The following is a 72,089-nucleotide window of genomic DNA, read 5'->3' as shown; positions in this document are numbered from 1 at the left end:
TTTGATTGTTTTGATTTTATCTTTGGTGACATGTCTTTTAGCTTTTCCAGGATGTCTCTTACTAGAGATTTTATCTCTAGGATGTCTTTGACTAGAAAGGCGAGGATGGGCATCTTCACATGTTTGTTGCTTGTGGATTGTTCCTTAGTAATATGATGACTCATCTTAGGACACGATCATCTAAGATTATCGAGGACATAATGGTTTGATGAACACTGAGGCAATCATTTCTTGTCTCATGTGTTTTTTTTCATGCAATTGGTACGACGATTCATTTGGGTCTTATTCATATCTAGATGTATTTATCCTTTTTCCATAATAAGCTCGATGATTATATAAGCACTTAAAAAGCACAAGAATTCTCATCACCTTCGTATCATCTTTCTCATCATTCTGCTTCTCATCACTTTTCTCTTTCTGTCATCCCTTTCATCTCTCTCTTTCATCATTTCTTTCATCATCTTTTTCATTCTTCTCATATCCGCGTGATCAATTAAATGCTTTATCCAACTGATGCATGTCTCTGAATCTTTAATTGCTTTATCAAATCAATCAACCTGCTTCTTGCAATCTCAATGGCCCTGGATCAATCAATCAATAAATCTTTGGATCACCTTATCTTGCTTTAGCATCAATCCCTATCAACTTAATCAGCTCAACCAACTTAATTAGCTTATCGACCTGGCTATACCGATCATTTCCATCAATTGTTTAGTTACGCCTCATCAACTGTGCATTTCCATCAAATGTGCATCTCAACTTAATAACTTGCACAATATCAACTATCCAATCTTCTCTCCCGTAATCTATTTAGAGACCAATCTTCATCAATCTATTCGATCAATCTCTCAACGGGACATATCATTCTAGTCTTGGGGAAACTTTGTATCAGTTTGTCTTATCTTCTTTGAGCCAACGCAACAAGCTGCATTGTCTCAAAGAGTGGCAAAATGTAGACACCTAAATTTATCTTGCATAATTAAATAAATATTTTTATTTATTTAATTATTTTATCCCAAGTCTTCTATTAATTAAATAAATTTTTATTTATTTAATTAATTCACTTATCATTTTCTAGCTATTCCCTATTTAAATAAACATTTTTATTTATTTAAATTTTTCCTTAGATTAAATAAATATTTTATTTATTTAATTGGTCTCACTTCCTCTATTATTAAAATAAACCTTTATTTATTTAATTAATTCATTAGCTTTTTCACTCTATGACGCATGTCATTTATCTCTTAATTTTCCTCTACCTGCCCCCTTCATTATTTTATTATTTTTCCTACCTATCCTTTAATCCTAACCGACCATTAATCTTTTCACCTCTTAATCCTATCCCTACATTTTTTAATATGTTCTATATATAAGAGGATTCCCTCATTCTTATCAATCTCAATAAGAAATCTAGCAATCTAACAATTTAGCAATCTAGTATTGGAGCTCATTTTTTGCATTCTAGCATTCTTATCTTGCATCCATCATATTTCAAATCTATGTTTCCTCATAGCCTTTGTGCATGCTTCTGAGAGCAATATTATCACAAAACACAAATCTTGAGGAATAAGAGTGCAATGGAGTAGTTTTAAAGCATGCATGTGTGTTTCTGGTCTAGATTTTGGTTTGCATTGTGTGTGTTTTGCATTGTGGATTGAGGATTTTGAAATAAATCTGGATTTTGCTCCATAAGATTTCAAATATATCATTTTTCTCTATCCACAACTAATAAACTTGAACTAAACTAACAAACTATAAATTAAAATCTACATGATTTTATCTATCAAAGAGCTACTGCATATGGATAAATAGACTACAAATTGCAATTGATTTTCAACTTCTTAAGATTACCACAAATTTGCTAAAAGAAATGTAACAAAATCAACATACAAAACTGAAATGAAAACGAAATCAAACAAGGATCACCTCTCTTCGGTTGAGCAGGCCTTGCTCTTCCTTTAGTGGGATCTGTGAACACGGATATTTTAGATCAACTTCAAATTTTCATTGCAATTGGCTTCCAAAAGGAAGTGAAACAAGTTCAAACTACAACAATGAGACTCTAAACTATTGGCTAACTTACTGACTATCTAACAAGTTTTTTGTTGAAAGTGATGGGATATAAATACATATCCTTATTTGAATTTAAATACAAAGTAAGCCGCCTAACTGAGTAATGAACATTAAATTAACTACAAAATATTTGACAATGCACTTTATTACTTTAAAAGAAAGTTGAAGTTCCACATAACAATCGATGAAACAGACTTGGAGAAAAATAAAGGTATCCTTCCAACTGGAGTGATCAATGGTGGCCAAGCATTCCTACGCTAGTTGAACATGAAGTTCGTAACTCCTTGTCTGGCAATAACTTTTAAACACATCTAAAAGTATATCCAGAAAAATAGAACAAGATATAACGACAACAATCTTGAATATTCAACTATTCATCATTGATAATCACCAAAAGTAACACATTTAATCACAATATATTATTTCTAATATATATTCTAATTAGCAGAGTATAACAGTAAAAGGAATAAACATGCATGCATAACGTCCATTGCCAAGCACATTAGTTCACAAAATATTAAAAGTTTTTAAGCATAAATTATAATTAAAAGTATCATACTCTGAGCTCATCATGCACCACTACTAGGTAGAGAAAGTTCTCACATTGTGTCTCCATGTAATGAGGTTTTACTTTAGGGAAGACTATTCCTCAAAGATTAGGGGTGTAATATGGTACATGATCTTACATTCCTTAGTTATCCCTTACATATGATATATGGCACTAAGGGGAGGAATATTGTCATTCTGCTAGAGTTGGGATGAATGTCAAACTTATGAGTCCATAAGGATTAACAAGCTAATTGACTAATTTTAGGAATATGCTCATGCATTTGGTGTGTCTTTATTGTGTAAAACAAGTATAATACATTCAATCACAATTCCCTAAAAAATCATATTCAACCATTTTTTTTTGTGTTTGAAAAAAATTATGTTGTCAAAATTCCAAAAAACACAAAAACAAGGATTCTCAATTTAGTGCTTTAGCTAGTAGGTTCAACACCTGTGTTGTTTTAGCATTTTTTCTCATTGTCTCATCACCTATATAGGCTATTTCAATACTTGTACTCATTATCCTTGCACTTGCACTATTTCACTACATACACTCACCATCTCAACACATGTGTTGTTCCAACAACTCTAACCTATGTATCAGTGTTTACATTATTTTATTTAAAATTTGTAAAAACATATTCTATAATTTGACCTCCTCTATAGAAATAGATCAAGAGGAACATCAAGAAAAATATAGTGAGACCATGAACCCGTTCTACTCACCCCAAAGAACATTAAGCCAATTTTCCATCAACCATATTCATAACTCCACACACTAGAACCAAACCCCATAAAATTTTGTTAAACTCAACCATCAAAAAAATCATCCAAATCCACATCATGCAAACCAAAACCTTCACTTTGGACCTAGGGAAATCAAGACCCTATAAACTATCATCCTTCATCAAAAATGAAATCTCAAAACCAACCCAACAAGGCCAAAATTAGTGACAAATTTATCTAGATATATGAATCTTTACATCTCTAGCTTATATAACACCTAATAAATTTCTTATCTTGAGGACTATATTTCGCTATCCCTCGTCGAATTTGGAGAAGTTAGCTTAGGAATTCAATAAATCCTAAGTTAGTGACATCCAAAATCCCCATCCAATTTTTCTTGGTAACTTGCCTATCCCAATTAAGAAAAGATATATCCAAAAAAATTTAAAAAGCATCCCTAATCATCAAGGATATATATTTAATTAAGCATTTTTTTACCATCCTCATTCTCAAACTTCCATATCACTAACAAAAATCTAAAAACAAAAAATCAAATCCATCCTCTAGAAATCATTTCTAAAAGCTTTCCTAAGTCTAAATATTTATGTTAACCACATCAACCATCCAAATTCTCCAACATCAAAACATTAACCCTCAACTAAAACACACTAGGTCCACCTTTATATAGTATACATAAGAGCTCAATCCAATAGGATAATAAAGTATAACCCAAGTGATCTCCCTTGGTAAAATTCCATCATAAAAATGACAAACCAACACAAATCACCATATGAAGAACAACCTCTTATAGATCAACACAAACATTCACCAAGACTACATAGATTCATGCAAGACCCTACAGCCAAGGGATGGTAGAAAAAATCTTGAAGGGTTAACCAAGATATCCTCTTGTTACAACTAATTCAAAATTGGGTAAAATTTCTAGATCTTGATGTGTCACAACTCCAAAGATAAAACATTGCACTCACAAACTCATCCAACATTGGAGGACCATTTAATAATCTCAAACCATCATTCAAACCCTCATAAAACTTATTCCAACATATCCTTAGACCTCACATATCTATAAAAAATACCATACCTTCAAACACAAGACACATAAGTACTCATCCAACTAAACCATCCACACCCTCAAATCATAAAACCAACTTCATCCAACCAAGTGCAATTGCAAACATAGGACAACTACCTCTCCCACCCATAAATTCCATATATTTCAAACCCACCCAACACAACTACATCCCAAACCACCCTCACAAATACATCCTACCAATACATTAACCCGTCGTCTTCACAACAAAACATCCAACACTCCGCTTACATACCAACTTCATCACATCAAAATATTCAGCATTCAACTTTTATCCCCATCAACAATCAACAATACCAACAAATCCACCTTCACAATCGACCACCACACAATAAAAAATACAGCCTAAGTACAACCCCCCAACTACAAACCTTGCCTAGGAACTCCAATAGATGAGGAATATACTTCAAGACTTACAAACATGAAATCAAAAGAACAAATATTTCTTTGAGAATGCATGTCCTTACCCTTTTGACAAATCAATCACAATGATAACTTTTCTTCAAAACTATGAAAACCCCAAATTTGATAAATACAAAGGAAAATTATATCCCAAGGAGTATGGCAAGAAATTTTACATTGCATATGAATAAGTCTCCTACAATGATGTCTACTTGAAGAGACTATTTCCTAGAAGCTTAGGAGGCCAAGCATAGGAATGGTTTATCCATCTTCCATAGGTTTATATTCCCACTTTCAAAGACTTTAGTCAAAAATTAATTTGCACACTTATCATACAATATTGAACTTGATATGTCTATGGTAGACTTATGCAACACAAAGCAAAGAAATGGGTATACATTTGCTAACCTCTTATAAAGATGGACGCACCTTACTAGTTGATTCCCTTGGGAAATCTATGAAAAATAATTGATTGTATTTGTCCTAAATTTGAACCTCTAAATGGCCTTTCATTTACAAATACAATGTGCTAATCTTTTGAGGAAATCATAGACAAGGGTGTAACCGTAGAAAAAACACTTATTGCTAAAGGCATACTCAAAATCTACAAAGACAACAAAGATAATAATGGCACCTAATCCAAGGACAAGCCACACTTTTAGGCCAAAAACAAAAATGTTGTAAATGATATTGTAATTGATGCTAAACATGTGCAAAACATTCAAGCATTGTTATTGTGTGTGTGAAAAAGTGGTCTGTAGCTGAAAGCACAACACTTCAATTAAGTCATTATATGCATGGTTAATAATCAATAATCAATAAGTAAAAAACCATAACAAAGCGACTAATTGCCTTCTAAAAGATGTGAGTATAAGATTGCTCTCAGATTGTTATAAGCAATACCAGTGACTAGACTACACCAAGATGAAGGATTTAATCTATATGATATTTAACTATATGGATGCAAGATGGATGAATAATTCAAGCAAATAATCAATTCAAGCAATAATGGATTCAAGCAATCATGGATGCAAATAATCTAAAAAGCACAATAATCTTGAATGACTCCAGAGCGAAATTAGCGTGATAATAATTTCCAAGCGTGTTCTCAAAAAATCTCTGGGGTCAATCGGAATGAGAGGTGAAGACTGGATTTATAGAGAATTGCAAGAGAAAAGCTCAATTTAGGATTAATTGAAAATAATTGAGAAATCATGTTTAGTTAACCTTGAGATAGATTCCAATTATAGTTTAATTGAAATGCATTTAAATTAGAAGTCCAAGTTGCATTGGAAATAATAATAAATTAATTCCATGCATTTGTGATAAAAATAGATAATTCCATGCATATATTTGATTTATTCAAGAAAAAGGTATTTTCAATGCAACTGGACTTCTTTTTCTGAAAAGCTTTGAATTCCAATTTTAGAGAATAATTCAATTAATTGCTTTTATGATTTCAAGTTCTAAATTTAGAAAAAGAAATAATATCTCAAGTTTGATTTCTCTCTCAATTCAATTCTTTTTGTTTAATTTTCAATTCAACTTTTGTTTTGTGATAAATTCCTATTTTGTAATAAATTAATTCCTTTTGCATGATTAAATGGCAATTTATTAATTAATTAAATATGCAAGGATATTTAATAAATTAAAATAGGATAATTGATCAAAATGATATTCTTGGAAATGATTCAATTAATTAAATAAATATTTAATTAATATTGGGTAATTGATTTGTCATGTGATATTTGATGATTAAAGAATTAATAATGTGCTCAAGGTTGATTTAATTGTCTTTGGTTAGGACCTTGGTGATGTTGTCAAGATTAGGGGGCCATGGTTTAGAAGACCATTTTTAGGGTATTACAGTTATTATCAAAAAGCAATCCAAACAAACAAACTACCAAAAACAACATCATAGTCCCACAAGGATAATCTTGAAAAAAAATATAAAAAAATGCACCCCATTAGAGGAGCTAGTCAAGGTAGTTTTTCAAAAAAAATATTCAAGAAAACATGGTTTAATTTCCTATAACAAGAGAATTCAATGAAAATCAACCAAAACCTTCATGGTATAAAGACAAATATTGTGAATATCATCACATCAAAGAACATCACACAACCAAATGTATGAAACTCAATAATTATATTAAAGGCCTCATCAATTAAGGAGACATTGAAATAGGACACACATACAGTACTTCTAATGTCCAATTTAAGATATATAGATAACTTTTTCCTAGGAATAGTATTGGAAAACCCTCTACATCTCATAAGATCGTAGCATATGATTACACCAATAACATTAATGCTTCATCATCATTTGACTCAAATGTAGGAAGATTAAAATATCCTCCAATCAAGTAACCACCATTACCATAAAAAAATATAATTGCGGTGTTACACACGAGGGAGAAATAATTGTTCAAGGAGCATAAACCTTACCCACTAAGACATCCACCCAATATAACCTCTTAGATTACCTTGGTAATAATATTGTAAAAATTGCCATCCTCGAACTATTAAGAAATTCACTAATCCATAAATAAATATTGCATAAAGCTTTACAATAGTCTTGTATTCCTAACAATATTAATGTTGCATAATTCTAAGTCATGATAAGAAACTTATTTGCATAGTATCACCTAGTCTCTACCAATAAAGACCTTCCATCTATAGACATGTACCATAATAAACCACTCCATATTGAAGATTTCATCCATAAACATAAAATTTAATGAGTCGTTATAGATGGTAGATCCAACTTAAATTTGTGCACATTGAAGTTAATAAAACAATCGGGATATTTCAATAGAACCATAGACCCGAAAAATAAAATTACTATCAAGGCATATGATGTCATTGAAAGAGAATCAAAAGGAATAATAAAGTTACCAATCCAAGTAGATCATGTTGTCATGGAAACTACTTTTCAAGTATTATACCTTGATCTTCCCTTCAACATTCTTCTTGGTAGGCCATGGATCTATTCCATGCGAGCCATTCCCTCCACTTACCACCAATGTATAAAAAAATAATACAATTTTAGAGAAATCACTATATATGTCGATCCTCGACCATTCCAATATTGAAAAATCTTCGAAGTTGCATACAACCATCATTTCCTAGCTAAAAATATTGCATCATCCCCTTCATCCTACATTGATCTCGTGCCCTCCAACACCCATTAAACTCATCTTAAGATCAATGCTAAGATTGTAGACAAAATATGTGGAGAATACAAACTACATGATGCACTCTATGTAGGACAACTCCCACCACCAAAATTGTATGGACAACTTCAACCCTTGAAAACAAAGAAACAATCATCATACAGTGTAAGGACGCAATATTTTAAAATTAGGTACTTCTATACAAAGAAAACATTGAAGAAGATGTTACATCTTTGCATTCTAAAGATGAAGACGAAGACCAAATTCTAAACATACCAATAGAAAAATATTCTAAAGGATTGCATAGCTATGAAAGCATGGGTTACAAAGGAAAAGGTCTTGGAGTCAAAAAATAAGGAATCGGGGAACCAACATCTCCTCAAGAAAATCATGGTTATTAAGGGCTTGGGTATGTTTTGATTAAGAGTCCAACCCCAAAAATCAAGTTTATCCTTAATGAAAATTCTAAAGCTTTTCCTATCATTAATAGGACCAATAGGGGCACCCACAAAGATTCCTTCACATATATCGATGAACTTTTCCATTCCACAAACATTTGTACAATCACACCATACAATCCTATCAAATTATCTCTCATTTGTCTACAATTAATCGATGGGCACCAAAAAGGTTCTCTAGCACTAGACCCTCGTGAAAATGATGAAGCAAACTTGAAATTTTGGAAATTTGATAACATATACCATTAAGATATCATAAATAAGGATTTGACATGTAATTGAACGATGCAACATACTTTGGAGAGAAATTCAATTCCCTTGTCAAAATAAAAAAAATAGATAAAATTGAAATTTCCCTAGTGAAAACCTCAATGAGATATTGTTAGATAAAGAAAAAGTATAAAAAAAAGATGTCTTCTAGTTGAAACCTTAGGAAGGTACTAGAAGATGAGTAAATTGACTTGCATCTAATACTACCACACCATCACGAAAGGACTACAATCCTAGTGGAAGAAAATTAGGAATTTAATTTGGGCACCAAAGAGTATCCTACGATAACATTCATTGTAGCATCATTCATTGATCAAGAAAAGCAATATATTACCACTTTCTTGCAAAAGGTACAAAAGAAATTTGCATGGTCATATATATATATATGCAAGGACTGGATCTAGAACTAGTGGTTTAGCATCTTGTGATACATCATAATGTAAAATCGGTCAAGAACAACCTAAGAAAAATGCAATATCCACAAATAGCTCTACTAGTCAAGGCAAAACTATAAAAAAAACTAGATGTAGGATTTATATACCCTATTGATTATCCATAATAGGCTTCCAAAATAGTTCTTGTCGCGAATTTAACAAGGGGCATCAAGATTTACATATATTTTAGACATTTTGAAAAAGAATGTCTAAAATATGATTGTCCATTATGTAGCATTGATATGATAGTCTATCACACCATAGGACATTATATGCTTTCATTAATGGATGGTTTTTCCAATTATAATTAGATAAAAAAATGCAACTAAAGACCAACATAAAACTACTTTTATTACACCATGGGCTACTTTCTGCTATCAAGTAATGTCTTTTATACTTAAGAATATTTGAGGAACATACCAAAGAGAAATGACTATAATATCCATGACCTTCTTCATGATATAATGGAAGATTATGTAGATAACCTCTTGGTAAGTAAAAAATAAGAACAAGACACATTCGAGTACTTGAGAAATATTTGATAGGTTAGCACATTATCAAGTATGGCATAATCTAAATAAATGTGTCTTTGGGGTTACTTCAAGAAAACTCTTGGGTTTCATTGTGTCAAAAGAGGTATAGATTTGGATCTTGCAAAAGTGAAAATTATACTTGAAATGTCACCTCTAAAAATACTCTAACAATCACACATTCTACATGCCAAGCTCCAGGCTATCTATCACTTCATTGCACAATTAGCAGATAAATGACAACCATTCTCACATCTTCTGCGAAAGAATACAATATTTCAATGGAATTATCAATGTAAGAAATATTTTGATCAACTTGAAGAATACCTTGCATCGCCACCAATGCTCATGCCACCTATTGCAATACAACCACTCATTTTGTATGATTTTTTAACATTAGTCACCTTGGGGGCACTCTTGCCACAATGTGATGAACATGGAAAAGAAAGAGCTATATATTACATCAGTCGCACTATTGTGGGCCATGTGATAAACTATAAACTTATAGAACAAATATATCTTGTAGTTTGTTTTAGTGCTCAAAAACTTAGACACTACATTCTCATTCATAAAAGAAAACTCATGTTCAAAATAGGTCCACTCAAATATATTCTCTCAAAGGTAGATCTTTTACAAGAAGAAGAACAAAATGGTTGATATTCTTGAGCACATTTTACATTAGGTACATAGACATCGAAGCAATTATAGGAAAAATTATAGTAGTTCAGTTGGCTAATGCACCTTTGTAAGAAGATCACCAACTAATTGCAAAAAAATTAGATGATGCAATATTATCCATCACACAAACAAATCAATGGAATTTATACTTTTATGGGTCTCATAAACAACATTCATCAAGGTTTGATATTCTATTTATAACACCACAAGGTGATTATATTCCTGAATCATACAAGCTTGCATTCCAATGCACAAACAACATAGAAAAATATGAAGCCCTTATTTTAGGACCTTGCATAGTTTTCCAAAGGAATTCTTTGTCTACAAGTCTATGGATATTCCTAGTTAGTCATCAAGTAGGTGAATAATGAATATTTGAATAAGGATGACAAACTCCTTCCACACAAAAGAATGACTGACATCCTAATGTAGTACTTCACCATAATGCAATTCGAGCGAGTACCCTACATAAAAAATAAAGTAATAGATGGCATGGAAATAATTGGATCATTATTAGATATGCCACAAAATAGTCACAAATGTGAATTCTTGGTAGAACATCTCTCGATCCCAGTATATGATGTTCCAAAAATATAAACAATATGTGAAATCATTGGTTCTGATTCACCATGGTATCATGACATCTTTGCCTATCTCCACCATAACACACTTCCACCTAACATATCCAATAACCAATTAAAAACATTCATTCCTTTGTCATCCCACTTCACCATCCTATGCAATATACTTATTAAAAGAACTTTTATAGAACTCTCTTAAGGTGCCTAGACATGTAACAACTAAAGTGACTTTATGTGAGGTGCATGAAGGTATCTATGGTTTGCACTCTACTGGCCTTACACTCGCTAAAAATATTCTCATAATGGGTCATTATTAGTTGATCATGGAGCAAGATGCATATCAGTTTGTCAAGAAATATTTACCATCTTAGCAACATGGCAATATGATACATGCATCATCTTAAGATTTGCAACCCATTACTACTACTTGGAACTTTTAACAATGGGGGTTCGACCTTATTGGAAAATTTCACCCATAATCCTTAATGGCCTCAAATTCATATTTACCACTACTAGATACTTCACAAAATGGGTTGAATCCATTACCCTCGTGTATATCTCTAGCAAACAAATAGAAAAATTCATCCTCCACTAAATCATATGTCACTATGGGATCCTATCTTCCACTATTATAGATAATGGAAAACCTTTAAAAGATTAGGATTCTCATACACTTTGCTAGCAATTCCATATCCAACAACTCTTCTCCACATCATATTACCCCCAAAGTAACAGTCAAGCAGAAGGCTTCAATTAAAAATATCCTAAAAATACTCAAAACAATAGTCAATAAAGTTGGTCATGATTGGAACTTACAACTTAACCCCATCATATGGCCCCACCTCACTAGTACCGAAACACCCATTGGTGCTACACCTTACTCACTAGTCTTTGGCTCTAAGCTCATTTTTCTAATCAGGGTCGAGCTCCCATCACTTGGAATATATTTTATTGATTCCTCCTCATAAAATAATATTATCAAGGAACATGTACAAGAATTAGAATTATTAGATGAAAGGTGACTTAACCCTTTGAATCATCTATGTGCATATCAGAATCACCATTGCCACAGTTAGAACAAAATAATCAAAACTTGTCAATTTTAGGTTGGAAATTCGATACAAAGAAAAGAAAGGAAAATTTGAGCCTAATTGGTTAGGACCTTTCACTATCATAGCCACATATGGATCAAAATTCTATTAGTGAGTCACACCATAAGGTAAATTGCTAGAAGAACCTATGAATATCATACATCTCAAAAGCTTCTATGCCTAAATCAAAAAAATCAAAAAATAGTAAAGATACATAATTTGTCCAATGGTGAAAACTAATTCGATAGCTCCTGGGGAAAGTACCTTGGTGAAAACATGTTTATAAGTGTCATGCATGTATAAAGGCCACATCCACCATCTACTAGGAATCATTATATTATCATGCATTATTATGGCCAAGCATTCACATTCTACTTTCATCATCACCCATAATCCCTGACACCTAGTCTCCTTCACTCCATCCATACTCATGGCATCTTGAATACTACATATTTTTTAGGGAGATTTTATAACTTGCAGGTCCTACGGCCCAATAATAAACCCACTTCAACTCCATCACCCACAAAAAATATTATGGCTTGGTTTTGGACACGTAAAACGATATCCTCACCAACCATAATCTTCTTTATCCCATACACTCTTTTCTTTCATCCTACTCAACCATACATGCAACCATCCTTGAATTTTTCTCATCCCAATCATATTCTCACATCACTGTCACTTTGTTTCCTTTGTGAGATGTTGGGGGAAATTCCCAAACCATTCTAATTATAATGTACTCATCTAAACACATGAGATTCACATATCCTAGGGCATTGAGCTTTCCCCATTGTACTTACACTATCCACACACTCATCTATCGCTAGGTCTTTCTCTGTCTAAAACTTATCTACTATGGCTCACAACTGATCTTTCTCTCCCCAAACATCATCCCTCTCTTGAAAATAGGCATCTTCATATGCCAGAACCATTTATAGTTAGTCATCCTTATCCTCCTCCTCATCTCCCTCTATATCATCCTTACTAGCTATCTTGATCTCCTCTCCTCTTGTCATTTATATCACCACCATTCCCACAATATCCTCCATCTCATCCATCCCCTCTACCACCTACCTCTGCTCCACTTGGATTAATTATTCTTATTAGCCTCCTCATTTGCCACTCAACTACATAATCTATTGTCACTTCTTCAACCTTAATTTATTGTTGTTGTGTCCATAGAATAGGTTGCATCCAAATCCAAATGAGTGGTCCCACATCAAATTCATAACCACTCCCTAAAGACAAATTTCTTGTGTAACACGTGAAAAATAATGTTCCCACCTATCATATCATGGTGCTACCAAAACTATCATAATACATGATGGAGCAAATAATTCTTAATAATATGTGCAGTGTAGCCAATCAAAAAATATGAACTCCATACATGTGGTAGATAAGAATCATTGTCCTCCCATGTCTCACAAAGTTCCCAAGGCCTCCATGACACCACCACTATCTCATTCATCACTTGACACCAATGGACTAACCTTCATATCATCATCTGATGGATGACACATGTATATAGGAACACAAAATGTTATCCAAATGCTTGTTTCCTTAGAGAGATAGACATCAACACCACTATTTGCTCCTATGCTTAGATATGTAGTAGAATAAAACCACAACCTAATATTCACCAGCCTCAATACATGATCATATGTATATCCTGGTACAAGTGTGCAAGAGCACAGTATGGTCATCCAAAAACTAATCCCTCCTCGATCATCTAGAGGAGAATCTGAGACCATCTAATAGGGAACCCATATAACCATTGATCTAGTACGTGTAATTCATTAGTCAAGCCAGCTAATTATAAAGGCAATGATGGTAAACGCCTCCACATTACCTACCTCAAGTTCATCTCAATCCTCATTACAAGTAGATCATCTTTCATAAAAACCTAATGTAGATAGTAGTCACCTATCTCCAGGTCATGCTATATGAGGGAAGCACGAATAGGGATATTTAAAATCCTCCATACATCCTCCAATGTAATTGTCATCTTCATAGTCAGGAGATAAAAGTTGTTGGTCTCATCGTGCTAATGCTCCACTAGGAAAGTCAACATAGCATGATGGGCTCAAATATCAGGCCAACATCCAACCCACTCCAAACCCTTCAAACCCACAACCACTAAAAACTCCTACTCCATACCAATCAAGTGGAGCCATAATCTCATTGTCCCCAACCTATTCTCATGAGATTGCAATAGCAATAGTATCTCCTACATTCCAAAACAAAGTCAATCCTAAAAAATACACTAATAAACCTTAAAACAATGCAAGTGTTATTTCTTTCCTCGCATGCATTGAAATAGCATGTGTGCTAATTTCACCCATGCAACCGCTATTATAACTAGTACAAATTCTATCTCACTTGTGCAAGCACCAATCAACACAAGCACTACTTTGACCAAGTCATGTGTTATTTTAACTAGCACAAGCACTAACCTAGCCTACACATGTGTCACTTTGACCCATGAAAGCATGAAACTAAGCACATGCACTACGACCTTTCTAAACAACCTACATTGGCATTATTTTGATTTGCACATGAACCATTTAGGTAGAAGTGCTACCATGACCCTTGCATGAGCTAAACCATGTTGTAGGGAATTAGTCCCAACAAATTTATAATAGAATTTATGCTGCGTAAACCTACCCCAAAGACCCAAGAAAGGAGTACCTAGTAGTGGTCTAACATCCTCTCTAGCCTCTCGTGTACTCAAACCTAATCCACATGATGTGTATGATGCAAAATGTTTACCATCATTCATGTTACTACTACACTAGAGAACTCTAAATTTTCCAAATATGAGAATGGTAAAGATCCTTATAGACCCCCTATAGCGTATTTATAGTCTAATTAACTCCACTAGATTCCCCTTTTATGTTGGAGGCACTGTCATTTTCTTTCTTTTGTCATTATTTTATTTATTCACCTTTTTTTCTATGTTCCTTTGCCAATCAACCTTATTTCTTCCCTTCTTCATCCCCTGATTTTCTTCTTTTTTCAAGAGTTCACCTCAAAAACTCATTTTTTTGGGTAGCCTCTTGAGGGGGCGCCACCTAACCCCTTCTACCTATCATTGGTGCATAATATTTTTTTTTCTGACACAATGTTATCTTTTCCATCAAAACACCATGTCAAAGATAGGCAAAATGTAGACACCCCAAATTATATTCCTCTATATAATTAATTAAATAAAAAAGTTTGATTAATTATTACCATACATCAAGCCTCACAATTAATTAAATTAATAAATTATTCTATCCCCATAATTAATCAGATTTTATTTAATTTATTACATAATCTTCTAAAGGTTAAATTTATATATTTAATCTAACCTTAGCCCCCATCTTCAAATCCTTATAAATCTAATTAATTAATTAATTAATGATTAACTAATTAATAACACCAAGCCTAATCACTTTTCAACATTTCTTCCAATTTTAAATTCCTCAAATCCCCAAGCTTGCAGTCATTTCATATGTGTCCTCCAAGCCCTCATAAATGCTTTCATGTACATGTCACTCTCACCCTTCTACTTTATCCTTTGACCAAATATTTTTTTATTTTCTTACACATATGAGATCATATTCCTAATAGAGACACCCTACACTTTAATTTTTTTTATCCATGTGTCATCTCTCCAAGCCTACCTCTCTTACATTATGTCATCTCCTTGTTCTTTCTAATATGTGCTCACACGTGGGTGACTACACCTTGCCCTCCTCCCCATGAAAAATGTCATTCTCTAACACTTCCACCTTCTGACACTTGTCACAAGGCTAAGTCTTCAATCCATGTCACCTTCTCTCATTCAATTTCAGCCTTACATGCCACTTTGCATCTTGGCCCTCCATTCTTCCATTTAAAAATCTATAAATTGGAGCCTTCTCCCTTCATTTGATTCATCCAAAATTGTTAAATTCATGTTGTTACAATCATTTATCTGTCATCAATAGTAAGGTTATTTTGTTGTATTGAAAGCAATCAACATAGTAGAAGAATCAAAGAGCAAACTATGTAGACATAGGTGCATCTATTTCAGCAATATCATGAGGTGAAGAAGGTAAAAGAGATAAGGTAATTAGTGTTTAAGTTGTTTCCTTTATTTACATCTCTTTTGTATTTTATTACTTTTAATATGTCATTATTCATGAGGTCATGTATGCATTGTGAAGACACATTAAAACACCTACAAGAATGAAAATACAAATAAAATGGGTTATGAAGGCATGAAATGACGATTTCTACAATTTGAAGTCCTAGACCTAGTCCAAACTCTTCCTTCCATGCCTCTCAAAAAAAATTATCTCAATTCAAACTCATTGAAACACATGTCCTATATATGAAAATGGTAGTTTCAAAGCATTAAAGGGAAATTAAGAAGAATGAGGAAGTTATCAATCAAAGACACCTGCAACAACAATATCAATAATTGACAAGCATCTAAGAGTCACATTAGCAACATGTAAAGGATAAAAAGGAAATTGGTTTTCCAAGGAGATCATTCCTTAATGCCTTGTTGGAGCTTTTCAAGGAGGAGAACAAGAAAATTAGTTTTCCAACACCCAAGTTTGAGGTTTGACAAAGCAACTTAAGGAAAACATATTCATTCAATCCAATAATAGGTGCCCTATATTTGTTAATTCTTGTTGGATATACAAATTGGATTCCTAGTAAAGGCGGAATAAAATTGTACTTTGATGGTATTCTATTGTAACACATTATGATCTATTATAAAGCATTGTGAACTTAGTTATTCTAAGAGAAAAATACGAAAAATAGACTTGTATTTTACTGTAATGTACCTTTTTATCAACAAAGAACCATTTTACCTTCTCAAAGTTGCATTTCTATGCATTATTATGGGAATGATTGATTGTAACTTGTGATGAAAAATTTTGTCCTTGATTTACTATCTCAATATTTTTGCCTTTGTACAATAGCACACATGTTTTGTAGGTCATAGCTTGTGTTCATCAAAAGTGTGCAAGTTTCAACAATGAAAAACCTTCCTCTTGAATGTTGTCATGAATGTTAAATCATTCTATGGAGCAATTATGTAGAAATGTGTCAAATTGGAGTTGTGTATGATGTGTTGGTTCTTTAGTCATATTTTGTATGCTCAAGTAAGTGCAAGCCATCAAACAATCTGGTGTATCAGTCCATTTTAAAGCTTCAATTTAGTTTTATGCTTAATTTACCTCTTTTCCTTGCAATCAATAGTAGAATAGGCAACTTTATGCAATACAATAAGGGAACTAGCCTTCTTTGGAGATTCACTCCCACTATTAGTTCACACATAGCCTAGGAGTATTTTTGTTATTGTAGTTGGAAGAAGAATTGTCATGCGAATCCTCTAAAGGGTGCATTTCAATGTAACAACAATAACCAGCGTGAGATTAAAGTACAAATGTCCCTAAATAAACTTACCAAGATATGAATAGGAACTAAATGGAAAATTGATTAGGTAATATACCTTGTTCGCACCAACATCATCTTAAGTGCAACTTACGATGGAAAAAAAAAAGAGAATTTTTTTTTTTTTTTTAAAGGTATCAACATAAAATCTTGATGAAATACCCATGTATAAAATAATCCCCTCTAGGACATACAGAAGGAGAAAAAGACTATAGGAAAAAACACACCCCAAAGAGGGAAGCCCTCTCACAACCCAACCTGAAATTTAAAGAAGAAAGAGATGAGAGGATTAATAATCTCCCCTAAAAGAAGTAAGAAGGATAAAATATCTCAAGGAAAAACTCCTCTGAATACATAGGCTCATGTGTCAATGGTGGATGCTTGACATTGAAGGTTGTTCATGTATTCTAAGAAACAGTACTCCCCTCGGGAAGAAATAGATCCAAAAGTGAAAGCAAAATATCTTCCTCCTCCAAAAAAGAATATGATGGAAGAAAGTACAAGACATAAATCTCTAGAAGCTACTCAAATGGCACAATGTTAGGAGCCTCAATCTTATCTAGAGAGACAATCAACAAAAATGTCACAATTGATGTAGAGGAAATGCCAAAGATATGGATGAAGTTTAAAATAAAAATTGTTCAATTTGATCCAAGGCAATGCTAAGTTGTGACAAATATTGATACAAGGAGTCCAATACCATGCATGATTCAACTATAGTAACCATGGATACGTGGTGTTCACCATAGGTAAGCCAAAGAACCAAGTACTCCTACTAAAGGTGAAAAGATGAATAGAAACTAACTAAAACTCTCAACTCATTAGTATATATAGAATTTGTCACTATGGAATCATAAATTTATTGAGAAAGAATAAGAGGGTATGAATGTGCCCTTGTGACATTTGATGAAGGTGATGCAACTTCCTATAAGTTATCATCAAAGAGGAGATGAATGTGTCATCAACATCTTGTTTGTGGATTTGACAAAAAAATAATGTATGTCAGATAAGAAATCATCCCAATCATGAAGAAGGGATGAAGAATCCCATGATGTATTGTCCACACAAGAACCCTAAGCATGAACAATTGTAGAATCTACAAGTGTTGGAAGTGAGAGTCATCAACCTCTAGTTGCTAACTTAGTGATGTAGGAACCCTAGAAGCTAAAAAGACAACTAGAGCCTCTGGAGGAGAAGCGTGGTAAGCCTACATCTTCACGATATTTCATACTTTTTGATTGATCTATCACCATAGCTATATCACTATCATAGGGACTATTATCATAATCACCTAGGATGAAAAGGCAATCTAAAACACGATCATTTGGAATTGGAAGATCATATAGTTCTCCATACATCTCCCAAATTTTATTCCAGTGAGCACAAGGGGTCTCAATGCTTGATATAGAAAAAATTATATTGATTTCAATATTGAGATGAATAAATCTGACATATGACAAGTATTGAATTGTTATACACAGTTCCACCAATATGTATTTGGTTTGGGAACAAGTTCATGGAGATAGGGCAAGAGGTTAAGCCATCTAAATTGCTTTGAAATAACTATCTCACCAAGACTTATAGTTCTCTCTTTTCAATTCAATAACTAAAAGATGAGTAGCGATGATATTCTCCTCAACCAATTAAGCATTAAACTAATCTAGCAAGAGAAAGTGTAGAATTACAAAACACCTGCCACCTCCAAAATTACTCAACCAAATACCCACCCACCCCCCCCCCCCCACCAACCACTCCACAAGAAAAGATTGTTTTGCATTTTATACTTCATGTGATTACAATTGTCACTTGTAGAAAATGAATAAAAAATTAATGCTCGACAATTTTCAAATTAAGTCTAGAATGTCGAAAGTGCATTTTCTATACAATGAGTACAAATCGATAACACCACTATGAAATATACAAAAAATAAGCACTTATAAAAAATTACACATGAGAAGTTTCCAAAATGAGAACTACTCAACAACAATGACAAATTACAAATTCTACAAAATTTGTGCATCAAAGTTTAAAAGCATTTGCACCACCATAAAGAATGTAGAAAATGGCCCACTAAAAAAGTACTTGAAAAGAGAGAAGTTGATATGAGCAAGAATGGAGCCTCCACATTTAAATTGTAGATTAAAAAACTCCAATGGTAAAGGGAGTCAAGTTGGGAAGAGAATTGTTGATGTCAATTACTGACAAAGTCAAAGGGGTAGAATATTTCAGGATGCTATAGTAAATTCCAAAACCAGTCTCAAGATTCTAGAAAATTGCCTCTATGAGAAACCACCTATCAAAAGTTTGTAAACTCTTATTGCTAGCAAGAAATTGATTTCCAAGCATTGAAGGGTGTGGTTTTGGTTTATAAAGTATACAAGAGGTGGTGTCTCCTACATAAGTGGTGACCAAGTCACAAATCAACAAGCAAATGGGCCATTACTAGGAATAAAATGTTAGCAAATCATGTGTAGCACGAATATATTGGATCAACATATACAATACTATAGGTACGATCATGTGCAATGTACCTTACAATCATAGAGAAACTTGTAGACAACCAAAAATACCCAATGGGCAAAGTAGTGTGCCCTAAAGATCCTATTAACACCTAACCTATGGAAAATATTCTATGCTACTCTATAGTAGGGTACAATATGATACTATCATATGATCTATAAGACATGAAGGCAAAAAAATCCTTTGAGCCCTTGGAGCAAAATGCTCTTATTTTGACAATTTTATAGTTCAAATATGAGTTTTGAGCCTTTTGGACACAATGGCAATGGCAATTTTAACCTAACATGCTGCAAAATTATAACTAACCTCCAAATCTTGCAACCACTTCCAATATGGAAACCCCCATAGACTTGGCCTCCAATGTCCACTTAAGATGCAATAGTGAGCTCAAATTCCCTTCGCCAACCTCTAGAAATAAATTTGCAATACAAAGCCACAAAGGGAAACCCCCCTAGAATTTGATATTTCTATCACACTTTTAATTCTTCGAATCATAAAAAATACAAGAGAAGAGTATGCTTATTGTTTCTAAAAAATAAAAGATATGTAATCCTCAATCTTCCAAGAAACTAACTAAAGGCTCTCAATTACTCTAATACCATAAGATTTGGTTATGAAAATAGCAACCCAAGACCAAGAAATCCTAATAGAAAGAACAAAGAAAAGCAATGTGATAAAATAAAATGTATTCTATCAAAGAATACAAATACATGGGAATAGATTGGAATGCTCTTATGAAGACGAGGTTCATATATAAGATACATCGTGAAGAGAAACAAATGTACAACCATGTGAGATAAAGTACAAATGTCCTTAAGTGAACTTAACAAGATGTGAATAGAACCTAAATGGCAAGCAAGCTAAATAATATACCCTATTCATGCAAACAGAAGTAGTTGTTTTCCAATCTTAAGATTTTGTTTTGTATAATAAGAGATCGATGTATAGACTTACAGGGAGCATAAAAAGTACATCTAGTCATTTCATGAAGATCAACAACAATTGTTTGTGGACATGTTCCTCTAGCCTCAAGATAAACAATCTCTAAATAGTTAGCAGGCCAATCACCCCTCAAAATGTGAACTTGACGATCTATCAAAACCCCTTTCTCAATTCCTTGATCATCAACAAGGATACCAAAACCCTTGATATAATTAGTCTAACTCTTCGTCTCCCAATTTAAACATTGTTTTAGGGATGAATGATATTAGCATGAGATATTTTCTTGAGAAAAATAGAGAAACTAAGATGTTAGGTCTAGTAAAGTGAGATATTAATAAGAGATTAACCCTAATATAAGACTCGAAGCTAAAGTGCATGTAGTTTCCTCTAGCCAAATGTTTTCTTGACCAAGAATGTAAATAGAAAACAAATATGCTTAGCTCAATAACTAATGAATGTACAAAGACTAAGAAGAATCGAAATCTAATCAGCTTCAAAATTAAGAACAAGGAAAGAAAGATTGGCAATTGCCTTGGGATCAAATAAAATTGTTAAGACTATGCAAGAATGAATCCAACATTTTAAGACTAATCTCCAAGAGTGAATTTTTCATACATGCACTCATCTTATTTATTTTGCTAGTCTCTATTCAAGTTGCATGATTAAATTTAACTTCTTTATGTTCCTTAAATATCCACAAATTTGGCAATATTTAGAAATACCTTAAGGGTTGTCGATTAGTCACATAGAATCAAATTCTCCCAAATCAAACTCAAAAACTAAACAATGATAAATACCAACACTCTTTAGTTACATAAATGCTTTTGAAATTGTTATAACGAGCTAGAATCCGTTTAGAGCACCAATTGAATTGTAAATGTGAATTGATTTCTTACTTCATCAATGATTAAACTAAACATATTGAATGTCTTTAAATACAAGGACATTGCAACACATCACACAAACTTGTATTTAGTCAACCTAGACAAGAAGGCTAAAGGCAAGAATTCAATCAATCAATTAATTTTTAATTTGGACAAGATGAATCTACGACCTAGAGGACAACCTTGCAACCAAGAACTAGTCTCAAGAAGACACATTAAGTTAGCTTACTCGATCTCAACTACCGCTTTAGCCAGCCCAAGGCATGGGTTCAACTCTTGATTTGCCTGTGGTGTGGAGGAGGGTCCATTGCGCACCACTCAAGAGGTTATGGGGGGGCTTGCCCTATAAAGAGCTAATCTCTAGATCATTGGGCTAAACTCTCAATTTCTCTTGATAAAATATTTATAAATAAAGAACTAGTATCAAGAAATTAAAGGAGCTAGATCTCAATGGATCATGTGTGGAAATAAGTGCAAGTAGAGATGTGCTAAACAAATCAATATGGTAAAATTTAAGAATGAAGGAACATGTGAAAGGGTTTAAATGGTAGATGCATAGAAAGGTGTGTAACAAAGTATAGATAACATGACATTAGGGTGAAATTTAAGGATGAGCAAACATGTGAAAAGGTTTAAATGGTAGACTCATAGAAAGGTGTGTAACAAAGTATAGATAACATGAGGCAAGGGACCCAGTTTTAAACAAAATCACACCATTTGCCAATATGTCTATTTCAAAGTAATCCCTTCAAAAATAGTGGTAAGATATTTTAAATCACTAATTGATATGATTGAAAATTTAAAAATAAATATGATATTTAAATTTTAATCTTTATTTTTCTTATTTTTGCTAGAGAGAATTCCCCATCCAAGTTCCATGAAACTTTCGAGATGCTGAAGAACAGCATGCAACGCAGTTTTTCCAATATTGTTCTTACGTGAATGATCTAGCAAAAAATTTATATTTTCTACCTCCATAAACACTTACCCATTTTCAAATTGAAACTTAGGAAAGATAAAGATATTTATAGAGGTCATAATGGACAAAACAAGATGGGCTCTCAATGTTTTAGAAAAAGACACTCAGAAAATAAGACCTGGGTATCATTTGCATTACCTCGCATTGTTGATATTCTAGATTTTAATCATTGTTGAAATATTTAGCAACAATGTCCTATTTCCAAAGAATAAAGGAACAATACGTTTATAGTTTTGAAGTTCCTTACTATCTATACAACCGACAAAAATAGCCTCATGCCAACTAGCTTCGAGGATTAAGACAGACCATGATATAACCACATACTTTCCCTGTTATCTTCTAAGTAATCTCACATATTGAGAACCTGGCCTATTTCAAGATTATGACAATGAGAACAAGTTAGGTTTCATTGATGCCTGTTTTATAAATCAGAAATAAGTCGGTTTTGCAGTAATTGGCTGCAAAAGCTTTTCCATCAAATGTCGGTTGAGAGAAAGCACATTTGCAAGGCTCCAAGACATATCCCAGAGAGAATGTTCTCCTGCACAAACATGTAAATTAGTACAATATCCAATAATCTTAGTTTACAAACAAAGAACTCAAATCTCATTTAAAGAATATCAAGTAATCGAGCATGTCTTATACCGCATGGTATCCAGAAGCTTTGTAGCAATTCCCTTCCTCCTTTCTGACCGTGAAACCCATATTCCTCTCACTCCACAAACTGCCGGTTCTGGAACCTCACTACAAACAATTGCTCCTCTTTGATCTTTCTCACTGATACTGCTATCTCTAGTTGCCCGTGTATTCTTAAAGGTTTTTCTTTCAAACTTAATATTTCCAAACTGCATCACCGTACAAGTGTGCTTTCTTCTCTTGGCATCATTCTCATTGTCTATTATTTTCTGATTTTCATTTTTTGTATATGAAACATTAGGACTTGCAGAAGTGGTTGTCAAGGTGCTTTCATCCTTAAAATCATCAGAGATTTCTTTGGGAGTGCCATCAACTATATTACAATGTTTTTCTTTGGAATTTGTGAGAGATTTTTCTGGAACAGTTCTATATCCATAATTGATAGGTTCGGATACAAGACAACCAATGATTTTCTTAGAGGATATAAACAGATAAACCTGCAGCATTAAAGATTATAATAAATTAAAAAAGCATATTTGAACAGATCTCTCTAATTAACAGAGAAAGAGAAATTAACAATAACATACTAATGTGAGTACAAAGACGTGTTTACCATTTCACGATCTCAGTTAAGAACAAATTTTTCCCTTTTCAAGATTATTCAATTGACTTCAAGAGTATCATTAAATTTTTCAGTTATGTCCTATACCAGTAATAATAAAATGGTTAGATGGTAATCCATTACCTTACAAAATCTGTGAAGAAGCCATTCCTTAGTGAGGCCCATTTCTTTTTCCATTATTGCTACAACTTCCTGCACCTGCCATAAGAAACTGTAAGACAATCCTGCACTGGACTTTGCTAACAAGAATCTTATGCTGATAGCTTTAACTCTGAAACAAAGCAGAATCAAAAATTCTTATCTAGGAATAAAAAATATATAAATATTTTCCTTTACATTCCAAATAAGTTTTTCAATCCATATGCCTCAAACTTCAATCAGATATTTGAAAGAATGACATGCACAATCTCAATAGCTCAGTAGTGTTAGACGAAAGGGAAAAAAAAATGGCTACTCAACTTTGTGCTGATGATGAGAAGGATCACTGTTCAAGACCAAAATGATACGATCATCGCCATCAAACAGGTTGACAATTCGTTCATTATGCCAACCCTGTAAGACACAACAATAATTAGTCAGTGCTAACCAAAAGAACCTTCTGCTTATATAAAAAGCCTTGTAATCTCACAAGACAAAATCTAATGCAATCTAATATCCTAATTCTGGCTCACAAGGAAACATGGTGGAAAAGGATGAATTATATATGCAATAAATTATTAAGGTGATGCATGGAAAGAAATTTTGATATTCAACAATAAAGGGCATAAAATGCTTCAACAACGTCGAAGTATTATAAAGTGGAAGTCGACAGGACACGCGTAAGTTTTTAAGATTAACACAGGAAGGTTGGTTGTTGATTTCTTTCCTTGAATAGCCCATCCTAACCTTAAATTAACACCATCAATCAGTACTTCATAGTTTATTATTGAGCCCGATAAAATCTTACTGGTACATATATCTGTAATGTCCCCTTCTGGACTTATCCTAGAACAAGCCCTAAAATCACAAATGCAATAAAGCAAGAGATGAAATACGGTTAGGGTTATATCTTACCCAGCAATATATATATATATACACACACACACACTTTTATATACTTTTCAAATCATTAGGGTTAGATGATATCATGCAATAATCTTAAATCAATAAATAGACAAATTCTATTTTACTCCCTACTATTCAAACAAGTTAGGGTTTGGGGGAAGAAGTATGATAGGTCTGCTTGAAGCCATCCCCGCACTAAGCCCAAGAGCAGACATTCACCCTCTTGGCCCCAGTGGCAAGCAACATGGACAATGCCTTAAAAGACGTGTGGATAAAGTTCCTCAACAAACAAATCAGCCATTCTACAATTTTGAGTTGTCTATAATGACTTCTACAAGGCTATGAGGCCCCACTTCATAAAAGGCCCCTAAGAGGATGGCAGCAACAAATTGGCCATTCTTCACCTTTTGCTCACAATCCACAACTCTCAAAAACATTGCATCTTTAGGGGTCACTACAATCACATTGTTCAAGGGTCAATTTTTGGCATCCTTCCATCTATTAGAGAAAATGGACACCCCTACCTTGACCCATGAATCCCTTAATAGTCTTCAACACATCTACAAATTTCACCTCTTTTTCCAATAAAGTGTTATACACCTTCGCATATTCAAGCCCTTGTACCCTTTTGGAGCCTCATTAATTTTCCTCACAATTCCCTGCCAATATGGTGAACAAACATCATTGAAAGACAATACATTTGTATAGATGCATTTTGCAATATGTTGATTGGCAATCTTTCAAGACTCTATGTGAAATGCTATTTCGAACGGTCCCTTTAGTCTCTTACTTAAAAACGACTCAACTTGAGGTGTGGCAAAAAATGGGTGACTCTACCACAACTTCAAGATTTGATGGGGGAAAGGGGGCTTCATTCCTCAAGATCATTTCTTTGCCAAGGAATGATATGTTTTACGTCTTTTTATTTCATATGCTTGCTCATGTTCTCTAATGTAATTTATTACTTGAGTTTATGGCACAGGTACACAAGTTTTTCCTAGGCAAACTTTGATGCTTTGTCCAAGAATGCCATATAATGAGCCATCACCCACCTCTATGAGCTTGTATACTTTGCATCACACCCATTGCAAACCCAAACATATCCCCACCACATGGAACCTACTATAGCATTTTTACATACTTCCAAAGCAAAGAATTTGGATCTATTTCGAAGCGGGGTTGGCCCATGGAGCTAGATTTGGTTGTCGTTGTAATCCCTGGGGCAACAACTTTATGGGAGGCATGAACTTCTATAGAAAACTCATACATAACTATTCACATGTTGTCCTTCTTGTTAATTAGTTCACTAATCTAACAAATCTTAACCAATTTCTTTTAATCAAATAAGGAAAGATCCCTCTTTATATAAGGATTTCATAAAGTGAAGATTCAAAGTAACTAACTAATCTCAACACTTATCATGGTCAATTAGAAATTGGTTTTGAGAATGAAAATAAAAAGAACTTAATTTCATAAAATTTGGTATTCTTTAGTTGCCAAGTACAACATATTCACACCCATAGCACTTCAATTAGATCAAGAAGGAAAGGTATTCCACACTTGTATCTCGCAAGTGAATTGCCACATTTGCCATTGAACCTTTGTAGCATGCAACTAATTGTAATACCAATGTCACTCTCCTAGATTGCAATAGTTTGATACTTGGAGCACCTTATCAATATGACCACAAGGCCATCTTTGATGAATTTTGCAAGAATTGTCAATTGAACAGGGATGGTAAAGTGCATAAACTCACTCCTTCCTCTACTAGTCTCTTCTCTCTAGTAGGCCAGCAATTATGCAAGTCACTAAGTTTCTCACACTTATTACCATTCGTAAAGCCATGGTAAATAACGCTGACAAGCTTCCCTCTAAAGCAATCAAATCTCATAAGCATATTTAATGTTTATGCTAAGCCTAAAGGACTTCCTCTTTTGAAGCCTATTCAGGTTCTCAATTGCCCAATCAACTGCCTTACTGCACTACACCCATTAAGAGTGCTGAGATAGAGCAAGCAAGGTCCAACCAACACATCTCCTTGTGGATCTCCTACTCTTGTTGTGCCAAAGAAGGAACAATATGAGTTGCAATAAGCCACAAATTATGGTCTATCAACAAAATCATTATATCCACTTCCCAAGGTTGATGATCTTTTGGGCCAGCTTGAAGGTACCAAATACTTCACTAAGCTTTATTTGATTATTACATATCATGTCCACATGCAGTCTTGTGATGTTTGGAAGACAGTTTACGCCTTTTTGCCTTCCAAATGAATCTATCACACTCATACAAGTCATCAATGGATTGTTCCAACCCAACCTTGGCAAATTTGTTGCCACATTCCTTGATGACATTATGGTCTACAACATGTAATGGGATGACCACTTCATCAATTTGCACATAGTTCCAAATATTCTTGATCAACATCAATTTCCAAACAAAGTGGAATCCTTTGTCAAACCTCAATTAAATACTTGAGGTTCCTCATCAACAAGCATTGAATGCATGCAGATCAAAATAAAGGTCCTTCAAGAGTCACCTACTCCATCCAAAAATTTAGATCTAAAAACCTTTATGGGAGGCATGAACTTCTATAGAAAATTCATTCATTACTATTCACATGTTGTCCATCCTCTTAATTAGTTCACTGATTTAACTGATCTTAATAGGATACCACAAATGACTCTAGCATTTCACCATTTGAAAGAGTTTCTTTACTCTACTCCGAAGTGTAGAGCCCCGCTAGGCAGCACTTTTTTTTGCATACCTATGTCAAGAATCCTTTGACAATGTCATCATTTTGACCCTTTGTTGGGATTGTGAAAATGCAGGTGATTTGGGTGATATAATTTTGCTTTTACAACTCGGCCACATTAGCAACACATTGTCAATGAATTAAACATATTTATAAGACCTCATAACTCTCAAGTATTGTGAATATCATGATGTTGCAGTTTTAGACTTAACATGACTTAATCATGTCTTAGAAATTCTCTGTGATTGAAAAAGAATGATCTTCTTGCCCTTGTGCTCTAAAAGGCATATTTTTATTTTTTTTGAAATTTGAGTCTTAAAATTTGAAGAAAAATGAATATCATCAATGGTGAATTGGAAAGTTTGTATGGTTCTTGAAATTTCTTGAAAATGTAATTTTGAAGATTAGACCAGATTTGTTCATTGTATTTTGTGAAAATCCTTCTCCCATTGAAATTAACTTGCCCATGATGTGGTAACATGTGTCATCATTTATCTGTCGTTTTCCCCAACAAGGCCATTTTGTGTGTGTTGATCTTTTTGGCTTTTAGGAATGAGATCTAGAGTAGGAGTCAAGTGTAATGTCCCCTAATTGGGTATGCCCTAAGTTTGCCCTAATTCTTGATTTCCAAATGATTAAATGGACTGCAAGCAGATTAGAAAACCTCTTACAACAATAATCCCAGTAAACAGATTAGTGAGTTCATATCAGAACGGGAAATCAGATTAGAACAGTAAATCAAGTTAGTGAATTCATATGAGAACAGTAAATCAGATTATCATAATCAGTAGCAGAATTATTGAAACAATCATTAACATTCTAAATGTCATGGAGGGCTCAACCATAGGAGAGCATGGGAGAATGTGACTTTGATGAGGTGTCTCAGACCCTCTACCCTAGGCCCAAGAGTGGATATACCATCCCTCTTGGCCTCATGTGGCCCATGCCAACCAGATGAGGTGGTCTACCCAGTGAGGTGTCCCCTTTCCGTTATCCCCTCATCTTGTCAACCTTCTCCTTCTCTCTATGATTGATCTCCTTATATTTATGCACCATGATGGGAGAAAGAGGTTGCAACAGGGTGCCCTGGAAACCATCTCCTCTAGGCCCAAAGGCAGTACCCTCCGTACCCCCCTGGCCTCATGGAACCATTTAGTCCCCTCAAAGAGGTGGCATACCTAGAGGAATGCCCCTTCACCATACCCCTTGCAGACTCATTTCCCTCATGGCTGGAAACAGTCAGAAAATCAAAATATAAAGGAAACACAGTAACACCAGATTAACTGCAGAATGTTATTAAATCAAACTGATATCTATTAGGGTATGTATAATAAATCAAGACAGCAATATATTAATAATAAATATGCAGAATTATAAATATACAGTCACAGTGTTTATTATGTACACATAGAGAACTCATACCAACTGTCTCGGATAATACGACTGCTGTATATTGAATGCCTTCTCCAATATGTTTCCCCTTTGTTCGATCCGCTGGGTACAGTCTTCTTATATCTCCCTATCGGGCTGGAGGGATGTGTCTTTCCCCTAAGTTTATGACCCGTTAGAAAGGTGAGTGCCTCTTCATGAATCGGGTCTCTCTTAGTGATTCATTCTTAACTGTTCTTTATTAACTAACCAATGATTAATCTCCAGTGATAATCCTATCTCAACCACTCCTTATCAGACTTTATTAACTGCCAATAATGATGTCATTGCTGGTCGCACCATGGGGAAGGAAATCAATCCCTTAGACTAAGTCTGACTCCAGGGATAGGCGATTAAAGCATATGATTCGATTATGAAATTGTGGAGTCTCCGTAAGACAATTTCACATTGTCTTGTCTATGAGACAATTTGCATGACATGAAGTGCAAATTCACTTCCCACCAAGTCGAAATGAATACCTGGGATGAGGCACACAAGAGGATAAAACTTAAATGTAACATTGAATGGGATTCAAACATGAAATAATTAAGGTTTAAACCACATCTAGTACCAAACATCCTATTAAGGGTCCATAGACCAATTGTGCACGGCATTATCACAATCCTATTGTAATTGTTGAGTGTCATTGAGAATCTTCTATTGTAGATGGGAGCACACTCCTCGACTTCAAACAGTCATAGTACTATTGTGGTGACAATTCACCATCCTAGGTCTAGTAGCCCCTTCATTCTTGTTTCATCAAATCATTGTGTTTGGTTGGTGTTGGTGAATTCCATGCATGTGCATTGGTTGGTGTTTGTAGAACCTTCATGTAAAATTCGCTTGGTGTCCTATGTACAAGATGTAACTGACATGTGTGATTGTTCAGCCGCCTTGTTTTGCATGCATGTTGTTGGACTAATCAGTCAATTACCTAATCGTTTAGAGGGTGCACCTCAAGAGTCTACATGGTTGGGTGGTGCTAACCACCAAAGCATAGAACCCTAACTTATTAAATGTATTGGATATGTGATAACCAGCTATGGCTCACTTAATACTTATTTTAGCTATTTACTAGTCCATATATATATTTATTTATTTTAAGCTAGGTTTCACAAGGATTAGGGAAATATATTACCTGATGATGCCCATAGATGGGAGGTAGTGAGAAGTTTTTAATCATGGTATTGCAAGTTTTGTTATCATTGTAAGACATTTGGAAGTTCACCCTCAAATTGGCTCATTCTAATAAAAGTATTGTAAGAATTTTGGAAGTTTACCGTCAAATTGGTTCATTCTACTTAAGTATTTGTATACCTTTTCTTTTATATTCTTCTCTTGTATTAAGTAATTTTGTCACATGTATGAACCTGAAGATATGCAACTTTTATTTAAAGGGAGTTGTCATGCTTGGATTTTGTGATATCTCGAGACGAGGTGAGGATGGACCTTGATAAAGTGTGAGTAATAGTGTAGTGAGCAATATTGTTAGGTGTCATTAAAGTCAAAAATTTACATGGGTTAGCAAGCTTCAACAAAAATTTCATAAGGAACTTCAGCGATAGTTGTGCACAACTAACTTATTGTATGCAAAAAGGTGGTTTAACTACACTGTTGCCATAGCCAAGAGTTTTGACCTCTTGAAGGAGGAGGTAATTAAGGAGCCAATGTTGGCACTCCCAAAGTTTAGCAGGGTATTTCGAGTTAACTGTGATGCCAAAGGAACCATAATAGGTCTAGCTTCGAGTCAAGAAGGCTAGGTGCATTCATCAGCTAGAAATTGAAAAATGCCAAGAGGAAGCGCTTAGTGTATGACCAAGAGTTTTATGCCATCATTCAAGCTTTTCATCAGTGAAGGCACTATCTATTGCCAAGGAGTTTGTTCTTTAAACAAACCATTAGAGCTTGAGATTCAACAACAACCAAGTGAAGCTAAACCTAAAACATATTAGGTAGACATATTACAAGGTTATTCCTTTGTTTTAAAACATAGAATTGGCAAGTCAAATCAAGACACATATCTCCATAGATGGAAGACTTGCATAATACTCGTCGGGTCATGAAAAACTCAGGAGTTTTTCTGCTTGGCAAGTATTTAAACCATAAACTCGCACAAAAAGTCGCCGAGTTTTTGGCGAGTTTTTCACAAAAACTCAGCAAGTCTGTGGCAAAAACTCGGCTGCATACAAAAAAAAAAGCCCAAACATGTCAAAAAATTATGTAAATTTATTCTTTTCAAGTCGGTCACATTCTCTTCATCAAAATATATACATGAAATATAACATTTAAGCTTATACTTTAAGCTATATTTCATGTATATATTGGCAGGATGTTTGAGAGTGGTTTCAAATCTCTAGGAGTTATAATGCGAATTCTAGATTTTAGAAAATCTTTTAAATTTTCAAACTTAGTCAAATTTCAATAATCAATAGGCTCCTATCAGCATTCTCTCGCTCTCTCTATCTCACTCACTTCATCTACACCGAATTCTAGACCTATCTATCTCCCTATGACTCTTCCTCTATCCCTCTTTCTACCACTCTCTATCTCACTCTCTCCTCTCTCCCCCAAGATCTAGACCTATCTCTCTAGCTCTCTCTCTCTCTCTCACCCTCAGACCCCCACAATGGGTACTACCCTCAACCTCGTTCTAGCGAGGTGGAGGAGCCACATTGGACTCCTAGAACTAGACCCTCTAGTTCTAGCTCTCCCTTAGTTTTCACTAGAGCTATGAAGAGACATGTAAAATATTTTGATGTAGTATTTTCTTTTAGTTTTGCAAAAACAATTTGCTATTTCATTCTGTTTCAGACTATCAGCCATTAGCATTCCACATGAAATCAATCAAATATATCTATACCAAGCTTGTTTCTTTTATGTACTCATTTATTGACTCATTGGATGCATCTCCTCATTGAATTTTGCAAAAAAAATGTATATCTAACTAAATTTAAGCAAATTTTTAAGTTGCCAAGTTTTCGCTTTTTTTCGAGTTTTTGCTTTTGGCAAGTAGTTCAACTATGCAAATCTCTTAAGTACAAAGCAAGTGATTTTGTCATAGGTGATAGTTACAATAGTGGCCATGGAATGGATAAAGGTTTTGTGTGCAGATAATCCAAATTTCACAAATGCATAGAAAGCATGTACGGAGCCATGGACTAGAGAAAGAAGTCCATTTGCAGGCTACTCCACACAAGCAAGCTACTTGTTCTAAAGACAACAATCATGTATCTTACAAAGTTCAATGGGGGAGAACCTCATTAGAGAGTTGCATAGTGACGGATTGGGAAGGCACTAAAAAGTTGATAAGACAAGCCATGTTGGAGAGATACCACAAACCTCATTGGTGCAAAGATGTTCATAAGTTTGTTGTGAAATGTCGAACATGCCAAGTTTCTAAGAGAATTGTGCAAAACACAAGGTTGTACAAACCATTTGCTACACCAGTTAGACCATGTGAAGACTTGTACATGGACTTTGTCCTCGGATTACTATGAATGCAAAGCAGTAACAACTCAGTTTTGTGTTTATCATCAAGTTTTCAAAGATGGTGCATTTCATTCCATGCAAGTAACCAAGCGATGTGTCAAAGGTGACAAATTTGTTCTTCAATGAGATGGTGTAGCTGCATTGATTGCCATAGAGTATTACCTTAGATAGAGAACTAAAGTTTTGTTGGAATCGTTTGCCGTTGAGCTAAAAGCTCAAACTATCAACGCCCGATACAAATGCCAAATTTAACCCAACCCACAGTTGGTGGTTAAGTCATGTCATGAGTCCCCAAGGAGGTGCTGACCACCAAGTCAACAATCTCCCCCTCAACACCGACTGAGCCTTCAACACCCACCAAAGGGAGACTCAAACTTGCGACCCAAGGCTTTGATACCAATTGTTGGAATCATTTGTCGTTGCGCCAAAAGCTCGAACTATCAACGCCCGATACAAATGCCAGATTTAACCCGACCCACGGGAGGCGGTTAAGCCATGTCACAAGCCCCCAAGGAGCTGTTGACCACCAAGTCAACAAGTTCTTCAGCATTTTCAATAAATGATATAGAAAAAGATAAGCACACCATTGAACTATAATTCAACACATTGTCTACTGAAATATGGGCAAATAGGGCTGTCAATCAAAGCCTTGTCAACTTACTAAGATGTTTGGCATCAAATAAGCCCATACAATGAGACTCAATGTTGGCAGAGGAAGAATTTCTATACAACAACTAAGTGAATAGATCATCTAGCAAGACACTATTTCAGTTTCAGTATGGGACATCATTGATGGGTGCTACAAACTTATTAAATAGGGAAGGTGGAAGGTGCCAAAGCGCAGATGCGAAAGACTTTGCATAACATATGTAGAAGGTGCATGCAAAGTCAAGAAGCCATTGGAAGTGAGCAATGCCAAATACAAGGCAAAGAGTGGTTCCTTAAGGTAATGTATTCTAATCTGAAACCCAAGAAGAATGGCTTATACAAAATTTTGTGCGAATTTTTTGAGAATGCATATGAAACTGGTTTGCCAGAAGAATTGGGTATATCTGTAATATTCAACCTGTCTAATATTTATTCTTTTCCTATGCAAAATGATACAATTGAAGAAGAAATACAGCCATAGAACAACATACATTGAAAAAGATAGATATTGAAAATGCAAGAAGATGAAATAATGCAGATCCTTGATTAGCATAATAGAAAGAATTCCTAGCAAAGCAAGTACACAGAATATCTCATTCGTGAAAAGGGTAAAGGATTAAAAGAAGATTTGTGGATCATTGAAATTGAAGCAAGTCATCTTGGGTGGTGTTGTGACCTTTTCCACACATCGCCCCATTGCAAATGGGGACCCTCTCTTTTCCTGCTTTCTAGGATTTTGTTAGTATCCTGTGACCTTTTGCTGCAGTTTCACCAAGCCTTGTCCAGTTCAGAGCATTCCAGGCCCTAACAATTGAAAGTTAGTTTTTGCAAGTTATGTGATTCCGAAGTATGAACACCACTAGAGTGCTTAGAGAGGCCAAAGGACGAAGATCGCAATTGATTTGGACGAATTTGGACAACTTTCTATTTTTAGAAAGTTTGCTTTTTTGCTTTTTCCTATTTTTTAGGAAGTTTCGTTTTTGGCATTTTTAGCCCAATCCCCTGTATGGCTATTTTTAGAAAGTTTTCCCTATTTTTTAGGGATGTCTGCTTTTTTTTTGCTTTTTCGGGATGCAAACCTAGGGTTTACACTTGCACCACTGACCTGCTTCGATCGGAACTCGAAAAATTCCAAGTTTTGACCTAAAAAAGCTAAATCCCTAGATTTTAGGCTTTTTTGCTTTTTCGGGATGCAAACCTAGGGTTTACACTTGCACCACTGACCTGCTTTGATCGGAACTCGAAAATTCCAAGTTTTGACCTAAAAAAGTTGAATCCCTAGATTTTAGGCTTTTTTGCTTTTTCGGGATGCAAACCTAGGGTTTACACTTGTACTACTGACTAGCTTCGACCGGAACTCGAAAATTCCAAGTTTTGACCTAAAAAGCTGAATCCCTAGATTTTAGGCTTTTTTGCTTTTTCGGGATACAAACCTAGGGTTTACACTTGCACCACTGACCTGCTTCGACCGGAACTTGAAAATTCCAAGTTTTGACATAAAAAAGCTAAATCCCTAGATTTTAGGCTTTTTTGCTTTTTCGGGATGCAAACCTAGGGTTTACACTTGTACTACTGACCAGCTTCGACCAGAACCCGAAAATTCCAAGTTTTGACCTAAAAAGCTGAATCCCTAGATTTTAGGCTTTTTGCTTTTTCAGATGATCCACCTAAGCATGGATTTCAAATTTCAAGTTAATCCGGTTAAATTAGATTAAATTGTGAAATTTTGAAGTTCCTCAAAAAATCTTCTAAGTCTAGCTAACGAAAGGTTTTGCAAGTACAAATGAGGCTATCCAGAAGTCTGCCATGTGTTGAAGAGGCCATGATGGCCAGCACGCTAAAGTCCGCCCATGAGGGGATGTGTTGAAGACCGCCTTGCATGGAGCAACCATCAAAGTCCGCCATGTATGCATTGGAGGTCATGTAGGAGACACCTCCAAAGTCCGCCACTGTCTTGTAGGTCATGTGGGAGACACCTTCAAAGTCCGCCCAAGCATGTGAAGAGATAGAAGAGCCAAGTCCGCCAAGGTTAAGAGGGTCAAGTTGAGGAGAGCCTTCCAAAGTCCGCCCAATATGGAGAGCCTTCCAAAGTCCGCCCTCTTGAGAGCCTTCCAAAATCCGCCTTGAAGAGCAAAGGTCTATAAGTTCGCCCATGTTGGAGATGTCCAAAACTCCGCCATGTTGGGAGGTAGACCAAAACTCCGCCAAGATGGGAGAGATGTGTTGAAGTCCGCCCAAGAGGGATGCCTAAAGTCCGCCCTAGGAGGTGTCTCCAAAGTCCGCTCAAGGTGGGAGTGTAGCCTAAAGTCCGCCCAAGCAAGAAGAGGGGCCATGAAGGAGCTAACGCCAAAGTCCGCCCAAGGAGGAGCACTCTCCCAAGTCCGCCATGAGTTTGGAGTCCATGGGTGTCATAGCCAAAGTCCGCCAAGATGATGGAGACCTTGAGAGTGCCTACTCCAAAGTCCGCCAGGATGATGGAGACCTTGAGGGTGCCCACTCCAAAGCCCGCCCCACCTAGAGAGGCCATGAAGGAATCAACACCAAAGTCCGCCAAGGAAAAGGAGGCCATGTGGGAGCAAGAGTCAAAGTCCGCCCCAATGCCTTAGTCAAATTTTCACTTTAATGGAGGCCATGAAGGAGTTCTAGCCAAAGTCCGCCATACCTTGGAGAGGTTGGCAAAGTTCGCCAAAATTTGAAAAAGATGGAAATAAAATTCGAAAAATCAACCTACACATGGAAGGTCAAAAAAAGTCAACATGATGTCACAAAATCCACAGAGATTTCAAAATTAAATCCAAAATGGAAAGTTTTTTTTTGAGAATATTGAGAGAATATTTTTTATTGAGATATTAATTCAAAATCGAAAGTTTTTTTTTTTTGAAAGGGAAAATTGGAGGATTAATGAATATCTTCAAACTTAAATCAAAATGGAAAGTTTTTTTTAGAATTAGAAGTATGAGTTGGATGATTTTAGGGGTTTTGCTTAAACCTTGTCTACAAATACTTCATTATCAAATTCATTATTGCACCAAGAAGTTCAAAATTACTAAGGAGAGCTTAGTAAAGTATGTCAGTTTGAAGATCATCTGGAAGAAATTCTAGATATTGCTGGAAGTGGGATAATATTTTTGGCAGAAGGCTTACAGATTTCTGGAGAAAGGCATCTTTTTTGAATTTTCTCAATATTTTGGAGAAAAGTCTAGCCTTACTCCTATCCAAGACAGAGGTGAAATTAAAATTGTGAATTTTCTGAATATTTTCCAGAATTTAATAAATGATTTTTTCGAAAATTTTGGAGAAAGAAAATCATTTTTTTTTGGCTAAGTATGAAATTTTTTGAAAGTTTTAACACTTGATGGTGACTTCAACCGACCTCAAGGCTGAGGGTCTGGAGGTGAAAATTTAAATTTTGTGGCTAAGTATGAGAGTAGAAAATGGAAAATTTTCCAACACTTGGCCATTTCGCGGCCCCGTAGTTTTTTTTGAAATTTTGCAGAAATTTTATAACTTAAAGTTTTCATCATTCATCTGGAGGTCTTAAGCACCATGAAGTTCCAGGTAGATAAAGATGCTCCTCCAGAGTCGAGGATGACTTCCAAGTGGAAGAACATCAGCAACACCAACCTCGAACACATCAATCTGAGGGAGTTTAAGAAGCGAATGTTTGGTCTGGACAACCTTGTGCCTACCACCATTGCGCGAAAAATGATGAAGAGTGGTATCGTACACGCTGCCGGCTTCCTCCCCACCATGCAGTGCAATGAACTAGTAGTTGAATGTGCCAAACACTACAACCCCATCAGTAAGGATATTGTTGCACCTGATGGAAGAGTGTTGGCAAATGTCAGCGATGAGGCCATCAGAGAGGCCTTCAGGATCCCTGAGTACCACAACGCAGTGTATATGACCAAGGACGAAGCTGACAGTCTGTACCACAATCACCTGGAAGAATATGATGCCATAGTTAATCATTCCTGGCTAGACAAGCCGAGGAAGGGCACCTCCAAACTCTAGAGAAAGAGCCTAGTGTGAGCATACTTCAAGGAGGACATTGGGGACATGATTGTCTTGCTCAATAGAATAATAGGAAATCCTCGGGGAGCTCCATTCGAACCTTGGATGTATTATTTCATTAATGAAATAATCAATGGAGTAAAAATGATAGACTAGGCCCATATGATCAGCGACAACCTAGACAGCCAGCTAAGGAATCTGGAGGCGAATAGGACTTTCTTCATGAGTTCTTACTTGTTCTATTCTTTAGCCAAGACCTACAGGTACAGAGGTCTCACTTGTAGAGGAGAAGTTGGGAACAAGGAGAACCAATTTCCGATATATGATTGCTATCCCCAGCTCCATATGGAGGAGAAGTTCCATTTCAAAAGGGTGAATGATGCCTTCCTGATGCACATTACCCAGACCCTTCAAGGTGGCCTACACCAGAGGCTCTCTCAAGAGTCTATGGACTTCATCGATCAGTTCGGGTGTTGGTACATCCAATATCCAAAGTTCACTTATCTCCGAATTCAAGGATTCTCTGGGCCCCCATACAAGCTTCCAGCTTACCCTACCAACCGAGTGGTGTTGCTCGAGGTTGTGAGACAATTGGAGGAGTATATAGTGATTCAAAGGGATAAGCAAAAAAAGGCAGGGACATCCTCACTTACAATTGGTAATGGGCTGGAAACATGTCCATCATCACAGGCTGCAGCTACCGCTGAGAAGCTGGCCTAGTATCCCTTCTACCAATACAAGGCAAGAAAAGATTTCGATCCATTTCATAGGATAAAGAAGATCGAAGGGACAACGTTTGAGCACAGACTGGATCTGGAAGACTATTGGGCTAATGCAGCCGATAATTTCGAGATCCGGAAGAGGTTCTAGTCAAGAATTCCTTTAAGTATGGTTAGAGCAACGGAAGTATTCAAAGTTGCCAATCAGGTAGAAGAAAGCCTAGAACTTCAGCAGCCGGGTTTTGAGAAGATGAAGAATGAACCTTTAGTCTTGATAGATTGGACAGAGGGAGAAAAATCAGATCTAGCACACCTCATGAGGTCAGTGGTTGAGTATTCAAGGTGGTGGGCGTTTGAAAAGACAAAACAGTTGAAGGCCAAAGGTGTGGTTCTAACTTATGAATTAATGGGAGTGGATGATACTCTGTCCGTCCATCCTTGTACCTCCGCCGATGATGCTCAGAATCCAGAAAGTGTTGGATCTCGAAAGAGAAAGGAGTTGGGTGGAAGCTCCATAAAGTGCACAGGGAAAAGGGTTGTAGTTGAGAGAAGAGAATCCAGTGAAAGTAACTCCATCCTAAGTGTTGCTTCCATTGCGCCTGATCAGAGTACAATTGGGGAACAAGAGATGAACATCTATGTGATTGATGATGAAGTAGGAGTGCTTTCCCAGCCAATTGAGGAAGTGGTGGAGAAGGTCTTCCAAACTCCAAACAAGGGGCAAATTGAAGCGCCTACAATCTTCTTGGATGGCATACCAGTGAACCCAGGAGAAGCAGACGATGAGTTTGATCGGAACACTGTAGAACAATCAACCATTCCTGATTGGCTGAGAGCAAGGATAAAGGCCAAGGTTTCCAAGGATGCCCACTCAACCAAGGAGGTTACCGCAGCATTCCTGGAGAAGGTGAATGAACCCGCTGTAGCTAAACCGCCCAAACCAGCCAAGAAGTTTTCCCTGATTCAGAGAGACAGTGCCGGATTCAGGACAGTCCAGATAGCAGTGCCCAAAGAAGGGAAGACTAGGGACAATGTCACCGCAGATGACTACAAGATTACCACCATAGAGATGGGTAAGCCTACTCAGGACCAGGAGATTCAATATTTTGATGACTCCTGTAACGTTCTAAAGACGAGGCTAGCTCATGAAAAAGAAAAGAGGAAGAAAGTGGAAGAAGAGAACCAACAGTGGAAGAAGTATGTTCTCCATCTTACCAGCCCGCTCAACCATGAAATCCCGACTACTCCACCACAGCCTCTTCAGCAGGGATCAATGAAGGACTATGATGAGATGAAGGGATCATACACTCAAGAAAAGGAGTGGATTTCAGACGCTGTGATACGTGCTGACACCCTGGTAGAAAACTTAGTATCAGCACATGAGGCAACTTCTTTGTTGATTGATCGTATCCAGGATCTAGCATCCAATTGGGAAGAAGTGGATGAAATTCAAAATGAAATGCTCCCTCACCTGAAGGTTATCCGAGGCATGTCAAAGAAGAGCTTAGTGGATGCAGGCATCATACAGACAGGAGACAGGTACGACTTTGGCACGTGGTACTATGCTCTGGTCACTCGGATTGAGGTTTTGAAGAAATCCGAGACCAAGTGTTTTGAGACAGAGGCAAGGGTTAGAGAGATCCTGGGCAAGGTATTCCATGTGGCGTCAGAGATCTGGCAGAAGGAAAGCCTAAGGGAGAAGCATTTACAAGCAGAGAACTTGAGAGCCAGGATTCAGGCAAGCTTCTTCCAAGATTCAGGGATGATTAACAAAGGCGATCTTTCGAAGATTGCAAATTTCCTTTCCATCGATGACAACTTCCTCACCCAAGCAGTGGAGTGGGAAGGCATCCTTGCCACATGCGTCGACGATGTGGATCTCATCGACTTCCAGATTGGCGGTTTGCCAAGTGTCACCATGGAGGAGGTCAAGCTCGTGGTGTCCAGATACGTTGAATCTCTAAAAGAGGAAAGTGGCCACTCACCTCAGTAGAATTAGCAGCTACGCCACTTGTCACTCTTTCATTTGCTTGAACTGATAGTATGTCGGGAAACCCTAATTAGGGTTTAGGACTTTCAATCTTGGCCCTTGATCACTGTTTGATCTCGGCCGTTCATTTATTTTTGAGAAACTATATAAGGTTGCCTCCCCTCTTTTGAAAAGGGTGAGATTTTTGATATATTGTTGCTTAAGGTCATTTCCAGATAATATATTGCATGTGCGTTGCTTTGTAATCTATTATTTGAATGATTTGCATGGTTTCAATTGCCTCAACACTTAGTTAGAATTAACTTAGATTTGCTTTCATTGTTGTTAATTTGAATGAAGGATTTGATAAGTGTTAATTGATGGTGTATCTCCGCTCATACTTTTGGTGTATGGATGATTTCCATCTCACTGTGCAAAGTTAGTCTGAGCCCACCCCCTGTGCATCCCAACATCTCGATCATAAGCACAACCCATTGAAGATTGCATCGGCCTTGTGTAGTTGTCCCTAGTGTGGCGAAGCAAGGTTTGGTTTCTCGAGAGCACCCAATTGATACCGTCTCCCGAATTCGTAGGATTAGATTAGCCTTCCTGAACCCTATCTCTTTTTCCCTTTCTTTTGAAAGTCTAAATCTCAAAAAATCCCCCAAAAAAAAGAAGAGCCTAAAATTGCTAAATCCATCTAAGTCCAGCAGTTCAAAATACTTGTCAAACGTAAGTCCCCCTTGAAAATTTCAGCATACACTACCCAAGAAGCTATTCCACTAAAGTCGCTTGTTCGCACATATAGACCTTGGAATCAGTAGTGATTTTTCAGGAGAGGATAGAATACCTTCGGGTATCCTATTCTAATGTTGGTAGATGATAAAATAGACACCAACAGGTGGCCAAACAAATCATCTATGCAACCCATTTTGTAAGCTCCAAGCTCACAAACCTTTTGGCCGAGGTGTTTGATGCAAAAGCAGCCTTAAAAGAGTTTTATTTTATTTCATTTTATTACAATCATAAGCTCACGTATAGTTTTCTTGAACTACTCAAATCTACTTAACAAATAAAAGAAACATAATACAAAGAAGGTTAGAACATATAACTAACTAATGGAAGAATTTCAAAATCATTTATATGTTAGCTAAATTTGCCATATCAAGATTCAGCCTATGCCTAAGCATTGTACTTAAAAATATACATAATCCATATACACAAATTGCAAAATATATTTATGAACGAAGCAAGACCCTTCGTTTCTCAATTGCATAACTCAGTTCACTTGGAGAAATGAAAGATCACTTCAACTGGCAATGATGTCTAAATTTCTTGTTTTAGCATGTTCCATTCGAAATATAAAGAAATGAATAGTCATTTAAGTAGTTCTAAGATCGTACACTTTGTATTACTTGATTTCCTTTATATTCTACAAACAAATATAAGATCATCTGCATGTCATCTGCATACAAGAGTTGAAAGTAGCAATAAGGTGACATCACTCTCATTAAGCGTTTCTGCATCAAACTTAACCCATCTCTTTTCTTGTCCTAGAATACCAAGATTACAACCATAAAACTATGGAAATGGAGGCAGAAGGCATACATTTCTCACAGAAAGGTAAATGTATTTAAAAAATAAACAAAAAAATGATAATCACGGGTACCACAGAGCATTCAGAAATTTATTTCAAAGATAATGCAAGTTAGAACAGTGAAGGTTTGAAACTCTAGATATCTTTCCACAAAATTCTAAAACAAACAGACAAATATAAACACTATTTACCTTAAACTGAACTCCCTGAAGATGCTTTCTATGAAAGGACTTGTGAACCTTTTCATCCTCATCATCTCCCCGGGAATATTGAAGCCCACAAACAATACAAGTAGAGAGAAAGAAATCAGGCTGACCCAACTCCAGAAAGTACTGGCCAGATACTCTTTTCTGGCCTGGTTTCTTCTCTAGATAAACTTCCTTTCTTGGAGTCTCCAAGACAACTGTAGGTCTAGAATGTGTAACGGCCAAGCTCAACTCTATAGACTCCTGATTGTTTGCATCCTTGATAGGATCTTTAGCAAAAGTGTCCTCCTTGGATAAAATGCTTGTCTCAAAGTCTATTCCATCGTTCCTGCAGACACAGAACTGTTAATTATAGACCAAATTCAAAAGAGGTGGACACAAAAATGAAAATTAAGGATTCTTATTGTCTAATGATAAACAGTTTCAACAATTTTTAGCATTATTCTTCATGATTGAAAATGTGATTTTAATAGTTCTATACATCCTTTCAGATTTGTCTTCTAGATTTCTGAAAGAGCCTTCTAAAATACCTTGTGTTCACTTACAATTTTCTTTTATATGTGATTTTCTTGATACTGAATTTAATTATGGGGCATTAAAAGGAGTTGGGTAAACATCAAAGCCAGGGGCTCATTATGGATCCAGCCTGCATGAGAAGATCCAAATATTCATGAAACCTATGTAAAACAAATTATCGAACAAGGACACACTCAACTATTTACCTCAGATGGAATGGCCTCACTGAACTCTCGACCAAGGATGGGGATACACTCAACTATCCTCCATCAGAGTTATGACAGGGACATACACAATTGTTCACAAAAAGCAATAGCAAGAGTGGTCCCACTATGCTTCTTTGCATGAACAGGGACACACTCAATTGTTCAACTTTCAAAGTTGTAAACAAGAACACACAACCATCCACAACACATTGTGACTAAGGGCACACACAACTAGCCACATGCAATCAGTCAGACTAGGACCTACTGATGTATATTGCATTTTGTGAAAAGAGACAAAATAAACTATTCACAACTACTGTGGCATGCACCTCCACTTGAGATATATGATGGTCTTCATTCAATCTCAGTCTTACTGAAAACCTTATTCTCTCGTGTAGCAGAAGCATGGCCTCCATCATGATAACCGCCTTCAAACTTGTAATCTTCTATGATATGGGTTGTTGCTACTAAAGCAACAAACCAGTCTCTGAGGTACTAGCAAACTCAAGTAATGTATCCTCCAACCTCCTACGGAACTGATCTTACTCAGTTAAGTCAATCAATATGGTCCTATGGATCACAAACTGCACAATATTACTCTTCCAGTAGCTCTGGCAGGTTACTTGACGATGCTGGTCTTCTCCAAGGGAAGGTACTTCACCTCTCAATCAAAGCAAAGTAGACAAGGGTGTCAAATACCTCAATAAATGCATCATTTCAAAATTAGTTTAGAAAGAGGGCATCTAATGAACCAAAAATAGAGAAAAAAATATTTTTCACAAACTGTGAGAATTTGAATGAAATTCTTTTGAAGGATGTTTCACAATACAATTACTCCCCTGTGCATTTTTTTTTAGCAAAAACCGGTCCCATGACCAAGAATTACAGAATTAATACGATTTTTTTCAGGCAAGTTGAAAAATATTTCAGCACATTATATAGTTATATTTTATTTAATTATTGCTTTCATTACCTTTCTTGGGATTCTTGGGCAAAATAATTTTCATTCTTCTTTCATTGTTGCCCCTATAGAGTGAGCTCATTTTTTTCCTCTTTGAATCTTCATCATCACTACATCAACTCTCCTTGACATTGCCAAGGGTGTTTGATTTCAACACATTTTGGGATATAGATTTGCTCTACTCTAAATCTCCTTTGAGAGGTGGATCTCTTGATCGAGCATGACCTGCAGAACCAGAAGAACTAAAAAAGATCACCACATTCCTAAATCTTTTGTTTTATCTATTGTTGACTATGAAAAAATGTGTGCTTCATCCTTTCCAAATCAAAGTTTCATCTCCGTATGTCAATCTATTCATCTACCAAGAAGCTTAATAGATTTCATCATAGCAGCCTCTTCCAATGTCAATCTATTCATCTACCTAGTAACCAAACTTGACTTCAATCATATTCTACTGGTTTGCCAAATAATCTTCTACGAAGGGAAAATGGGCATAGTGCTTGTCCAAAATGGACTCCATATTTCGTCTTGCATAGAAAGAAGGCTAATAGTCATAAACTTTAGACCAGTTTCAACAATCTTAATAGACAAATTCTGATTGCAAAACCATCCTTGTGCTGCTCCATTAAAAATTTGATGCACGTCAACAAGTTGTATTACATAATCTACCAACATTACATGATTACTCACATTTTGGAAATATGAATTATCTTTCTTTCAAACCACATTTAAATACGTGGAGGAAAGTGAAAAATTAAATGATCTTATGATCTCGTTCAGTTATTACAACTTTCACAGCTCAGACCAGTGAATGCCAGAATCCCTAACAATTTTCTAATGATTTCAAATATAAAAGCATCATTCATGCACCTAAAATGTTTCTTCCCTTCTTGTTTTTGCAATTGGGGATAGAAATCACAAAAGGGAATTTCCCGTATGCAAACAACCTTCTATATTGAGCCTTAGAAATTTATATTTCCTAGCAAGGGCATAAACAAAGTAAGAGATAAAATAAAATTGTTTGGTTCCCAAACCTTTTGAAGTTCGCTATGATTCCTTCCCATTCCTCAACTTGTTTTCTTTAAAGGATGAAGTATATTTGTACATCCATGGTTGTAATGTCCCCAAATTAGAGATACCCAATTTTTGCCCTAATTGATGGAGAATAGGGGTTAGAGACACCTGTTACTTGACTGAAAACTCTGCAAGTAAGTTAGAAAATATACAATGATCATATTTCATTAAAGAGATCTATTAATTAGGAAAGACCAATCATACATATGTAAGATACAGTTCTATTTACAAAATTAAGTTATGCTTGAGAGTTCAATCATAGAGGGCATAGAAGAGGGTGACTAGATAGGGTGCCCTAGAGACCCTCTACCCTGGCCCAAGGGCGGATCCCATTCCCCCTTGGCCTCATGTGGCCCATACCATATGAGGTGGAATACCTAGTGAGGTATCCTATCACCATTTTCCTTAACCTTGTCACCTCTATCCTATGTTTCATGATTACACATTCATTCACAATGATAGAGAGCATGAAGGGCATTACAATAGGGTGCCCAGAAAGTCTATCCTTCATAGGCCCAAAGGCAGCACCCTCTGTAGCCCTTTGGCCTCATGGGACTCCCCAATCTTATACCATAAGGTGGTGTGCTTAGAAGGTAACCCCAACACTGTTCCCCCACTTGCAATCCTCTCTCTCTCTAACATGGCTGGAAATACTCAGAATGTATGCGGTTATACTATTAGACATTGAGAACATACGCTGAAATATATTTGACATACAATAAGTCAACTACAGAATATAATTCGACATACAGTAATAACATATGTAGTTACAACAGTTTATATTATGCACAAAATTCATACCAACTGGAGTGTTGGGTCAGACTGCTGAGAGGAATAATTAATGATTATATTAAATCAGAAACCTTCGATGATATTTGTATGATTGATTGATTGATTCAATGAATTCCTTTGATTGGATGATTTGAGGTATTGCTAAGTTGATGACTAAGTGATTGTTGATTAGATGATTGATGAGTGAGTGAGTGATCCTTGAATGCTTGGAATGATCTCTCCTTTAACATTTATTGGGGGAAGAATCACCACCTTTCATAGGAATTAAGGCACCACCTTTCATAACAATTGAGGCACCACTTTTCGTTGCTGCCTTTGAGAATATTCTCCAAATTGATCTCCCTTTCCTCTCTTCGTCAAATGAACCTTCTCCCCTTTATATATTCCCATGTGAGGGAGAAGCTACATCCCTTCATCATGCCTGCCCCTTGGCAAGAGACACAACCTATCACAATTTCCACCCTTTAAAATAGTACAGCCCTTCACAATTCTTGCCCTTTGAAAGAGACACAACCTTATCGACTTCACATTGTTTTCTTCCTTCATTAATCCTTTCTTGATTCCCATGCTTTGTTCCTTTCTTCCCTCCTTATCTTCTTTCAAATGATCTCTTCTCCCTCTTATATCTCATTTTTGAGAGAGTCACAAGTCTTCATTACATGCATTTTGACCATTCATTTACTTAATTACCATTTAATTATATTATATTATATTTTTATTATTTTATATTTTAATTTACTATTATTATTTATTATTGAATCCTATCTCAAAATGGGGACATTACAATGGTTGAGATATTTTGGAATTCTTGTTCCCTACTATTCTATTAAGCAAAGTAATCATGTCCCTAATGGACTTGATGAAGTCAAACCCCAAAAGAATCTTTGGAATCCTTTTTATGGTTCACTATTTCTCCTTAAACCAATTGTTGTTGACATGGGCAACTTCAAATATCAAAACACGCTTGGAATCAACCCCCTAGTATTTGTAAATTAAAGGTGGAGAGGAATATGCAAAACAAATTCAAAGTTAACAAAGACAACTTGGCATTGGCAAGATTTTGGGAGCTCAATGAACTTGCAAAGTCAAAAGGTGAAGAGGCCAGTGAAAAGAAAATCGTAAGAAAGTGATTCTTAGGAGGTTGGTTAATGGAGCACCAAATGCAATAATTAGTATAAGGAATGAGAATGGATGGTATCCATAGGTATACAAGGAAGTCTAGAAGGTCCACGAGTTTAGCAACCTTTTCTATAGCTTATAAAAGGAAGCAAGAGTATGTAAACACTTCCTAATATTATCTTTGAGGAGAGGTATGTGCTAATAAATTAAATCTTTGGAATTATAAGGAAAAATACACAATACCATAACATAAGGTATACATGGGGAAAAACTTTTCAATAGAAAAAACCCACATTCCAAAGCAACTCTATGTATTATTCAATAATCAACGATTACAATGCGATTGCAAAGTATAAGCCTTCACAAGAGTATGGCCAACAAAAGATCTAGAGAAATTTTATCAAAATAACAATACCTACAAAAACACATTATCAAACCTCCATCTCAAGCACCCAATAAATAGGAGAAGCAATATATGAAACCATCAAATGGTAATTAGGAAACATGAGTTAAAACCACCCAATAAATGTGACCTAGATCCCGTGTTAAAAATCCAATGCGCAACTCCCAAGATGACTCCACAAACTTAAAATAGTCCTAGACTCCTATTGTGGGAGCTCAAATTCTGAAGGACATAACTTTTGATCTAAAAAATCAACTAAGAGAGCTATAAGAGGGAGTTACACTTGTTGACCAACTTATGATGTGTATTATGACATGTTATAAGGCATCTTTGAATGGAAAGAATGGAGCCAAAATGGAGTGCTCAAGATTGTCAATGGACATTCATCAAGGTCATCAAGGCCTAATAATATTGATAGTTTTTAGACTTCAAATATTTGGCAACCCAATTAAAAGAAGACTCAAAAAATAAAATGCGATTTTTACTAACATGAATAGGAGACTCGAAAAAGGAAATTTGTGTAGGCACCAAAATCATAAGAAGTAAAAAGAGACAAATGGATAACTTGTTGTGATCAGAAGATGTCTTTCTTGAACCGAAGGGGCTCACACCTAGGGGACCAAGTATGGAATTCACTAGCTGCTAGATGCAGCATCGCACAGTTTGGGTATGTACTACTCCTTGCTATTCAAGAATGAGAAGATCAAGAAGCAAGTACAAACAAGCTTGGAGCAAGACAATAGCAGGGCATGCACATCACATTGCAATCCTTGTTGTGATCATATATGGGGTGTGTTCATTGATTTTCATATTTAACAAATAAAACTTGGAAACAAGTAACATTTTACCCAAGATCGATGATCTCTTGAATTGGCAACAAAGTGCACGGTATTTTACAAGATTAGATTTAAAATTCAAATCAAGGAAGATGGTGGAAATGAACTTTAAAAACCACAAAGCACCAAACATGCTGCGGGTTATTCCCTTCAAGTTGAACAATGTCCGAATCACTTTCACACAGCTAATGAACATGGAATTGAAACTGTATTTCAATGCTTTGTCATAGTATACCTTGAAGCTTGATTTTGTTCTAATTATCATGAAATCTTTGGTTTACTTGGTATTCACGGTTGGAAGCAATAAGTCAAAGGTTGATCAAATGAAGATAGAGAGTGGTCTAAAGTTAAACCACGCAATTTGAATTAAGCATCTAGATTACAAGGAGTTTCCCAATGTTTGAGGAAAATAATTTCTCATTCTCATGAGACTGCAAAACACTTACATTGTCCAAGGGAGGCGAAATTTTTTAAACATGCAAATTCCAACTAGTCACCCTCAGCACCTTGAAGCAAAATATTTTCAACACACCCATGCTTGGGCTACCAAACTTACCAATCCCTTTTAAAATTGATGCCAATGCCTCTGGTTATACATTGTAACCACTGCTGATACAGCATAGCAGGCCAATAGTTTATATGTATCATTCAAAAAGACTCAAGTGCACTGTTCAACTGCCCTGTGCATGACAGAGAGGTCAATTCTAGTGTTCAATCATGAAACATTTAAGGCATTATCTGACAGAAGAGACTCTCATCCACAGCGATCAAAGATTCTTTCAAATTCTATAAACATTATCCAAGCTGCATCAAAACCAGCATTTTAAATGATTGACATGTCTAGAACAAACCCATCTAGCCATTAGATAAATGGAGGGAGTGAGAAACAAGATATCTAGTTAGCTAATACATTTAAATTGCATTGCACCGTAGGGCCCATATGGATCAAGTGGAGCCCAAGATCATACAAAATTGAGGACAGTTTGTTTTATGGTTTTGAGCAGTACTCAAGAGGATCGAGGATTGCAATTAATGTGGAAAACTCATACGTCCAAAATGGTGGAGCAATTTGAGGTAGGCTGAACTATCTTGAACTTGCAAATTTATGTGTACTGCTTGAAGAGTAAAGCTGATGTTTCAAAGTATGTGATGTTTCATGTGCATCATACTTAAGCCTTCCAATAGAATATTGGAACTTTACATTGCACTCCCTGTGCCATATTGTTATCAGCAAACAATATCCATGTACTTATCAATGGAATTGCATAAAACTATATAAGGACACAATTATTTATGAGTTAACAATATCCATGTACTTATCAATGGAATTGCATGAAACTATGTAAGGACACAATTATTTATAAGTTATGGTAGATCGATTCAGCAAACTAGCTATCCTAGTTCCCTGCAGGAAAACGATCAGAGTTCTTTGAAACTGTATGTGTGTACTTTGGATAGCTAAAATCGATCATTCTAATTATGACAGTAGATTTTAAATCGGCTTTTCAGAATACATCGTGGGCAATTATGGACACTATGTTGAAACATAGCACTTCTTTTCACCTACAAATGGATGGGAAGAAAGAAATGGCAAAATAGATGTTAGATTATATATTCAAGGGATACAATGATAAAAATCCAAGACTTGGGATGAGATCCTGAAATATCTGCAATATTCAGATAGCCAGGGAGAAGAATGAGGAGATCCCGTTTCAAAACATGTTTGGAATTCCTACCCAAAACACCATTTGATGTGCCTTTTAGAAAATATGGTAGAGATGGAGTAGCCATGGAGAATGAACAACGCCAAGCCGTTAGAGACACGGAAAGAATTCAGAGCTTCAATAAGCAGGTAAATTAACACTAATGTCAAGCCAAAGCCATGAAAAATAACAAGATGGTTGCCACCACGCAGCTCACAGGAAAAACGGTACAGGTATATTCGAGCAAGGACCATCTCAAGTGCATAGGAAAGGATTTCAAGCCAATTAGAGGTAGACTATTCAGGATTATCCAGTAAACTTGAGAAAATGTTTTCAACTTGGAACTCCCAGCTATATAAGCATGTGCTCCATTATTAATTTAGATTCCCGTAACCAGTAAGAACCTTCAATGTTGGACAAATCAGCTGATATGGCACATACAGGTTCAAAGAAAGAAAAGCCTATAGAAGATCTGCAAACAGAGATGATACGAGAACAGCAGACCCTCAGGAAGCCTTGTCCAATATCGGAGGAAACAAACAGAATTTTGGGTGGCCAGAAACTCGCGATGGGGAGGAAATCTTAGCAGTTCTTTTGTTTGCATCTGAAGAAAACCAACAGCTCGGGAATAAGAGATAAAATAGAAAGCAGACCGATAAAAACAAAACTTCTGATAAAAAGTCATTCCAAAATTCCTTTTAGGGAATAGAAAGTAGCATTTTGAAAAAATAAACTTAATATTATATTCTCCGTAAGTATAAAAACCAATTAGAAACTTCTAATTTTTTTTTATTACACAGAGGAGCAAATTCTTCTACCTGTTTTCAGCAGGCTTTGCAGTACGTCTGTGATAAGTAACGGAAATCTTCGACGAATCGAATGTTGAAGTTGAAACCCCCGCCCTATAAAAACAAAGAATTAGCCCTTGCATTTGTATATCAAGATGAAGTTATAATGACGGTAAAGAAGCTGTAAATTGATGGGATCACCCTTCAGGAAAACAGGTGTGCTCTGATGAAAAAACTGAACTGCGCCCAGAAGGTTTTAAGAAAGAAGTGATTTCACTTTGCTTCAATGCCATCATTTAGGATGATAGCAGGGGTAATGCATTCTGTTAAAACCCTGCTTCCTATGCTCTTATGTCTGCCTTTTCACAGACTCTGGCTTGTCTTGGCGCGCTTTGACCCGCCATTTTTAAATAGATTTGAGTTCTAATAAAATTGTTCGTTATGGCCTTTAACCTTGTTAAGGCTGTGGTTTTATGGAGGGGGGTTATCACAAAATAGTTGTAGAAAATTTAGGAGTTTTCTTTAACAAATGAGAGGGTTTCTTAAATTTTGTAAGAGTAGTAATTGAATTTTACCGTGGCATTGATGGTTTCCGATTGCTTTGAATTTATAATATTATTAAAAAAATTATTAAATTTTTAATGATGGAAGTTTCAAAAAATTAGATTTTTTTAATGAAATCATATAGAGATTATAGTTTGTAAAATCTTTGAGTTGGTTGAATATTTCTAGTTGAAAGCATATAAAGATCATAGACCAAAAAACTTCTAAGTTGGTGGAAAATTTATAGCCGCACTGTATGGGTGATCACTCAAAATTAAGAGCAAAAAAAAATTTATTTTTTTAAAATAAGATTTTAATTATTCTTACAACATCTAGCATACACCAAAGTATTCACATCTTTTTTCTTTTGTGCTTTTTCTCTCTTTTTTAATATTTTATTCACTTTTTATATATTCAAGCTTTGCACTAAATACAACATAAATCATATCGCTAAATTTTTGTATACTTTAGAATCTTTATTCAAGCTCATCCCTCTATACAAGTTTCAACAACTACATGAACACACTCAACATTGCACAAGATGAACATCTTAGTTTTTGTGTAGTTTTTCATAAACATTTTGCACACAGTTTGTGGGCATAGTGTGCCCCTACATGTGGCTATACATACTTGTGCCAAATAAATCCATACATGTTTGACATGTGGGAGCATTTGTAGACACTATAGGGAATGCCACCATATACATGTAATATCTAGCCTTTATGTCATAGGACATGACACCATACATTTTTTAATGTTTGGCACTATGTACCCAACTCCAAGCAATGTCCACACCACAATATCTATCACCATACAAGTTTGACACTTGGCTTCATCTTATCTACATATGCCACATAACCATGCACATTGGACATTTGTTTGTATTTACCTAAAGTTTAACTAGCAACGTAGTTGTAGTATTAAAATATAAATATTTACATTGTATGTCATGTATAGTTAGAGAGAATCTACTTATTCATATTTTAACCCTTCGTAATTTTTTCCCCTATTCTTTATAATTAGAAGTTGCATGTTTGCCATAAGTTTTATATGTCTTGAATGTGTATTTAATTTGCATTATATTTTCTATTTGCATATTCTATGATCTTGTCCATTACTAGCCAACATAAAAGATCATCATGGGATTTGGATAATCGGTATCAAAGCTAAGCTATTTCTTCATGCTCATTCAAGTGGGTGCTCAATAAATAAAGGAGAATAATACACCTACTTTGATTTTTGAGAATTCATGTAAACATAAAAAATAAACCAAAATGGCCAATGAAAATGTATACCAAAGGTCTTAGTAGACATTCAAAAAATGCTCAATGGTTCCTTAGAAACATGATACTAAGAATTCTTTGAACAAATCCATGATTCCATGAAGATCAATTCAAAGGAGCATCACAATATTTCATAAACTCATTCCCACACAACATCACAATCCTTTGTAGTGCTCTTGAAAGATAGATCACAAGTTCAAATCCCACAAGGGGGTAAGGTATGTACGCCTCATTTGTAGTGCAGTTAGGTACCTCTCGCAAGGAGTACAAGGTAGTCCCATACTGCTCTAACCCATCCGTAGACCCATACACAGATGGTTGGCATCATGGACTATAAAAGCTCCTTTCCTTTCCTTTCCTTTCAAAGTTCAAGTAGATCTAGGTATTATTATATGTTTGAAGGTAAAATCGATGCTCAACATTGGATATTAGGATTTGTTTAAAGCTCAAAGTGTGCTTCTCCAATGTAATTTCATCGATGTCAAAAGATTTGCTTTAAAATGTTAAAAATGTTCATTTCAATCTCATTAGCACGGACAAGCACTCAACACATAGTGCAACAAGAATCACTAGCCAATTCTAGCCTAGGATGCCTTTGTTATAATTCTACAAGAGGAATTTTACTCTCTTAGGTATTATGAGGATAAAAATATGAAGTTTCAACAATCATGCCAACATAAGTAGTAATCAATGGAATATTACACCAATGAGTACCATAACTACTCTACGCATTTGTATGAGAACCTTTTGAAGCAACACTAAGCACTCAAATACATGAAAAAATTACCACTCTTTATCTACACTACAATGGATTTCTTGACTTAAGATGCATTGGATCAAGAATTTTGTAGTGCATCTAAGAATGTAACAAGGACTAGGCTTAAGCAATTTAGGTCTTCCTTGCAGAAGAAACTAGCTACAATGCTTTCACATAAAAATAACATTCATTCATGTAAAATTAGTTGCAAGACTCGTGGATAGTCTTGCAAAGCTCTAGAGTGTCATTAGCATCTATACCAAACAAGGATGAGGTAAGAAGTTGTGATAAGGTGATATGTGTTTCCACAATCACCACACCGACTCCTACGACAATGTTGAATGCTACACACAACAACCATTGACTATGCAAGCCACATCAAAGTTTGACAGAGTTTAGGATATTGACCATGAGGCTTAGTATCTCAACACTAGTACCAAGACCTCTTAACATATCATAGGAATGTAGGCATCTCTTCCACACAAAATGTTGGAACAATGATCTACTTGTCCATGTAATTCTTCAAAGTGGCAACCAAAAGACATCATTGTGTATGATGTGGTTAGGCACCTAGGTATTCCCATTTCTACACATCCAAACTCATATTCTATGGGATAGTACAATGTAAAATAAAGACATTTGGATAAATAGACAATGTACTTCCTATTGGGATTAAGGTGTCTGAATCTTTGAAAATCCTAACATTCATTTTGTATTTATTTATTATTTACCTACAAATGTTTAGTCATCTAGTCGGACCCACAGCCTTGGTGGCATCCTACTTAGCGATGACTATATGACACATATGTTGCACATGTGGAGGTAGGCTTCTCACTTTGAGGATCTTGATGAGTGTCAGCCTATGATAGAATCTATGGCATATTGGACAAGTGGCAATAGATACCTTTTGCATGGAGAAGGTGGGTGCCCAAGTTGAGTTATCATGAGTTGTGAGAGGATAAGCTAATATTAGTCGTTTATGATAGATTCTCTTACTGTTGTAAGTGTTGTAAGTTATGATGGTTGTAAGATGCGTAAGAGCATCTTTCATACCTCCAAATAGTAAATTTTGGGTGCCCAACTTAGGAGGTTTGAATGGGGATTCATTTGAAGGAGTACATGTGTCATTTGCATGATTTTTGGTGGCCGAAAAATAGGGCCAAATGCATTGCATGACCCCATCTTGTTGCTTCATCTAGAAGCTTCCTTCTTTATGTATTTCTCTATAAAAGGTAGTCTTGGAGAGCATTAATCATGTTAAGTTTGTAGGTGAAGTGTTATGCTATTAGAGTTAATCTAGATTGTGGGTTGTAGTTGTAGACTCATACATTCAAGAAGCTAGGTGTTGACATTGTACTGTAAGAATTTGATTACTGCAATACAAAGTATTATGCTTTTGGAGTGCGGGGCTTTTCACCCAAAAGGGTTTTCCCCATGATATCTCGTGTGTTCATTGTGTTTATCTTTATGCAGGTTTATTATCTACTCATGAATGTGTTTCTAATTCTATAATAGAAGATTTGTAAACAAAATTTGCACTATCTCCCCCACTAGATTAGTGTTAGGAATTTTTTTCCGCACCTTAGCTTCCTTTCACTTCCAAGTATGCAATCAAAACTATATAGGACATTATTGACTTGTGACATTGTACCTTTGCAAATCTATGATTAATTTGTGTGCAAATTTGTGCAACTTGTACTCTTACCCATGAACTCAACATAAGATCATCTCATGTTGCAACCTTTCCTTACCCACACAACACAACACCAATATTATCCATGTGTGGATGGAATACTTTAGCAAGATGTTTTTGTGTATGTTTGCACAAGCATAATTTCTAACTACTCTACACAACTTTAAGAATATGTTGGTTCCCAAATCAACAGATTGGAAAACCCTAAGAATGTGCTAAGCTATATGATTAGGTTTGCCAACTGATTTTCCCAACGAACAAGGTTTACTTATAAAGAGATATCTTTTGTTCTTCAGGCTTTGCAAGACCTTGGCGAGTGTACCTTGAGATTTAGCAGATCTTATAATTCCTCTTGATTCTTATTTGAAATTCACTCGGTACAGCACAAATACATGAAGTGAATACTTAATGTTCTTCTACTCCTACCTCTATCTTATTTCTCCAAAAAAAACAAAAACTAACATAACTTTTTTGTATATTAATGATCAATATCTCATCTAGGGTTATAGAGTCACTTAATCTTGTTTCTGATCTTATTCAAGTTATTCGGCATTAATAGTATTTATACCTTGTATAAACATGAAAATATGTAATATCGTATGACTCTTCTTGTTAATCCAATTGCTATCTTCAAACTGTTGTAATTTAATCAAATGGATCTTTAATTCTACCTGATAGAACCCAATCAACCAAATCATACAAAATAGTAAGAGTTGCTTTGATAAATCAGAATTATCCTCAATAATCAATTTAAACATTTAAGAAGGAAAAGGAATTGGAGACAATCACATACTATTTTATCTTTAATAATCAACAAATATCTGAGCCATAAACTTTGGATTTTGTATTATATTTGCCACTGTAATGAGATACAAAATTTGTGTAGTATTCTCCTATTGTCACTATTTTTATATGTCTTATCTTATGATCCCATCGTTGGTCTCGGTTTCTCCCTTTTATACAAAATGGGGAGAAGCAACAAGCTTCATATCGTTACAATGCTTCTTTTCATAACAACGTATAACAAAGAGATTAAGAAACGTTTTGTTTAAATAAGAAATCATGAGTAAGATGAAATATGATTTTTAAACTCAGCCGGAGAATGCAAACTAGCCCGTTATTAAGATACTATGAGTAATAACCCGTGACCCTTAGGTCTGGCAAGATTATACTTTCAGTTGGGCGGCTCTCTCATTCACCGATTGACACTCTGTGTTCTTAATTTTTGGGGTCCTTCAGATGAGTAATCTCCCACCGATACACTTCATAGTCATTGGGCCAGTGAAAGTTCAAGATGAGAGGCATGTTCATCAAATGATCCTTCCATTTCTTGTTTATTAGAGGCTGGACTTCTACAAAAAACCTAGCATAACCAATATCTAAAGTGATAATCCTCTCCTGGAACACATTAAAGCACTAAACACTAATATTTTTCTCCTCCTTCATGTGTGCAATGATCTTCTGCACCATTTGGCTGAAGTCATTATTCCAATCATTGAAGTCTCGAAGGTGTTTGTCCTTATCTATGATGGAAGGGATAGTCCAATGATGAAATGTGTGGAAGGAATCAATTTTGGCTCTTACTTTGTGCTCCTCGTTTATGATATTCTTGAGTCCTTCATTGGTGGCATGCACCATTCACTCAGTTCCCTTTATCTTAGGAGAAACATTAGGGTTTCTTTGAGTTACTCTACATAGAGTAACCAAAGTGATGTATGCCAGTTGCCATATTTTTTATAAGTTGTCCAGTTTGGGCCTATCTTCTTTGAACACTTCTATCATTTTCAACAAAGTCTCATGACTTCCATATACATCTTCCAATTTGTCAAGTATAAGCTTGACCCTAGTTGACATAATTTGTTCAAAAGTGTCCAAGGTTTGTTGTGGCATTCTTTGCAGGATCTCTTCATGGGCTACCCTCATATCATGGATCTCCTTCTCATACTTTTTCTTTTCTTCATTCCACTTCTTTCTATCCTCAATTATATTAGTTGGTTGTGATGGGGCATTTTTATGCAAAACAATATCCCTACTTTGGTTATTAGGTTGTTTTTCCAGCTTTTCTTTCAACATGGCATTTTCAATATACAACCTATTTATTTCAGCATTCATATCTTTATGCTCTTTTTTCTTGCATGTGTTTCACTGCATCCTTGGTGAACATTACAGAGTGCATAGTCATAGTGTCCGCCTCTAATGGAGAGGTATCTTTCATGGTCTTTAATATCACTACCCCTTGCGTCTCTTTCACCAAATCCACTAACTTTGGTTTATGAGTGCTTTTAGATCTCACCCATGCAACTAATAATTCGGTCTTGGGATTATATCATGTACCACTTACCCCTTCATCTTAATCAAATTCAGCAATCAGCATAGGATCTTCCTATTGTCTCACCTAATCCAACAAGAACATTTGTTTTAGGGTCATTCCAGGAACAATCAATATGTCACTCTTCAAAACCATCTCTCTTGCTTATGTAGGGGTGATGTGTATCTCATCAAATTTCATTTCTTTTAAGGTTTGAGGGACAACTTCTTCATGTTTGGATTCTTCCTCCCATGAGGTTCATTTGTTTTCTTTCTTCAAACTCCTTCATTTTTGCCTTTAACCAAAAATCTTTAAACTCTTGAGCATGGATGAACTCTTCATCATCCAAGAACCTCATGGACATAGCCACTCTCTCATTAGTAGTATTAACATTCTTTGCTTCGTTTGCTACTTGAGATCCATAGCCACGAGTTTCCTCTTGATACCTTGGTGGATCAATGTGCGACTGTTTTGTTGTTTCTTCTCCTCTCAGGGCCTGTAATGCACTAGCAACTTCATCAATGTCACCCTCTCCTTCAAATTCATCATAAGGTACCAAGGGGTCCAAATCAGCCAGCTTTTGTTTCTTGGCAGGAGGGGAAATGGGAGAAATCTCCTCTGTAGAATCATCATCTAACACAATGTGTATAATAACCCCTTGGGGTTTCTTAGGTGGAACATTGGCCTGTTTTCATGAAGATCCACCGCCTATTGATTTTTTATATATCTTCTCAAAATTATTTAAACACAATTCAATTATTTTCAACTCATATATTTCTTCATCATGAAATCTAGGGAAAGTGGGGTCCCTTTTCTTCCCTTCCTCTTCTATCCTTGCTATGACCTGCCACTTTTTTCTTCTTTGCACAATTTCTCCATATGATGTGAGATTTATGACCAAGTCTTCTTCTATCAAGACTTCATGTGAAACTGATTTAATAACAAATTTGATGTGGTTTTCAGGATCACACATTCTCTCCTTACCAGGCTTTAGCAAGAAATTGGTTTTTATGTAGTTTTGTGACTTTTCCAACATGTTTGAGCTAATGATCCAGCAAATGTCACATGATGAGGCATGGATGTCCCCTTCCTCCTCGGTGCAATCAACTCTCTTTCCAATCACAACCATTTGCCATACAAACTCAAACAATGCTAGTCTGTCTAATACGAACATAGGTAGCAAATGGGGAGTTTGGGGCACCCATAAACTCTAATAATAATATTCTCTCCCATATAAAACCAGTTTGCAAAGTTGTGAATGTGACCCTTCTCAAGGTCACAAGCTAGGGGCCTTAATGCTTTCCTTATTTTAGGTGACAATCTCTCAACTAAATGATTGAAAACGCCAAAAATAGTGATAACAAAAGAATCACGAAAGACTTTGTAGTCTGCATCTCTACATCTCCTGTCCCATAGATAACACCAGAATTGTACTGGGAGCCTATTTCCTTTTTCATACACAATTCCCAGTTTCAACCTCTGTGCAAAGGCTTGTTTGTTTTGAAACAAGATCAAATAGCATAATAAATAATAGTGACATAAATTATTGCTCCTTTTCTCCTTCCATGCCACCAACTACTCATGTAACTTTTTTCTCAATTTCAGAGGCAAAATCAAATTCAAGATTTACCTCAGAATTTTGTATTCTCATTGCCATGTATATTAGAGATATTGGCATTTTAGCCCTGGCATCCTCTCCCAATATCTGACATAAGGAAAAGCAGGTCTTCTGGAAGTATCTAAGGACATAGTCAATAGGGAAAGGCTTAGTGCCTGTCACCATCAGAGGTAGATTATTTACACCTCTTCTCCTATGGTGTGAAAGCTCATCCTAAATGTCCTGTATAACCCGTTGTAGTCCATTGCAAATTGTTCCAGGTCTACCTTGGTGAGAGCTTGTTTGTTTAACATGAAATAATCAATGATAGAAGACTTGGTAATTACCAAGAAAGGGTTCCCACTTTGCATCCTCACATCTCTAGTGATAGGATGGTAATGGTCTACCAATATCTGAATCAGCTCATGGTCTATAAAAACATTTGGCATAATTAATTTTGCTACATCATATGTCCAAGGGTTCGAGACTGGGATCTTTCGGTCTTTGTTCTTGTAGAAATACCAAAACAAATCTCTCTTAGAAACCTCCTTGCAACCTTCCATACGATCTTTAAACATATTTTTGGCCCCTGTATCTGTTGAGCCAGGCAATGTATCTAGCAACATTTTTTGCATAGGCCTTTTGGTCGGGTTTGTGACCCTAGGTTTTCTATCAGAATCCTCATCATTTATAGAGCTTTATCCCTCCCTAGTTTCACTTTTTATCTTAGGCATTTTTATCTGTACTCCTTACTCAAAATTCAAACACTTCTAGAAATGTAGTAGCTCACAGAGGCAACTAGGTACTTGTTCTTATCGCTTACATCTCAGCTCGTTCCTCCTCACTGTAGGGCTCAACCAATGCAATTCTCAAGCTTGGAATTATAATTATGAGCTGAAACTTGATTCTTAATGGTGACCTTTGGGGTCTTTTCTGCATTTAATTCCTTTGTGCGATTTAGCACTTCGCCACCTTTTTTCATAATTATGATGATGTCATCGCCAACTTGCTTCAACTTATTATTTTCACCATTTTGAAAAACAAGTGTCACCATCCTTGTTTTATTTCTACGAAATAGTGACAACACCTATCTCTATATCGCTATACTTCTTTTCCCCTTATTTTGGCTCCCTGTGATATGATGAAATCACTTTGTATCATTATCGCAATCACACGACATATTTTCTTTTCATTCATGTCATCCTCGCGTTATAGAGATATTTTATTAAGCTATCGCTAAATCGCAACCTTCCAAAATCCTCAATGTTCATTACTAGCGAAATAGAGAAAACACCACATGAGCTTGCCCTTTTTTATTGCCATTTTGATACTTGCCAAATATAAGAGGTTGTGGAATTCACGAAATGGTGATGCCATAATACATCATTCACCTTAAATCGTTGCTTCACAGATACCTTAATATGACATGTCATGAGGCCTGCAAAATAGTGAAATCTACTTCCTTCTTCGCTATTTCACGATATACTTTATTTAGTGAGATTTGATTCTGGAAAAATAGCGATACTTGATGTATCTTATGCCCCTTTTTCGTCGTTTCGTTGAGTGTTTAGTACATCATGGCATTAGTCCTGCGAAATAGCAAAATTTGATTCTCCTTATTCCCTTTTCGTTGTCTCATTGGATGCTTGGTATAACAGAGATATGACCCTACGAAATAGAGATAATGTTTATTTTGTCGTTGTTTCACGGAATGCTAAACATCTCAATAAATAAACCCCATGAAATAAAGAAAATTGAGAATTTAGCCTTAGGATGGTTTATAATAAATGGGCATTTTTAGAGGGGTGAGGTAATATTGAATTAAGGATAAGGATTTTGTATGAGTCTGTTAATGGTTGATTTACATCATGTTATGGGACTTTAGGCTAGAAAACACCTTGAATTATGCTTGACAGACAACTTAACATGTTGAATTTATCTAATTCAAATGTATGGACAATAATGGGAAAATAATTTCAATAATCAATGATGGGGGCAAATGAGACAACGGTGAGAAAAATTTGTGCGGATTGTAGTGGGAAAATTGCTAAAGTTCAAAAGTTTATGTAGGAAAACCAACTAATTTTTGTGAGGTGCTAACAAAATCTATACTTCAACTTCCACAACAATGTTGCTAAGTGCTACAATCTTTTTGCATTATATATGACATGCATATAGGTACACACACACATTTAGCCACCGATATGATTAGTTTAAGTTCATGAGCATCTCTACTCCACATGATTATGCCATCTAATTGACACCATATGAATTTGGAATCCAACACAACTTTGGGCAAATAGGAAGTGTGCCATATATATATGGAACCTAGATAAAAGCACAAACATGTGTCACAATTTCAACTAATAAAATAATTTTTAGTGAAATTTTTTATGCCAAAAAAATTTCAAACTAAAGGTTTTTGCCCAAAACCACGTGGTGAATATGTAGCACTAGAATTTCAAGTGAAACCCTTTTGCCTAAAACCATAAAATTGATTTTTTCCTTTAGAAAATTTGAATCATATTCCAATTTGCATGTAAGTTTTTGAGTGAAAGGATTTCGCCCCAAACTAATTTAGGTGAAGCCTTTTCACCTAAATTTGTTTATGTGGCTACCTATGTGGTAGCTTAACCCCTCCTTTGAATTCAAATAAACTTCAACTTTAACTTTGAATTTCTATAACTACGAGAAATTTCATGAAAATATAAAAATATCCTTTAAGATATCTCAGTCTAGAATCCAGTGTACACACACACACACACACACACACACACACACACACACACACACATACATACATGCACATATGTATGTATGTATGTCTGTGTTGGCAACAACAATGAAGGAAAAATGAGAGGGAGGGGGGTGAATCAGTTTTCACCGAATTAAAAAATTTAAGCACAATCTCATATCAGATCAACTACAACAAGAATAAAGATAAAGACAATAACAACAACACACACAACACCAAGATTTTTGACGTGGAAAACCTAGTTAAGGAAAAAACCATGGTGGGAACCTACCCACAATAAGACGATACTCTATAGTAGTATGTGTAAATATTACAATGGGGAATGCACATGCATTCAAGCACACTGCCTAGAGCTCATTGCTCAAAATAAGATGACCCAGAAGGCTCCAACCCTCAGGGAAGGTTTATTAGAGTTGAGAAATACAACCCCACAGTAGCCTGAAGATCTTCTGCAAGCCGAATAACCTGTTACAAGGAGAAGCAAGGAAGCAATAATCTGAAGAACACACAAACACATGAAAAATATTTTCAAAAGATGAGAGCTCCAATTCACCAAAAATATATAGTGAAAAGATAATACAATGAAAAGAAAAATTAACCTCTAATAGTTCAATAAACCTTAAAAAGGGAAAACCCTAGGCTTGCACATAATAATTAATAAAATAATTAATTAATATGCACCTAATGTTAGCTTAAATGTAAAAAGATAATTGGGAACTTAAAGAATTAAACAAATATTGTTTAATTAATTAAGTAAAGACCCAATTACTCTAACACCCCCCCTTAAGCTAGACTTAGAGAGAAGCTAAAACCTAGAACAACTACTGAAAGCATGAAAGATGGGTCACGGCAACAAGGCCTGATCAGGTACCCAAATACAAAGAAATCTCTATGAAACGGAGACAAAAGAGAAAACCCAGTGGGAAAAAAATCCTCTCCAAAAAAAGATAAAAGAACATGCTGAAAGAAGAAGAAGGAAGGAAGGCCTCATAAATCATAAAGACCCCCCAAAGACAACTTCCTTCACCCCAAGCATAGAGCGCAACTAAAGATAGCGCGATGATGCAAAAGGTTTTGTGAAGATGTCTGCAACCTGCTCGGAAGTGGGAATGTACTCCAGAATGAGAACACCATCATGAATCAACTAGTAGATGAAATGCATGTGAAGCTCAATGTGCTTCATCCGCTGATGCTCTACTGAGTTGCGGGAAATATGAATAGCACTTTGATTATCACACCAAAGAACAGTGGGACTGTCAGGAGGAAAACCAAATTCGGTCATCAACTGTCGAAGCCATAAGATCTCCTAACTAGCGAGCACAACAGTTTGGTACTCAGTCTCTTTAGATGATAATGCATGAGCAGTCTGCTTCTTGCAAGACCATGTGATAGGACCAGAGCCAAGACAGAAAACAAAGCCAAAAGTAGACTTCCAATTAGTGACATCACCAACCCAATATGAGTCAGTGTAGCCAACAATGTGAGGTTCCCCTAATGTGTAGTGAATGCCATGAGAACTAGTGCCTTGAATGTACCTCAAAATACGTTTGGCAGCTTGCCAATGACTCTCATGAGGATCATGGGAGAATCGAGAGACAAGGCCAACCGCAAAGGAAATATCAGGACGGGTGTGAGTTAGGTACAACAAACTGCCAACCAATTGCCTGTAAAGTGTAGAATCGACGAAAGGAGTGGGACAAGCAGTAATCAAAACAACTCCTGACTAAAATGGAGTGGGAGCAGGCTTGCAATCAAGCATGTCGAAGCGCTGAAGCATGTCAAGAGCATACTTTTGTTGGTAGAGAGAGATCCCATCAGAAGACTGAATCACCTGAAGACCAAAGAAATAGTGCAAAAGACCGAGATCTGTCATCTCAAACTGGTCCATCAAGGCACGTTGAATATGTTGAATCATAGAGGATGAGCTACCCGTGATAAGGATATCATCAACACATAGCACAAGAATCAGTATGTCACCCTCAAGAAGTTGAATGTACACTATGTGATCATAATGACTGCAGGAGAACCCAGTGGAGAGCAAGAAAGAATCCATCTTCTCATACCAAGCCTGAGGGGCTTGTTTGAGACCATACAATGAACGCTGAAGTCTGCAAACCAAAGAACTATCGTGCACAAATCCCTAAGGCTATTCCATGTAGATTTCCTCTTGTAGATCCCCATGCAAGAAGGCACTCTTCACATCCATCTAAAAAACAGGCCAACTGCGAGAAGCTGCAAGAGATAGTACAAAGCGAATGGAGTTCATCTTGGCGACAGGGGCAAATGTCTCAGAGTAATCAATACCCTCAACCTATGAAAACCCCTTCGCAACAAGACATGCTTTGTACTTATCAATGGAACCATCAGCAACATACTTAGTGTGATACAACCAGCGGCACCTAACCATCTTTCTGCCCTTAGGAAGAGGACAGAGATCCCAAGTATGATTCCTCATCAAAGAAGAATACTCCTCCTCCATAGCACAATCCCACTCAGGGTGACCTATCACCTCTGAAAACTTCTGAGGATCATTTGAAATAGAATGACTCAAAAGACTAGAACCCACAGTATGAGAATGAGTGCGATGAGTATCTGAAGGATCATCGGCCATAGGACTTATCGCCTCAACAGTAAGACAAGCTCATTTGGGCATAGGAGGTGGAGCAAGTGGAGGTGGGGATGGTGGATCATCAACACCATCATCAGAATCATCCTCAAAAAGATCCTGAAGGGGTGCAGTGGTTGAAGTAGGCAGAGGAGTAGACATTGGAGTCGAGGTATCCACTGTGGGAAGACGCTCATCAAACTGAACATCCCGTCGAAATAGGACCTCTCTAGAATCAGGATCAAACAACCTGTACTCCTTAACATCCTCACAGTAGCCAACAAAAATGAGTGATCGGCTCTTCCGCTCCATGGCTTTCCTCTGAGCATCAGGAATAAAAGCCCATGTCTCACTGCCAAATACCCGAAAAAAGGAAACATCAGGCTTGTCATGAGACTGAGCCTCCTCAGGAGTCATATGTCGAATAGCCTTGTGAGGCATTTGATTTTGAATATAGTTGGCACAATTGACTGCCTCAGCCCAAAAAGACGAATCCATGGACCTGGACTGAATCATACAATTCGCCATCTCCCGTAAAGTTTTGTTCTTGCGTTCAACAACACTATTTTGCTGAGGGGTGTAGGGAACAGTAAACTGATGTTGCAAACCATGCTCAGTGCAAAAATCTTTGAAAGCCTAATTCACGTACTCCCCCTATTATCTGTACATATCCATCGAATAGAACAACCAGACTACTTCTCTACAAATGTCTTGAAGACTCGAAAGGAATCAAAGACATCAGACCTGTACTTAAGAAAGTACACCCATGTGCATCTGGAGAAGTCATAGTACATACTTGGCCCCTGAAAAAGGAGTGTGAAATGACATGAGGTCACTGTGAATCAACTCCAAGGGTGCCAAAGCATGAGAGGCTCTTCCCTTCGGAAAGGGATCTCTATGATGCTTGCCAAGCACACAACCATGACAAACACCATCAGTGCAGGAAATTTGTGGGAGCCCAAGAACAAGCGCCTGTGTACTCATCTGTTGAAGATATCTGTAATTGACATGGCCTAAGCGCTCATGCCAAAGCTTACTCATGGAATCTACATGTGCTATAAGAGAAGAACCTGCACCCTCAAAGGGCTCAAATCCATCAAATCTATACAGACGAGATGCAGTGTCAACACTCCCAGTAGCAACAACTAAATCAGAGTGGAGGTCTCGAATAACCACATCATGTGGGGAGAACTCAACTATCTTACTAGAGCCAAAGTGGCAAATCTAATAGATGGATAGGAGGTTCGTCAAGATGTTAGGGACAACTAGAACATCCTGCAGAGTACCCCCATCCAATGAGACAGAACCTGAACCCAAGACTGAAAGCTGAACCAAGTCACCCACTGCAATCTGTGAAGTACCACAAGAGGCAAGAGAGGTAACCATCTGCTGAGTGTGAGTCATATGGTGAGAAGCATGAGAATCTAGAATCCATGTGGACCCATAGGTCGAAGCTCCAGCAGTGAGAGCATGACCTTTCCCTGTGGAAGGAGAAGACGCCTGAGGTGAGGAAATGTGATGCTGCTGCATGGCTTCCTCTAAAGCCTCTAATTGTTTCCAACACCGGGAAATTGGATGTCCTTCCTTGCCACAAAAACTACAAGTGTCACTTGATTTCTTCTTAGTCTTGGAGGAAGACTCACCAGACTGTGAAGATTTCCCTTGCTTGGGAGTAAATGGAGGTTTAGAATCAAACTTAGGAGCTGGCTTGGAGGAAGACTCACTGCCTACAAAATTCTTCTTGGGCTTTGGTTTCTGCTTCTGTTTCTCCTTCTCCTTAGAGGACCGAGCAACCAATGCTTTGTTCTTGGAGCCTAAGAGTGTATCCAGCTAAGAAAGATGAGACTACTCATGAGACAATCGCTCACAAAAGACATCAAAGGTAGGCATGTTGAAACGAGCACCCAAGCCATCCATGGTGGAGTAGAAAGCAGAGGCAAAAAAATAAAAGTGACCCCGAAGCTTCGAAAGAATCAAATGAATGCACTCTGTATCTATCTTGATTTTTCCACATCCCTGAAGAACAAATCTAGTAGTCTTGAATTTGTTCAAAACATCTTCAATAGTGAGAAAGGAATCAGGTGACAAAGAAACCAACTCTGCCTCAATCTGTAATGCCTGAATCTCATTGACCCTCTCGAAGAGAATCAAACTTCAACCACATATCCCAAGGAGTAAGTAACCCATCAAGGTGAAACATAAGACTGTCGGAGACATGCAAAGAGAGCAAACCCATGGCCTCATCCAGCTTGTTCTTGTGCATAAGAATCTCATAAGGACGCTGCAGTACTGGCTGAACCTCATCCAAAGAAGACCACAACCCTCATGCCTTGAGAAGCCTCATGATGCGGGGCTTCTAGGTGTGATAGTTGTGTGAAGTCAACAACTCAACTGAAGGATCTGCCATGAGAACAAAAAAAACTCTGCACCTGCACCTGCTTGTTGTGTTTTTTATTATGTGATCTTTCAAAATAGATAGAAGATGCAGAAGGGTTTTTTGTTTTTGAGAGTTTAGGTGTTCATGATTTATGATATAAATGACAGAAAGTGAAAAAAAAACACCCCCCACAATAGAGAAACCAAAACCCAAGTACATAGTAATGAGAAGGAAGTAGTGCATAAGCAAAAAAAATTCAAACTGATATCTCATGTACTTGATGAATATTCTGAGAAAAAATATCACAAATATGAACAGAGCATGCTGAGAGCTTTCCAACGCCTATTCATTTTCGAAAAATGGAGTTCGTTTGCCCATTCTACGGCCCTAGAAGAGCAGAAAAGAAGCCCGACTTTGACTGGAAAAAATACATTCAAATAGCAGATTCGGAAAAAAAATCCAACTCCACAACTTCCGGCTCGAAACCATATTTCTGACGCCTATTCATTCACCAAAATCCGACTCTGAATGCTCAATCTAGACCCAAAAAACTAGCCCCCTCTCAAAAAGACTAGAGAGAGGAGGAGGTGGTCGGAGGGCGGCGGTGGCAGCGACGTGGGGCCGAAGGAGCGGCGAGGGCCGGTGGGGGCCGGGGTGGCCGATGGGGCTGACCTGACAAGGCTGCAAGCGCCATACCCTACGATACCTTCAAACCCAAAAAACAAAAAAATGTGTTTTTTTGTGCCCTTTTTTTAATTTTCGATTTTTTTTTTTTTAAATCAAAGTTCTGGCCTGCATGCCGTAAAAAGGCAAAAAAAAAAAAATTGGAATTTTTTTCTCGATTTGCGTGCCAAAGCCATACAGCCTAGTTGGGAGAAAAAAAATCACCCAGATGCTCAGGAGAAAAAAATGGACAAATTTTATATGACTATAGGGGTTTTTGGGTCTTTTGAGCATGATGGTGAGGTCCGTTTAGGCCCAAAGTGCTCAAAAAAAAAAAAAAAAACCCTAAGCACACAAAAAAAACCTGAAACCCCAGATCTGTTTCCAATGCAAAATTCTCAAAAACAGGAACAGATAGCTGTAGATCTGAGCTCTGATACCATATTGGAGTTGAGAAATACAACCCCACAATAGCTAGAAGATTTTCTGCAAGCCGAATAACCTGTTACAAGGAGAAGCAAGGAAGCAATAATCTGAAGAACACACAAACACAGGAAAAATATTCTCAAAAGATGAGAGCTCCAATTCACCAAAAATGTATTGTGAAAAGATAATACAATGAAAAGAAAAATTAACCTCTAATAGGTCAATAAACCCTAAAAAGGGAAAACCCTAGGCTTGCACATAATAATTAATAAAACAATTAATTAATATGCACTTAATGTTAGCTTAAGTGTAAAAAGATAATTGGGAACTTAAAGAATTAAACAAATATTGTTTAATTAACTAAGTAAAGACCCAATTACTCTAACAAGGATCACTACCTTACAATAATATTCGGGCTACAATCTGGATTACATGAACTGAAAGAATAACATCTCCTAATGCCTGATGACAGTTCCGGTTAAGCTCATTTGTCTGTCCTGCAATAATCTTTGCTCAACACTTCACATTGAAAGATGAATTCGCTTGTTCAAGCACATACACCACTCTCTGATAATGCAGACAAACCCATCACACATGAATTACATGAATCTAACACCTATTTATACAATTCATCAACCTTGCCTACTATGTCAGCCAAACCCTCAACCCTTAATTACAAAATTACATCACATGATACATAAATCAACCACCAGACCAATACAATGCCATAGACGACATAGCATGGACCTAAACCAAATCCTCGAACATGCAACATCACCAGAAATCCCGCCAAGATCAACTGCAACACGTTACACCTCCAAAAATACCGCATAACATGAAGAATATCACCAGACCCATAAGATCTTCAAGAAAACACACAAGGATCAATACTGATCACCAAAATAAATAGAACATGATTAGGAAACACCAACAAGCACATTAGAACCATCCACAATAGCTGCACCAACACCACTTAATTAAATCTCCATCGATCAACACACTAACACTCAAGAACACTTCATCAGTAACGATTCGGATTAGAAAGATAACTTGTGGAGCACCAAATCACAAACCATCTGAAATGAAGATACACATGGACACCCAAAACATTCTTCCAAATCCGCATCCAAATATTTAATCATACCATAGCACAATGATTAAATACCAAACCCTGTCAACCACAAAACAAAAGAACACTCTTCATACCAGAATCCACAACTCAACTAAATCACCACATAGCATCGTGGAATCAATAAAGAATGAAATATCTCTAGTTGATTCAACATCCAAACAGATAAACCAACCAGATAAACTCAATGCAAACACCAGATCACCAAACAACTCTCTGCAATATCAAAACACAGGAATATGTTGACATCAATGACAACAACATATCCTAGCAACAACAATATCGAATAGTACACACACACACACACACACACACACACACACACACACACTTATATACAATTATAAATTTTTAAAAAAGTAAAATATATTCACAATTTTTAAAAAATTATAGTGCACTAAAAGATATAATTTCCTCCAAAAGGGTATCATTTTTGTTTTTTTTTGAAAATGATATAGAAAATTGACATTGTATAAAAACTATGATATTCTGGTAAGTTTGACTTTAAAATGTTATTATGAGAAAAATATTCATCAAGAAATAAGTTTTTATTTTTCATTCACTAGATGTTGAAGTTGCCTATTTGAGAAAAAAAATTAAAGATTTTCTTTCTCTTTTTTTTTGTGACATAAACTCAACCTCACTTTTTTCTAAAAAATTTAGCAATTAAAATTTTGCTCTTAAATTTTATTTTATTTTAAAAATAAAAACAATTTTAAAGTTTTTTTAAAAAACAAATTACAAACATAAACTTCATTAAGATTCTTACATTTCATTAGTTTACATCATTTTGAAAATTTGAACAAAAGGCCACTTTTCTATAATCAAAGTTAAAAAATAAAATAAAATGGTTTGTGTTGGTCAATTCCTTTATAAAAGTGTGATAGATGTTTGCACTTTTACCCACTTGTCAATACCTTGTGGAAGAATCAACTAATATCCTAACATGTACCAATACAACTCTTTACATTTTATGAAAATAAATCTTTCAACTAATAAACCTATTGGAGTTGAGGAAAAATAAACTCTACAGCTCGCAAAGATCACCTGCATGCAAACCTGTCACAGAAGGAGAGAAGCAAAAAAGACATGGAGGCCAGAATTCAGAGGTCCGGAAAAGAGGAGTCATATTGATTGTGCAACAAGAATGCAATTCAATAATTACAGTTGTTATGAAAATACAAAGAGCGAATTCTTATAAGAGGATACTCGAAACCCTAAAGGAGAAAACCCTAAAGAATTATAAGATTCCTAAGTTTAACTTAAGCATAGAGTATAATAGACTAATAATTAAATAAATAATTATTAGCTAATAAAAGATTACTCTAATACCCCTCCTTAAGATGAACTTAGGGAGTAGCTAAAAAACAACTAAGGACTAAAAAAACATGTAAAAAATGCAGGAAATCAGCAATAGGTCCCGACAACTAGGCCTGATGAGGTACCCAAGTACAAAAAAATCTTTGTAAAGTGGAGAAAAAGGAGAAAACCCAATGGGAACAAAACTCCTCTCGAAGAAGAGATGAAATCTCAAGTGAAGGACTAAGAAGCCTTCAAACAAGAGTCTTCCAGAAGATAGGAGCAAAAAGAAGAGAATGAAGAACACCATTGAAGCATGAAATAGCTGCAAACACTATCGAAGAGTAACTACTGATCTGAAAAACCTCCACTGAAATAGAACATGACCAGGTAGAGAAGACTATAATATGCATGAGTGTCCTCAAATGACACTACTCGAATCAAATGGCAAACAAAGGCAAACAACTAAACTCTAAGATACAGATGGCATGAAACACCATAGCTTGAAGAGCTGATCAATCAAACCAAGGAAGCATTAGAACAACAAGACAAACCTCCCCATAATGCTGAAAAGGGAGAGAGACAGGTACATTGAAAAGAACGACCGACAAGAACTGCATGATGAAGAACTAGGAACATTGAAGGTGCGGAGAAAGTACATAGTGTCGTGGAAGTAACACTCACTTGACACACATCATGAGGCTAATGTCATTGAAGGAACACCCACGTGACAAAGGTAGATGGCAAACAAAGGCAAACATCAACCCCCCATGGCACTTTATAAGTAGTGCATGTACAATAAGGCACAAGATGTGCAAGATCCCAAGTATACAAGGCATGATAACACTTTATCTCAGTGTGTTTGCATAAATAAAATGCTACAATGATCAAAAGAGATAGAAGACTGGAAATAAAAAGAACAGCCAAAGATGAGACATCTTACTTAAAGAAAGAGATCCCAAGACCTGAAACATCCAAAATATTCACCAGAGTGCTGAAAAGCCAAAAAATGAATAAAATATACCTGAAGTAGAATCTGGAAAGAAAACTCATATGAATGGAAATAAAACAGAACAAGCTTTCCAACAATATAAAGTTTTCAAAAAATGGAGTTCGGATGCTCAAGTTATGTCTCACGGAGTGCAAAAATGAACCTTTGGCTTTGACAGAAAAAAACACCATCAAAAAAGAAAAATAAAAAATTCAAACCTCCAGATCTGGATAGAGCTTGGAAAGAGCTTTCCGATGATATAAGGTTTTTGAAAAAGCGCCTCTGTATTACCAAGTTATGGCCAAAAGAAAAAAAAAAACCTTTATAGGGCATAAATAGGGTTTATTTTTTTTATTTTTTTTTGACGCATTTGCAAGTATAATTGTACAGATTTTCATGTCTCGAAAAATGTGCCAATAAAAAATCATGCCCTAGATGCCCTTGTCACCGAAAATAGGCAAATTATATATCAAAATTAATGGAATCAACCTTCTAAATCCAACTATGAGGTCCTTTTGGCACCAAAATGTACCAAAAAATCAGCTACCCCCAAAATTTGGAAAAAAACAACTGCACAAACCCCCGAATACACAGATCTGAAGAACAAGGCCCAAAATCTCTCATGAAGAGAATAGGGGCATGCAGATTTGGAGCTCTGATACCATATTGGAGTTGAGGAAAAATCAACTCTACAGCTCCCAAAGATCACTTGCATGCAAACCTGTCACATAAGGAGAGAAGCAAAAAAGCTATAGAGGCCAGAATTTAGAGGTCCAAAAAAGAAGAGTTATATTGACTGTGCAATAAGAAAGCAATTCAATAATTACAGTTGTTACGAAAATACAAAGAGAGAATCCTTATAAGAGGATACTTGAAACCCTAAAGGAGAAAACCCTAAAGAATTATAAGATTCCTAAGTTTAGCTTAAGCATAGAGTATAATAGACTAATAATTAAATAAATAATTATTAGCTAATAAAAGATTACTCTAACAAAACCTTATCACACTCTTCAACCTAGTTTGATTGTCCTCCAAGGTTGGTATATAATCAACTATCCTGGTCCGAATCTCACTCTTGACAATCTTCATATCAATCGAGGGTGCGGGCAAGGATAACTCTAGTTACTTGATACCGGTTGCCCATGATAACTAATGTTGATTAGGACATTAGGGTAGTCCCTCCTTAGAGTTCCCTAGGATGGAGTATGATTCCCAACTATCTCTGGGTGGGAAGCCCTATCTACCTATCATTCAAACCAGACAGCTAAGCTACCTTATTCTAACAGGCTGATTAAGTAAGGGTG

At 36.1% G+C, this 72,089-nt stretch overlaps 1 protein-coding gene across 2 annotated transcripts; it reads right to left on the bottom strand.

Moving 5' to 3' along the window:
• Positions 1 to 22,866: 22,866 nt before the first annotated feature.
• Positions 22,867 to 50,863, bottom strand: LOC131061326 (protein CHROMOSOME TRANSMISSION FIDELITY 7). Of its 2 annotated transcripts, none has more exons than XM_057995048.2 (7): positions 50,561 to 50,863; positions 50,390 to 50,473; positions 41,947 to 42,289; positions 24,552 to 24,644; positions 24,216 to 24,284; positions 23,480 to 23,967; positions 22,867 to 23,375 (listed from the first exon to the last, which is right to left on the bottom strand). In XM_057995048.2, the coding sequence occupies exons 1-7, from the start codon at positions 50,653 to 50,655 to the stop codon at positions 23,234 to 23,236; spliced, it is 1,314 nt and encodes a 437-aa protein (XP_057851031.1). In that variant the 5' UTR covers positions 50,656 to 50,863; the 3' UTR covers positions 22,867 to 23,233. The 2 variants fall into 2 exon arrangements, with proteins under 2 accessions (XP_057851031.1, XP_057850985.1); XM_057995002.2 differs by having other exon boundaries at positions 24,216 to 24,290; positions 50,561 to 50,860.
• Between the last annotated feature and the right edge of the window lie 21,226 nt (positions 50,864 to 72,089).

Source organism: Cryptomeria japonica, chromosome 11 (genome assembly GCF_030272615.1).
Source record: "Cryptomeria japonica chromosome 11, Sugi_1.0, whole genome shotgun sequence".
Classification (NCBI taxonomy): Eukaryota; Viridiplantae; Streptophyta; class Pinopsida; order Cupressales; family Cupressaceae; genus Cryptomeria; species Cryptomeria japonica.
Note: the sequence above shows the minus strand (reverse complement) of the source record. Positions and strands in the feature narration are given on the sequence as shown.

Excerpts from the sequence above, each read along its gene's own strand:
- LOC131061326 (XM_057995002.2), bottom strand. The coding sequence starts at position 50,655 with ATGATGGCATTGAAGCAAAGTGAAATCACTTCTTTCTTAAAACCTTCT. Across the intron at positions 42,290-50,389 it reads GCAAAGCCTGCTGAAAACAG|GAACGATGGAATAGACTTTG; the intron begins GTAGAAGAATTT and ends CTGTGTCTGCAG. Across the intron at positions 24,291-24,551 it reads CTTCTCATCATCAGCACAAA|GTGCAGGAAGTTGTAGCAAT; the intron begins GTTGAGTAGCCA and ends TTCTTATGGCAG.